The sequence below is a fragment of the Dendrobium catenatum genome, unplaced genomic scaffold (genome assembly GCF_001605985.2).
Source record: "Dendrobium catenatum unplaced genomic scaffold, ASM160598v2 fragScaff_scaffold_1656, whole genome shotgun sequence".
Lineage (NCBI taxonomy): Eukaryota > Viridiplantae > Streptophyta > Magnoliopsida > Asparagales > Orchidaceae > Dendrobium > Dendrobium catenatum.
The window spans coordinates 514,482-586,570 of NW_021320118.1; the positions used below are offsets into that span (position 1 = coordinate 514,482).

General features: G+C 32.5%; 2 protein-coding genes and 1 pseudogene across 2 annotated transcripts; all 3 read left to right on the forward strand.

Moving 5' to 3' along the window:
* The first annotated feature begins 12,839 nt into the window (after positions 1 to 12,839).
* Positions 12,840 to 40,060, forward strand: LOC110106788. Its single transcript, XM_020836803.2, has 4 exons — positions 12,840 to 13,018; positions 14,151 to 14,662; positions 38,617 to 38,657; positions 38,760 to 40,060. The coding sequence occupies exons 2-4, from the start codon at positions 14,347 to 14,349 to the stop codon at positions 39,681 to 39,683; spliced, it is 1,281 nt and encodes a 426-aa protein (XP_020692462.1). The 5' UTR covers positions 12,840 to 13,018; positions 14,151 to 14,346; the 3' UTR covers positions 39,684 to 40,060.
* Positions 40,061 to 49,926: 9,866 nt separating this feature from the next.
* LOC110106794 (expansin-A10-like) lies at positions 49,927 to 52,032 on the forward strand. The gene is made up of 4 exons (XM_020836809.2): positions 49,927 to 50,083; positions 50,160 to 50,290; positions 50,370 to 50,682; positions 51,336 to 52,032. The coding sequence occupies exons 1-4, from the start codon at positions 50,004 to 50,006 to the stop codon at positions 51,637 to 51,639; spliced, it is 828 nt and encodes a 275-aa protein (XP_020692468.1). The 5' UTR covers positions 49,927 to 50,003; the 3' UTR covers positions 51,640 to 52,032.
* A 15,031-nt stretch (positions 52,033 to 67,063) lies between these two features.
* LOC114581330 lies at positions 67,064 to 67,238 on the forward strand (annotated as a pseudogene).
* Positions 67,239 to 72,089: the final 4,851 nt, after the last annotated feature.

The window sequence follows — 72,089 nt, forward strand, 5'->3', positions numbered from 1 at the left end:
TAAAAGTAATGAAATTCTTTGATCGCATCAATTTCTCTCTGGTGAACAAATTTCACTCGTAGAACGTATCAGCACATCAAGATTCAATAAGCTCCAAGTTTTTCTTTTTATATCAGCAACCATCTATGCCAGGTACAATCAGTCCAATGGTCGATTGTTCCATTTTGAACCAGGACCTTTTTATGGCTCTCCATGCCTTGTCTTAATAGCTTTTCATCATCAATAACATCTTTGATGTTGATCCTTCAGACTTTACCAAAGGAGCAGAGAGTGGTAAAGTTTCAATATCTACAAAATCGTCAGAATCTCCTTCATACAAAGACAGGTCAGAAACATTAAAAACAGGTGAAGTGCCAACAGTATCTGGTAAATCTAGCAAATAGGCATTAGCACCTAATTTTTTAATCACACGAAAAGGGCCAAATTTCTTTCTACTTAACTTTTTAAAAGTGCCAACAGGAAACCTTTGGCGACAAAAGTAAGCCATCACTAAGTCACCTTCATTGAAATTTACTTCTTTTCGATGTTTATCAGCAGCAGACTTATACTTAGCAGTAACCTTCTTAAGTTTTTCAAAAACCTGTTGTTGGACAATTTTTATATGATCAAATGTTTCAAAAGCTTCAGCACTAGTTTTTTTAGGAAGAGAAAGAATTTCTATCCAAAATATGAGGAATAGGTTGCCCATAAATAATTTCAAATGGAGTTTTGCCAGTAGAACGATTAACAGAATTATTGTATGCAAACTCAGCCTGAGGCAACACTATATCCCATTGAGATGGTTTTTCTCCAGCAAGTCATTTTAACAAATTTCCCAATCTTCGATTTACTACTTCAGTTTTCCCATCGGTTTGAGGATGATATGCACTGCTAAATTGAAAAGTAGTTCCAAGTTTCGCCCATAGAGTTCTCCAAAATTGACTTAAAAATCTAATATCCCGATCAGAAGTAAATGTACGAGGGATACCGTGAAGACGAACAATCTCTTTAAAATAACAAACTTTCCAATGAGAGGTTTGAAAATATGATTCATAGTTCTCATAAAAGTACTCGGAGCATTTGAAAGACCAAAAGGCATCACTCAGCATATCAAGCATGTCATCCAGTCTAGGAATTGGAAATCGATATTTAATGGTGATTTTGTTTATTGCTCTACTATCCACACACATCCTCCATGTTCTATCTTTTTTTGGAGTTAGCAAAGCAGGCACAACACAGGGACTCAAACTTTCTTAAGTCAAACTCTTTTTTAACAATTTTGATACTTGTTTAAAAAGTTCAGCATGTTCAGTTGGACTCATCCTATAATGAGGAAGGTTAGGCAAAGAAGCTCCAGGAATCAAGTCAATATGATGTTGAATTTGTCGCATATGAGACAATCCAATTGGCAAATCATCAGAAGTTATATCAGAAAACTCATCCAATAAAGCTTGCATTTTTTTAGGAACAGTATCAGATTCTTTTCTCAAAACCAAATAAGCAACTTCAAAATGTTTCAAATCATTAGCATTTAAAAGCAGTTCAGGAGAAGTAACGGGTGAATCCGGCACATTTTTTTGTGGATGAAGAGTAAACTCTTTATTATTTTGCATCAAAGTATATGTGTTTTTCTCTCCATTGTGAACAGTTTTATTGTCGTACTGCCAAGGTCGTCCTAGCAAAACATGACAAACTTCAAGAGGCACAATATCACAAACAACTTGATCTTTAAATGATCCCCCAATTGATAAATTGACAGTACATTGTTTAGTGATTGGAACCTCACCCCTTTCTTTAAACCAAGAGATCTCATAGGATTTAGCAAGTGGTTTTGATTTGAGTTTAAGTTTGTCAACCAGTTTTTGAAAAACAAAATTTCCAGAACTTCCACTATCAATCATTAAAGTGCAAACTTTTCCTTCAACAGTACAGGTAGTTCTAAAGATGTTTCTCCTGAGTCATTTATCTTTCTTTTCAGTTTGAGCAGTTAAGACTTGCCGAATTACTAACAATGGTTCTCCTTCATCACCTTCTAAATCGAATTTTTCTAATTCAGCTTCATTTTCAGATTTAGTCTTATTTTCTTCCTCTTCTTCAATCTCATTTTCACCTTCTATGAAATTAGTTCGGGGAGGATTACAAGTAGCTGACAAGTGACCATATAACCCACATTTGTAATAAGGTCCAATTTGCTTAGATTGTTCAAACGATTTATTTCCTGCTACCCCTTTTCCTTTTTCTTGATTTTGACTTTCAATAGTTTTAACTTTTACATTCGAAGTTCCCGCAGAAGTCTGAGTTTTAGTTCCACTCGTTTGCCTTCGTTTATATGTTTCAGTGATTTTATTGGTTCCCCGCAAATGTTGCTTTTCAATTTTCAAAGACATTCGATAAGCTTCATCTAATTTAACGACATGATGTAAGTTGAGTTGATCTTGAATTATCCATTTTAATCCATTGAGATACCTCGTTACAGTTTTCTCTTCAGACTCATCCAAATCATTTCTGGCATGCAATTTGTAAAAAATTTCAGTGTATTCTTCTACAGTTTGATTACCTTGACGCAAATTGTTAAACTCCTGAAAAATAGTTCTTGAGTGATCAGAAGGTAAAAATTTTCCTTTCATCTTTTCCTTCATTCTATCCCAGGTTTGAATTTTTTCTTTGCCTCTTCTTAATCTGTTGTTTTGTAAGTTTTTCCACCAAGTTAATGCATGTCCCGTTAGTTTCAAACTTGCAAATTTAAATTTTCGATTATCCGGAATTTCTTTACATTCAAAAAACTGATCCATTTTTTCTATCCATTCTATGAATTGTTCATGTTGCAATTTTCCTTCAAAATTATGAACGTCGATTTTAATTCCGTGATCCCAATTTCTTTGTCGCCTATTTCGATTTCTAGGTTCTTCCTCCTCACTCCCAGAAGATATTATGCTAGGATTAACGTTAGCTTGATTGAAATTTAGATTAGCAATGGCCTCAGCTACCGTATTAATTTGATGTTGCAAATCATTTAATTGTTGTATCACTTGTTGTCAATCCCCGTGTTCATTAGCCTTTTTTTTATTTTTTGACGTAAAAGAGAAAGACTCTTATAAACCAAAAAAAAGACGAACTTGCTCTGATACCAAGTTTGATGTAGACACAAGAAGAAATTGTTGCAATGGATAGAACTTAAAACAAACTTTATTAAAATAAAAGCAGACAACTAAGACTTGACAAACACAACAAGAAATATTAGGAGAAATAAAGAAAAATAAAAAAATACTATCCTCAGACAACCGTCAGAGCGGGTTCCTCACATGCATCGAATTGTAGGTTAAATAAGAAAAGTGCATAAGACTAACAAACCGATGGTCCACCACTGCAAGATTGTCAAAATGCTCCCAAATCAACCAAAACACGACACCCTAAAGTTGCTTCACTGTTGAGAAGAAGGATACAGATGGAGTGGCACTTGCGGAGAGACGAAGAGGTTAGAAGCCCGAGAAGAAGCGTGGAAAGAGCCCGCAGGATTTTCGGAGGGGATGAGAAAGAAGGGTGGAAAGAGCCCGCAGTATTTTCAAACAAACCCGCAGGTTTAATAGCAGATATGCTCACAAATATCAACTGCCTTCATTCTCAACATCTTCTCTTATTTATAGGCATAGTAAAGGAATGTCAAAAGTAACCTTAGTTAATGTTCACAACATCACAAGCATCATTTTTCATAGGATTTCCAAATGTCACTTCGGAAAACAACCCAGCATAAATCCTGAAGGAACAATTACGGGAATCAAAGGTATTTCACGGAACCAAGGAGCCAACATCACGGTAAGCAAGCAGGCCGAGAAATCAAAACAACACAGCCACGGGAAAAACACCCCAGCACGGAAAAACAGAGGCCGGCTGGACTCCCAAGAGGTAAAGCACAAAAATCAGTAACTCCATCATAAATTCTAATGCATCGAATTCAGCCCCCATTAAATACAAGCCACGGTTTTCCAAGAGACAAGAAGAAGGGGGGAAGGGGAAGGGACAAGGCCACTCCAAAAGTAGTTCTTCTTAATGAGGTACCTTTTGAGAATAAAGAGCTACTAAACTCCAGCTTCAAGCAACTAAAAGAATAAGCTCAATACCATGTGCTCCAAAACAGCCAACCCGTGAACCATCAGCAGCCAAGGACCAATCATGCCAGCAAATCAAAGGTCTACCAAGTCCTATGCACAACCTACCATGATCATTAGATGCTTTCCCATCATTGGATAGCTAAAAAGAAAATAAAATAAAATAGAAAACAAAATATAATATTGTTCAAATAAAATAAAAAATACAGAAATTCTTGATAGCATCAATATATAGCCAAATTTTACTTTAATTTGATATTCAATTCAATTTATATTTTCATATTTCACATTTTTCGCATGCTTCCATAATAATTCATATCATCATCTATATACTATGAATATGCATATAATAAATAAAGAAAATGATCACTTTCCAAAAAAAATATCAATATGAAAAATATTTAAATGATCCTAATAAACCTTGATTTAAACTCACATAATTAATTTATGTAAGTGGTTAATCATACTTTAAAATTTGTAGGTATATTCATTTTCTAGGCATTTCACAAAAGGTTGATCAAACATATATAATATCGAATAATCTACTTTCGTAACTGCTTTTCCAAAGTGCCATTAAAATCATTGTACATGTTTAATGATAAAATATACTTCTTAAAAAAACACTTGCATTACTTACCTCCATGCCGAGGTGTCTCCTCAAATTCTCTACCTCGTACTATTTTATGATTGTAAGTCACCTCGAAACTTCTTTTCTGCATAAATTCACTTAATTCTTATATCCAAGGTAACAATTGATATAATTATTTCATAAGTCATTATTGTCTTTAAATAAATTCACCATTCAATTAGAAATATATCAAAAGTACTCACCTAACTTCTATGATGCACAGACACGGACACGGCAACACAGATACGACACGACACGGACACGGGACACATTAATTATTGAAAATATAGGACACGGGTTGGACACGATATTATTTTTATATTTAAAAAATAGTGTATAAAAATTAAATAAGTATAATTTTAAAAATAATTTTATAATAATAAGTCATTTAACTAGAATTTGTGCTTAAAATGATTAGTATTAGGATGTCGAGAGTCAGACGTCGATGTCATTAGCAGTCACCGAGAGAGGAGATGGAAATACCTTCACTGCCAAAAAGAAATAAAAATGAGAATATTCGATGATTGGGTATTAAATGCGGGCGTTGATTTGGTGTTATGGATAGGAAATAAGAAATTTAATTTAAATCCCGCCAATACAAGAAATTATATTTAAAAAAAAAATCATAAAATATTTAAGATACGCGTGTCAGACATACGTGTCCAATTTGTATTTAATATTTTTTAATCGGACACGTTTTTAGCATGTCCGTCACGTGTCAGTGGAGTGTCAGACGAGGGTCGTGTTGGATACGGTGTCGGACACTGCACGCCTCTTTGAGAAGAAGTGTCGATGCATCATAGCCTAACTTCCTTCTTATCCTTCCTTCGCTTCACTGATTCCTCAAATAGTTTTTACACTTACAATTCACACCATTTCACATTAAGCAAAACCAATATTTGTTACAGGTTTACCACATTCAAATAACTTCCTTTTTCACTTACCGTAATTGTTGTTTTCCTTTACTACAAAGCCACATGATGTCATGAACTCTTTTCTTCAGCACTAGGCCGATTAGATCTATGCACTGAGCCGAATGGATCTACAGCCCGCAAGTACTCATTTTGCTAAAAATCTCCTTTGCCGAATAATGTTATAGTGATGCATCCACTCTACCGAACTCCACATCCCCAATTCTCCCTGTGCCGCAACCTTCTTTAGGCCAAACAAGGCAGCAATTTAACTCTTCAGAAAATTCTGTACCAAGCCCTTCCTTACTCTTCCTTCACTGAAATCAACAACTTACAAACAGCAATTCACTCAAATCAGTAACTCTCTTACAACAAAATCCCATCCAAAAGTCTGTTTCTTTTTTTTTTTTAATCCAAAAGTCTGTTTCTTAGTTTCACACAAACAATAGAGTTTCACATTGCTGTTTCCTGGACTCATCCGTCTCCTAAGGAGCCGATCCAGAATAGTTGCTCTCAACGGAACCCAAGTTCCCACTCTTACAATAGATTCTTCCTTCATACAATTGAATTCCCACAGTGCCGCCTGTATGATACAGTAATTCCTGCGGCATTGTGCTGAACTTCTCTACAGTCCTACAAGCTTGCGTGAAAAACAACTGCTTGCGGTAAATCAAAACAGATAAAGACTAGGAGGCCCATGCATAACTGCTCTTCAGTCAATGGAAGCATCTGTTCAAAAATTAGGGATTTATTTAACAATAATCATTTTTTTTTCATAACCACCATTACTTGGATTTTGGATATTACACAGATTGAAGAACATTAGAGAATTCGTCAACAAGTGTATGGTGTGCTAAATTATAAATTTGAATGCTATAACCCAAGCGGATTTCATCATCTGCTGTTGCACTGACATTGAAGTGAGAATACATTGTCATGGATTTCATCCGTTGTTACCACTTGGACATGACATCTTGTGGGTTATAGTCAACTAACTCACTAATAATACTCATTTTCTACCAATCTGACAAGCTCAAACTATAGACCAACTTGCTCAACTATCAACATTATCTAGCTTCTTAGTGCACTAAACACAATCATCACAAATCAAGATGAAAGATTCACTTTGTAAGTGTGGAGACATCATATATTAACATTTATACAAAATATTTTTAAAGATCAAGTGTGTAAAACTACAAGATATATATAATCAAATTTCATTACACATTAATAGTATCAAACTTTTAGCTAGTAGTTTTATAATTATAAAAAAAATCCCTTGGAATTTCATTTGAGTATACAAGATATTTTGTTTTCATATGGAAACAATAAACCTTCATAATCCCTTAGATATTTATCTCACCCATTGATTAATAAAAATTTTCCTAGCACCAGCACACAATCTTCACCATCATGTAATTAGAAGAAATGATTTCAAAGTAAAGGACCATTAAATTTGCATATCTTTAAATCATCATGATCAACCATAAACCCCTTGCTTGGAAAATGATATTAAACTACCCTAACAAGTGGATGATAAAAGTTCGTCAAGAGTGTTAGAAGAAGCTAGGTGACCAAAATACCTTTGACTTCCAGGTCTTCAAACCTTGTTTGGAGCTGGATTTCATTATTACTTTGCAATGCCTCGACTGGAACAAGCTTGAAATCTTTAATATTTCCCCTGAATTTTCAGTATAAATCAATGGTTTTGATTACCACTTAGTGATCGTTTGATCAATGACATTTGAATGTCAATATTATATAAATCATAGAGAATACTCAAGCTAAGAACTCTTGAAATTGAAAAAAAATGATGAACTAACAAGATGCCATACGTCTTTCATGTTGGGGAGGATGAATTAAGGGGGAGGCGGAGGGGAAGGAATTACTTGATACAGCAATAGTCAACTAAGTTTTTAACCCAATTTGTCAATAGACGACTACTTAGTATTTTTATGTCAACAACTCAACATATTATTAACCATCCAATGTGGGACTAAACAACATTCTATTGAGTGTCTTAATAATCTCCTCCCACTTGAGAGCTTTCCATATCAATTATCACTCCACTCAAATGAAATATTTTCAATACCATTGAGTATCATGCACTAAGGGACCGCTTAACCAAATGGAGGTGTTGTAAAAGTCATAAGCTCTTGAACTATGACCCAACTATGATAGAAGACAACTAATAAGACCCATGGGAGCCACAAACTCAAACTATTCAATCTCGCAGAACCATTCATTTTGATACCAAGTGCCTTAATATTTCATTCTTATAGCCCATATGCCCTGATGGAAATTACCGAGCTTAAACCTTTTAACAGCTATAAGAGAATCATCCACCACTTCCCTTAATAATAGCACCACAAATCACTACTGGAATAAGCCAACTAGCACATTCACTACCACCGCAGAAATGATCTCAACCACACACCTACAACAGCAGAACATATTACAGCAAGTGAAGCAAAACAGACCTCTGACACTCAACTGTCTTACCAACTCTTTCTTAACCTTCCTACAATGTAAAAAATGGAAGGTTGTGTACTCATCTGGTTTCTTCATAAATATGTATTGTCTGAATGTATCTTCTGCCACTACTTTTAGGCTACTCATACTTGATATGCGTTTTATCAATGGAAGCTACTCTGTTCATCCAGTTTTTCATCCCCTGTGCCTTGATGGACTCATATGGAAAAAAATAAGAACTCAATCTAACTCAAATCGTGTATCAAAGTCATCAGAATCATTCACAAAAGAAATGCGAACCATTAGTTTTGATTGGAAGAACCAACAAGGCATAGCACTAACACCCTCACATTCTCAGAAAAAAATTATATCAAGACATTTTTATACAAATTATATCAAGATGAGTAAAAAAAATCATCTAATTTTCTTTGATATTAGAGTAATACAAATTCTTCATATATATATTTAATGCTAATCTCAAAATAAATTCAAGGATATTTAATTCATCCTTATAAAATATGTATCAGTATATTATGACACAGTTTCTTTCACATATGCTCAAAAGACTAGGCCTTGGGTGTAACAATCCAAATTCTTAACTATCGAGATATGATCCATTTTGGTATAAAAACCTCAAGATTTATTCCATTCTTATAACTTCACAAGAGGTTACTCATCCTACGACTGCCCTTATACAAACGCACTTAACTTTAAAGTTTCTAATAAAATTCCAACTATTATATCAAAAGACTCCTCAATTTTTAAGAGTTAAGCTTTATTTTCTTAAGAGCTTTCACAATCTCCACCACTTAGATAATTGATATCATCAATATCCTTAGCCCATAATCATCCACCAGGCATATATGATTTTAAATGAAAAGTTTCCATTTATAACATATCAAACTTTTAAATATTGATATATTGTCCGCTTTTACCTAGCAGTCTCACAATTGTCCCCTTGGTGTAACTTCATAGGAGATCATTCATCCTATGACCACTCTTGTACAAGCACTCTTAACTTTGGGATTTCTAATGAAATTTCAACCATTACACCAAAAGATACCTCAATTTAAAAATTTAGTTTTATTTTCACGGGGTATTTTACATTTGATTTGTTGCATGTGAAATACAGTGTAAGTAAAACAGCTTTATTTGATTGATTTAATGGGATTCAAATTTTTAATAAAAAATAGCAATACAAGCAATTGCTCTTGATCCAATCAAAAAGCCCCACATTCCGGTCTTCTTGAGAGCTAATGTTGGTTAAATAAGAACCCTAGAAGGCTGAAAGAAGACATGAACAGGATGTAAGATATACGCAGCAGCAAATTGCTTTGAAAGCAGAAAAGAAAAGGTAAGCATGCAAAAGAATACTTGTGATTTCCAAGTATTTTAGAAAAGCCGATGTTCCAAGTATTTTAGTAGAGGCGATGTGGATGCCATTACCGCTCCTCGTTCTCTTTAAAATAGAAATCGCGCCGGGGCTCCCGCCGAGGTTCAAGATGCAGGCTTGGGGCCGATGGGGTCCATCTAGGGTTTAGCTTTTTCGACAGATTTTTTACTGATTTTCAATTTTTTATATATAAATTTTATGAATTAATTTTTTTTTACAAAAAATATTTTTAAAAATAATAATAAATTATCTTAAATAAAATTTTAATTATTGTTAATTTAATTAATGACAATATTTTTGGGTATTTTATTCTATTATCTTCTTTCTTTAATTATTATTTAGATTTAACTAATAATAAATAACTAATATTTTTACTTAGATTTTAATTTTGGGTATTTTAGAATATTTTTACTACCAAAATAAATATTATATAGATAATACCCAATTTTATCCTTATTAAAATTATCTTAATTTTAACTTTTAATACTATTTAGATGGCTTAATGATATCAAAATTTGACGATCTTGGGCTCGTTGCATTCGTCTCATCGAGCCGCTCGATTCGATTATAAAAATGTTACATTTGGTAATCCAAATTATGGCTTGAACCTTCTAAATGTGCTCCGGGTCTTTTATGTGGACTCGTTTGGGCTCGGATTAAGTTGAATTTGGTATCGTTAGGTTCGTATTTTTGAGACGTCCAGCTCAACTATAAGTTTGTTGAAATCGGAGTTTAGTAGTCCCTCCTAACACTAAATAATTAGAGGTTAGCCCTTGTTATTTAACCTCTTATTCAAATAGAACCAGAATAATAAGAGATTCAATGTTTAATTACTCGACTTGATTTTAACCGAATGATATCATAAATATTAAAATTATTTAAATAAGATCTAAATAAAATAATAATGATATAATAATATAATTTTATGACTGAAAATAAGCATAATTCATACACAAAATATTCTATAATATTAAATTTAAATACCGTCTGCCTTTACATTTAATTTTTAATAAAAATTTAGTTTGCGTATGAGTATATAATTTAATTTAAATTATTACTAAATTATGTTATATACTTGGATATAATTTATACATATAAATTATATGACAAGTTCGCACTATAAAATAATACATATAAATCATTCATGTGTACGATTAGATATATAAAAATTATTTATTTATAGTGTATAATATATAAAATTTAATTACTATTAACAAAATAAATAAATATTATTCATATCATAAAAAAAAAATATATTTAAAATAAAAGAATCATCCCATCCTCACAAGCTAAAGAAGAGGGGATTATTTAAAAATAAATATCTATTTTTTTCTAAGGGGGATTGCAAAAATCAAGTGTTCATAGATAGTTAACACCAAACAATAGAGCTTGATTTTTCTTTATTGTTATTACAGAAGAATGGTGTTCACAAGCGAACAATTGATTGAAACCTAACAATATAGTTAAATATTGACAAAATTCTGAAGATGACAGTGATTACTAACATGATCGATGGTGACAACGACGATTGTTAGTGATAATAGTTGCTGGTGGTTGTTGATGATGATATATTAAAAATGTAAGATAACTCAATAGTTCTCTTTATTTTCTTCCTCCCCCTAATGTGAAGAATGAGACTTTATTTATAGACTTTTTAGAATGACATTTTGGTAATTTGAACCAGAATCCAAACATGTTTCCCTCGACCATGAAACATTTTTTCAACATTTAAGTGGCTTAAAGATGTCGGAATTGTGTGATCTTGGGCTTGTTGGATTTGTATTGTCGAATCATTTATTCGACTAAGATTTAAAGTTCAAGTGAACATTATTATAATCTTAAAAGCTTTTTAATTTAAAGATTACCTAAAGATTCAAATCTGATATGTTATAAAGCCATATGAATTTTTAAAGCATTAATATCCCCTTAGTGTATGCTTTTTGCTGATGATATTCTTCTTGTTGATAAGACTAGAAAGGGAGTTCAAGATAAACTTGAATTATGGAGATCAACCTTAGAGTCTAAAGGTTTTCACTTGAGTAGATCTAAAACTGAATATATGGAGTGTAATTTTAGTAGCAATAAACCTAGTGAGGGGATTGTGACTTTGGGCTATCAAGTCAATAATAAGAGTACACATTTTCGATATATTGGTTATATTGTTCAGAGTGATAGTGAAATAAATGGGGATATTATCAGCAGAATTCAAGTTGGATGGTTGAAGTGGAGGAATGCATCGGGCTTATTGTGCGATAGAAAAGTCCACCTCAAACATAAAAGAAAATTCTATAAGATGGTGATGAGACATGCAATGCTTTATGGTGTTGAATGTTGGCCATTAAAAGAGAAGCATAATACTAAGTTAAGTGTTGCAGAGATGAGGATGCTTAGGTGGATGAGTGGTTTGACCCTTAGAGATAGGATACAAAATGAGCATATACGTGAAAAGGTTGGAGTAGCTCCAGTGGAAGATAAGATTAGAGAGAGTCGCCTTAGATGGTTTGGTCACATTAAACGGAGGCCTTCCAATGACCCGGTTAGGAAGGTTGATGTATTATATTCGACTTATGTTAATAAAGGTAGAGATGGACCTAAAAAGACATGGTTAGAAAATATTAGAAATGATATTTTTTTATTAGATTTAAATGAGAATTTGACTTTTAATCGTAGACTATGACGAAAAAAAGAATTCATGTAGCCAACCCCCACATAGTGAGACAAAAGCTAAGATGATCCCGAGATCGTATTGGATGATATTTGGCGTCGGAATTGAGTTTTTAGGGTTTCTTGAAGCTCTCTTTTTAAGCATATCGTACGAAACGATCCTGCGATAGTCCTAGACAATATTTCGCATCGAAATAGAGTTTTTAGGATTTTCTGAAACGCTCATTTTAAGCACACGTACATGACGATCATGCGATATTATTGTTGTTGTTGTTGTTGTTATATTATTATTGATAAAAATCAACAATATGATAGGTTGTAAATTATTATTAACTATTTGCTAAATTTACACAAATATAAGAAAGATCATTTAAAAAAATATTTATTTGAATAAGATACACATATCATTTCACCCATACTTTTAATAAATTTAACTCCCAAAAAGATCTCATTACCTAATAATTATACCAACCGCACAGTAATGGAAGGTAAGGCCCAAGCTCGAAACAATCATTTGCATTAAGGAATCAAGAGATGCGGCGTGTGCATCGTGCCACGTGTGTACCCAAATCGACCGTCGGATTAAGATCAACCGGCAGCCAGCTCTCCGAATCGATATCACCGACTCGTGAGAGCGGCACGTGCCTCCTAATCCAAATTGGTCTTCGTCGAGCCATTTCTTTATTTATTTGTACAGTGTGCGAGAGAGTTGGGGAAGGCATCGGTGGTCGTCCCTTTCACCACCTCTGCCTACGATTATTATAGCATTTTCTTATTCTCAGGCTATTATCAATAAATCTAGGGCATTTCTCGTTCTTTCATGGATTTTCATTGACCTAGATGTCTCAAAAATTTCCCTTCGCAGGTAGTCAATCTTCTCTTCGTTTTATTCGGTGTTTAAGGTAAAGTCCGTGGGATCTTTGAGGATTCTGGCTCCCAATCCAGTCGCTTACGTTTTCTCCACCGTGAAAGATCAGTTTTTTTATTCTTGTTTCTTGCAATTGTTTTGACTCGGTGTATGTGTGGTGCATGCCTTGGCAAAAGATTCCTGGTTCAATATATTTGTTATGAAGTAGAACGTAGGCTGATTTAGTTTATTTTTTATATCTGGAATAGTGGTGTTTGCATCAATTTCTGCTGGGAAGTTTTCATGGGAGAGATTACCTGATAATTTGGGCGATCTTCCAGCACTTATTGTACTAAGGTGTTGCATATACATTTAAGAGCAGGGAATAATGATGTTTTTTTTTTTTCACGTTTGTGTTTTCCTATCATTTTTAAGTGATAGGGGAAAAAAAAAATCATGTTTTGCAGAATTTTGTGATTCTCTTTATGATACATGCTTATTGGCTGGCAGATTTCTTCTTTCTTTTGAGATTTCTAGCACCTTAATAAAGCTTTTTGTGATTGACATTTAATGACTCCGACCTTATATTGATATTTACATTCTTTAGTTATCATTCTTGCACAGTATATGCAATTAACACCCAGATTCATTGTGATCTAAGCACATATTTTGGTCTATAACTTAGTTTCTTATATGCTTCAGTAATTGCACAGCACTGTTGTTGTCCCAAAAATTTTCCCAGTTTTTAGATGCAATTTAAAACATATCATTGTAACAATAAAATCTGTTTTTGTTCTTACACATCGTATTTACCAATCAGTTAGTTATTATGACACTGTTCTTAAACTGTTATATATATAAAAAAAAACCTTTTGCTAAGTTTGGATGAAGGGAAAACATTGTAAAGGACGTGAATATTTTGTTTAAGAAATTTGCTTTTATCAGCTGTTATTTTTCCACTTCAATGGAAGTTAGTAGCCAGAAAAATTGTTGTTGTATGATGTTTATGAGCTGTCAACTTTCCATCCTTATAATAGATGGAATTAAAATTCTGCTGTGATTAATGGATATTTATTCATAATTGGTACTATTTCAACTGTGTATTTTGCTGGGTTACATTATCTTTTGGTGCTGATTGACATTTTTTCAGTTTGTTAGGTACTCCTGTTATTTGGGATTGTTGATGTGCATGTGATAGTTGGTTTCAAACAACCCCCAAGTTTTCTCTCAAAGGAATTTATCAGTTTTTATCTGAATTACGTAAAATAGCTAAGACGGGTGCTCTTTGTTGCGTGGCCGCTGGGCCACATGAGGCAAAATCTAACTCAGTTGGTAGGGAAATTTCTATGCATTCTAGTGAACCCCATTGGAGAGTTAACTCAAGCTTCTCACCTCCATTATCAAGGAGATGGGATTGCAGGGATCAGTCAGATGGATTATCACAGGAAATGCCTACTGCTCCTTTATATGGATCATCACTATCTTCTCATAGCAAAAGAAGTAGAAGTGTGATGAGCAGTGATCAATATGCTAATCATCATCATTCCGCATCTGATGGAGCACTTTCTTATTTTGAGAGCCCTTCCAACAATTTACAAGCATCTAGGTGGACGCCACCTGCGCAAAGATATGATCTTAGTGAATTCTCCACAGCTGCCGCAGGTATGATCCATTAATTTTTTTCTCCATTTTTTTTGCATTCAAAGTTAGTGTAGATTGTCTATAAAAAATATGACTATTTAACGTGGATAGATGTTTGTTATGTAGCCTCTTATTTGCGATAAGGTTGACTTTCTGGTAAGCCAAATTAGATAAACTTTTTAGCAATCAAATGCAATGAGAATTCAGATGGACAATTCTCAGAAACGACAATGCTATGGTTTGGTTTCATAGCTATTGTGTAAATAATATTTTACTGCTATTTTGCATTATCTATTTTAATCATTTATTGGCTTTTAGTTCCACATGCTCATATGTTATATATTAAGAAATGCTGACTATTGCTAGTTTTAGTCCACCAATAATGTCTCCGCTTTAGTGCTAAGTTTGTGATGACTTCACAAGCTTGAGAAGTTAGAGTTCTACTTTTCATCTTGTGCAGCGGGAAACTAATTTTTTGGTTATTTTATGGGCATTTGTAGGCCAATAAATAGGTTAAGATGGATCAAATATCCACCGGTGACAAGGAGGCCATAGTGCTGCTCCATTTGTTCTTTTATAATTTTGCATTTCATCTATTTGTTTGGTATGCTATGTCTCATGATTGGGGTTAATTCACCTTCGCCATGTCATTCTTTTGGAAAACTAATAGATAATAGAACATTTGATCAAATTAAATGGTGTTAATGACATATTTCTCCGCTTTCATGTTTATCTCCACATAATTTATCATTTGTTATTTGATTGTTGAGATGTATACTTTTGATAAAAGTGTAAAAAATATGAAGATGTAATTGGTAGTTAGCAAAGCTGGGCTATATCTTTTAATTGTTAAATGGTATCAATAAAAGCTGAACACATTATTTTACATTTTTATTTAATGAGGATTTTATCATAGGAAGATCTCGCATGGAGGCAATTTCTTGTTAAGGCAAGTCATAAAAAAGTTAAGAGTATCTAATGGACCTTGCACTACAGGAAACCCATCTATTTGTGGCGGCCAAATCCGGCACAAAATCCGAGAAATCCGTCGCAAATCTTGTTTTGTAGAACGGATACTGTTCCAATGCTAAAATGATTTTCACAAACATAGTTGCAACGGACAAAATCCATCGAAAAGTTTTTGCGGTGGATTTGTGACGGAATAAAACGACGACTTCGTTTTTGTGGTCAGCTACATATTCCGTCACAAATTGCGGCGAATTTGCGGATAATTCGATGCAATTTGTGATGGATAAGTCCACCACAAACTTCTATACCAGAACGTCGTATCAGCATTTGCGCTAGATTTTACATTGCAAATCCACCGCAACCTGTAGCATAACAAATAAAAAAGCTCTTACTATCATTATTTGGGCTTTCTAACAATCACAATCCAAGCATTTATAAAAAATAGTTATGCAAAGTAAATATAATCAAAGAGTACTATGCAAATTACGCAAATTAATGAACAAACAATAATAGTCAATAACATTATTACGATTTCAACATAACTTATACATCAAATGTATCAAAAGCCATCTCAAGCGATAATCTAATCGGAATCTGCATGCTCGCTGTCCAGCTCGGCCGATGGGGGCGCCGTTTGAGATCCGCTAATTCGCTTGCTCAATCTTCTAAGCTCCTCCAATATCTAAGTGTTCATGTCCACTTGAGTTTTTCAGACATTTTTTAACCTGCTTCTAAGTTAGCCACCTGCTGGCTAACTAAACTTCCTGGCTGCCTGCGGAGTGGCTGGTGGCAGAAGAGGACTGTCCCTCGTATACAAAGGCCTGCGAGCCTAATCCATAAATTCGCCCCTTCTGCATTTCGCCTACCGCCTATGCCCAAGTGTAGTTGTCAGAAACATCTGCAGAACATGTAGAGAATCCTTCTCTAGTTGCCGCCTGGCTCTCTTAAAGCCGTGTATACTTATCCTACGAACAAAATATAATATAAGATTAATCATTATATAATCGTTGCTTATAATATTTTTGTAAGTATAATATTCTTATACACTTACATATGCCCTCCTGGCTCGCTCATCTACCCGCTGGCCCTGCTGACGCTTATGAGTGTGACTGTGTAACTCAATCGCAGTGGATTCTCTACCAAGCATCTCTTTCTGCAATATACTTAGATTATAATGTATATACAAAGAAATTATTAAAATTTATAAAAGTTCTTACCAATCATCGTCTATGTTTAGTGTTTGGAACTGAGCCCCCAGTATGTAGAGAGCTTCCCAGGCCTCTGACGTTAGAAGCACTATCTGCTTGTTTTGCTCCATACTCGTTGTGTAGTCTGGGCTACACCAAGCACTTTTGAGCTCAACCTATACACACTCGCCAATCCAAAGCAGACGTTTGCTGTATAGTCTGGGCTACCCCAAGCAATCAACAAATTCTGATTTAGATATAATAAAGAAAAGTCATTTTTAATATTTTATAACCAAGCCTTTTTAGGTTTATCTCTACATTTCTTAACATAGGTCAAATATAATATATCTACTCTCCTAACCGGTTCATCGGAAGGCTGCCGTTTTATGTGACTAAATCATATAAGGTGACTCTCTCTAATCTTATCTTCCACTGGAGCTACTCCAACCTTTTCGCGTATATGTTCATTTCATATCCTGTCTCTAAGAGTAAAGCTACTCATCCACCTGAGCATCCTCATCTATGCAACACTTAACTTAATATTATGCTTCTTTTTTAATGACCAACATTCTGCGCCATAAAGTATTGCAAGTCTAACCACCATCTTATATAATTTTCCCTTAAGTTTGGGTGGTGCTTTTCTAACACACAACAAGCCCGATGCATTCCTCCACTTCAACCATCCAACTTGAATTTTACTAATAATATCCCCATCTATGTCATCATCACTCTGAACAATAGACCCAAGATATCTAAAATGTGTACTCTTATTAATGACTTGATCGCTCAAAGTCACAAACCCGCCACTAGATGTATCACTACTAAAATTACAATCTTTGTATTCGGTTTTAGATCTACTCAAACGAAAACCTTTAGTCTCTAAGGTTGACCTCCATAATTCAAGTTTACCTTCTAGTTTTATCAACAAGAAGAATATCGTCAGGAAAAAGCATACACCAGCGATCATCATTTTACAAATCTCTAGTAAGAACATCCATTACTAAAGCAAAAAGATAAGGGCTTAAGGCTGATGCTTGATGTAATCCAACATAAATTGGAAAATACTTAGGTCAAGTTACCTTCATAGTGAGCGAGCTCTGGTTGTTACTTCTGATCCACTGACAAAACCTTTGTTTCCCTCTTTTTGCACTAAACCCCATATTTAGTAAACCTTTAGTTCGACAGATTTAAGGGATTTGGCGGAAGAAGCTTGCGAAAGGGAGAAAGTTATTATCACAACAAGTGAGCTCCTGTTGTTGCTTCAAATCTCGATCCAATAGGAAGGACGTCGTAGAAGGAGTGAAGTCAAATAGCGAACGGTCACGTCGCTGAGGACTCGCGAGCAAGGAATGTCAGCAAGGGGCTAGTTGTTGCGAGCGCGGGGGCGGAAGAACAAACAAAGTTGAGAGCGAATGAAAGAAATGAGCTGGATATCGATTTAGATAAACTTATTTGTGGCGCAATTGCGGCGGAAAATCCGTCACAAATCCGCCGTAATTCCGTCACAAATTTTGTGATGCAAATTTTCGCTACAAATCTGCCGCAATTTTGTCGAAAAATTTTTTCTGTTTCAAAGCCCGCCGGAAATCACTGATTTTTCTTTAGCGTTTGTATGATTTTCATTGATCTTGATGCATATGATTAAGTATCACAAATTATTTTGGTATGTGTTTAGAAGAAAAATTGTTTTAAAGATATGTTGAGGTTGTTAGTATAGATATAAAAATTGTTTTAATTTTTTTTAATTTAGCGCTGATTAGTATTGAAAATAGTAGTAGAGCATTGTATAAGTAGTAATGGAGTGACCAAGTGCTTGCAATCTAAGCAAGATAAAATTTAGGATGAATTTTATTTTTATTTGTTTGTATTGGTTTTGTAGATTTTTTCTAAATATTTTTATTGTTATGTACCTTGACCTATATTATTTATAAATTACAAAGTGTTGTGATGTAGGACATCTTACTGGTAATTTAGAATAATGCCCGAGAAAATGAGTAGATATGTAGTTAAGTGGATGTGAAATTGATGATCAAGTGATAATTATGAGTGTGATATTTAAGTTTTTTTATTTTATTATACAAGCTAATAAAGGCATGAATGAGTGCATGAATTTTATAGAAAAAGTAGGTTATTTGAAATGAAAAAAAGGTTTTTAAAGAGTGTCATGTGCTAAGAGAATGCCATATTAATTTAAAGACGAATTTTGAAAATCACTTTTTAATTGATAATACCAGATGAATTTAAATGTTAAACAAAAAGTAGTTGATAGTGAAGTAGTGTTTTAAGGTGAGTTTGTGCTAAAGCTAAGAAGGATATTGTTAGGCATAATACTATTGAATAGATGGTGAGAATAATATCGATTGAATATAAGGTTATTTGAAAATAGAGTTGTGGAGTGGCCAAATAGTTTTTAGCCGCAATAAAGGTACATCAGTAATTGGCATTAAATATATATATATATATTTTCATTTGTTAAGCAAAGCTTAAGAATGATATTTAAAGGGAGATATAATCCATTATATATACCCCAATATAGTTCTAATATAACTACTCAATCAAATGAAAAATTAGGACTATAGAGGAATACTTCAAAAGATAAGCATCCGAAGATTAATAGATGAAAGATTGATAACATGATAGATAGTTTAATTGGCGTAAAACTAATAAGTATTAGTCAATAATAATTGAAGATTAAGTTATATCTGTGTGATTTCTTGGATCCTATTATTGAAAGAGCGGGAATATAAAGTAAGATTTAGCTTTTAGAATTACATTGGAGAAGTGTCTTAAATATTATAAAAAGTGATAATACCACTGAGACATTGATGCATTTTAATAAATTATAGTTTGATTAGTTATTCTATATAAATGTAAGTGTTTTAATAATTATTAAGTTTTTGACAATCAAGTTGAATGGTAAACACGAGAAGTTGAAGTTAATGCGTGGTAAACTTTAGAAATAATAGAATTGGAAATGATCATCTTAGATGGACTTTGAGAGTAATATAAATGGAGGAATAAGTTGTAGAAATTAGTTATGTTACATCCATTACCTATATGGTAATATTATGATGTATAAAATAAAATTATCATATTTTCACACAAAAATATTAATTAATCACACAGATAATATGCATGAGCTATATAATAAAAATCTAAGAATATTTCTAAAGGTTTAATAGGGGAAACAAAACCAAATGAAGACTTAGGTAGGTTGGGCAATGAATGGAGATTGGAGAGCAAAGATGCACTAATAAGTGAGTAATTGGAATTAGCAAGAAAGGATTACTAAGACAAATTTATTCCAAAAGTATCATACCTAAAATTATGCAAAGATTTGCGCATTAATGCCATGTCTTGTACTCAGCAAAAATGGATGGAGAGAATTCATAAAGCTAACCCAAGTAATTAGGATAATGCTAATGATGATAATGAGTTCTTTGTTGAAACTCTTGAAAATTTTAAATTTTGGTTATCATTTATGGATAGAAATTGGAACTTATTTTTGGAAATGAGTCTTCATTGCTAGATTTAGGATGATATAGATTTTAGGTTCTAGGGTTTTCAAATGCAACTATGTGATATGATGTACAAAATAATATATACAAAATCAAAATTTGTTGTTCTCAAACTATCTACGTAAAAAAATATTCCACTTTTGATGAAACAAGAATGAGCCACACAATTCAAGCAAATAATAATAATAATGATTTCTTAATGATTTGCTAATGTTATGTGGGAAAAAATGGCTAGTGATATTAAGAATATTGTAAAAGATGTGCTTTGAGTATCAAAGGTAAAAGCTCCTAATAGTAAAAATAGTTGGTGGTGGAATCCAAATGTGCAAGAAAAGATTAAGAATAAGAAAATTTGTTATAAAATTTGGTTTAATTTTAAAAATTTCGATAATTGGGAAAGATATAAAGAGGCTCGTAAGAAATCTAAAAAAGCAATATGCGATGTAAAGACCTTAGCATTTAGTGATTTATATAATAGATTAGATACTAAGGAGGGAGGAAGATATATGTATAAGTTAGCCAAGCAAAGAGATAGGAGTAGTAAGGATTTAGTTCAAGTGAAGTGTATTAAGGATGAAGATAAAAAAATACTTTTATTAGAAGATGATATTCAACAAAAGTGGATGAGATATTTTGCTAAACTTTTTAATGAAAATTGTGAAAATAAGATTGACTATAGTGACCTTAGCACTCTAAATGAAAATAAAGATTTTTGTTTTTATCGGCGTATTAGTAAAACCGAAGTTAGAGAGGCTTTAAAGAAAATGAAGGGTGGAAAAGCTGTTGGACCTGATGATATTCCAATAGAGGTGTGGAAATGCTTAGGAGACGAAGGAATTTCTTGGCTTACTAAACTTTTTAATACTATTTTGAAGACTAAAAAGATGTCAGATGAGTGGAGAATTGAGTGTGCTAATTCCTATTTTTAAGAATAAAGTGGTGATGCACAATATTGTGCGAATTATAGAGAAATTAAGTTATGTGTCATACTTTAAACTTTGGGAGCGAGTTATGGAGCATAGGTTGCGGCGTGATACTAATGTTTTTCAAATCAATTTGATTCATGCCGGGTAGGTCGACTTGAAGCCATACATTTATTAAGAGGTTTGATGGAGAAGTATAGACAAAATAAGGAGGATCTACATATGATATTTATTGATTTATAAAAAGCATATGATAAAGTTCCAAGAGAAGTGCTATGGAGAGTTTTGAAAAGAAAAATGAGTTATATAATGCTTATGTTCAAATCATTAAAGATATGTATGCAGGAGCTATTCTTGTGTTCAAACACAAGGTGGTTGACCAAGTATTTCCCTATTTCGGTTGGGTTACATCAAGGATCAGCCTTAAGTCCATATCTTTTTCTTAGTCATGGATGTTCTCACTAGACATTTGCAAGAGGATGTCTTGGTGTATGCTTTTTGCTGATGATATTCTTCTTGTTGATAAGACTAGAGAGGGAGTTGAAAGTGAACTTGAATTATGGAGGTCAACATTAGAGACTAAAGTTTTCGCTTGAGTAGATCTAAAACGGAATATATGAGTGTAATTTTAGTAATAATAGACCTATGAGGGATTTTGTTGACTTTGGGTGATCAAGTCATTAATAAGTGTACACGTTTTAGATATCTTGGATCAATTGTTCATGGTGATGGTGAAATAGATGGGGATATTATCAGTAGAATTCAAGTTGGATGGTTGAAGTGGAGGAATGCATCGAGCTTGTTAAGTATAAAAAAGTACCCCTCAAACTTAAGGGAAAATTCTATAAGATGGTAGTGAGGCCTGCAATGCTTTATGGTGCTGAATGTTGGCCATTAAAAGAGAAGCATAATACTAAGTTAAGTTTGGCAGAGATGAGGATGCTCAGGTGGATGAGTGGCTTTACCCTTAGAAATAGGATACAAAATGAGCATATACGTGAAAAGGTTGAAGTAGCTCCAGTAGAAGATATGATTAGAGAGAGTCGCCTTAGATGGTTTGGTCACATAAAACGGCGGCCTTACAATGACCCAGTTAGGACACAATGGAGAAAAAAGATTCATGTAACCGACCCCACGTAGTGGGATAAAGGGGATAAAGGCTTGATGTTGTTGTTGTCGGAATTCAAGATCAAGAAAAATTACACATCAATTGTAATATTGTAATATGAAAGTCTAAACTATATGAAATTTGATTAAATTCACTAGCACAGGTGGTCCAATCATTAAAAATATCAAAGAGAAAAGTTTAAGGAAAGCAATTATAAAAATATCGTTATAAGCCTCATGCTGATATAAAGAGATAACTTCCACTGGAAATTGATAATTACTACTGGCATTATGTTAGAAAGATTTGCATCCAATCAACACTCAAACACAATGAGGTAGCAAAATACTCTTATGGAAAAATTACATTGAAAATTGATCTTTATATGTCTAAGGTATACCATGTTTGTGATGGCGGAATCCTTATCAAATAACAAAAATATTTGAATAGACCGCAGTTCAGAAACCAAATTTTTTTTCTAAAATCTCTTTACCATTTCCTTTAGATAAGCAACTAGATAGTAGGCAGGTAGGCAAAATATCCGAATGGTTAACATGAGGAGCAAAGACTTTCCTGACCACAAATCAATCATCCAATATCCCATTTCAAGTTACAGACCAATAAAGACTTCTGGTGTAACACCCCATCGTACCCCTTAACAGTACAAATAATATTACTAACATAAACCTTTCATTATTTGATCATACGATACTTTTGAACATTTGATAATCTTTATAAAACATCCAACAATTCAGTTCTCATACATCTCATCAAACGGAAGCAATTAATAACTTTAAATTTCAATATAAGATACTTACAGAGTCACTATGGAAATTCAAAGTAATACATCACTGAGAAATTTGCATACCTCAATTTTAAACTTCAAACAAAGATAAATATTAATATAACATAACATATGAAATACTTTTCAATTTAATATGCTATGATATTCTCCTTTCTCTTTCCTATAACAACTAGTAAGAAAAATAATCATGAGCTATGAGGCTTAGTAAGTTATGCAAATTTAATAACAATTAAAATATAATAACATAATGAATGACAATATTGAGCTAATTATTGGATCAATTTATTATTAATTGTAAAATATCATAAAATCATATTGGACATCATCCTTTAGGCCATTTGAGATATATAGTTATATACTGAATATTTAGTCTTTCAAAAGATTAAAATATCTTTTCATAAACATATTTAAAGGAGCACAGGTAGACCTGTCATTATTGCCAATGAATTTCATAGATGTCTCTTTTGCCTCTTTAGGGGTCCCTTTTTGTCTCATCTGCTATACATATATCACTTTCCTTGGGATCCTTTTTGCCTCATCTATATTACATGTTTCATATTGGATCAATTTTGTCAACTTGATAATATAGATATCATAATATATAATAGTCAATATTTATTAAATAAATATTCAGGAACCCTAATATTCATAATTCATAACTGTCATTATTTATATAATCATACAAGCATTGCAAGAAAAACCATTACCAAAATAATGAAACTTCTTTCTTTAACATATGATCAAAAGATTGAAACACATACTTGATCACATATCAACTTCAATTTTTTCACATAACATATAATTGCTTATACATGATTATTTCAACGTATTCATATAATTGCTTATACATGATTATTTCAATGTATTCTTATGGATAATATACAATTATTCATAATGCATTGAATTTCTCAAACAATTTAAAATACATGATAAATATACCTGAATTCAATAAATTAACTTTACATAACTTACTTTCTTGATGAGTTGATTCTTCCAGTTCTTCACTTCTTATTCTTCTTCTATTATAAGTGACCTCAAAACTTTCTCTTTGCGCAAGACTAGATAAATCTATTACACCTTAAATTACAATTTATGTAAGAACTTTAATGAATTGAAATAGTATAAAATATAAGTGAGGATATTAGAATTCTTACCTTTTTTTTAAATCTTCTTTTCTTCTATTATTTCTCCACATCCTTCCAAAGTTTACTGTTCATTATTTTCAATTCAATTTATATACATATCAAACTATAATTTGCCATATAAATCTAAATCAAACATAGAAATATTTATTACATTCTTCAAATAACTTCCATTTTACATACCGTTATTATTGTTTCCTTTCCTTCTCTGCAACAAGAAAATTCCTTCAGCACTATGCCAAAATCTGCACTATTCCCTATGTGCTACAGTACATCGGTTACTATTGCGAACTTGCTACAGTAATTTATGCACTATGCCGCCTTCTACCTACAGGAATTTCTGCTGCACTGTCGAAATCTCCTAGGCATTTTTCTGAATCATGATATAGGATTTTTTTGAAAGTCTTTTCATAGAATTATAGTCGAAGAAATCCTTTTCTCTGGCTTACGTGCAAACTAAGTGGAAGAGGCCCATAAGAAATAATTGCTATTCAAGGCTGATACCAATCCCAACACTTCTTTTAAGTTTTTTAGTCTAATTGCTTGTGTGAATTTTACCCTGAAGAAAGAATACTAGAGGTCCCACTCTTATAACTACCACGTTAAGCTTTATATCCAAAGCAAGCATCTATTCAGAAATTAACAATTTACATAAGTTACTATAATATATTAATTATTACTAATAAAGAGATTTTCTTAACATGAATAAACTGCTTAGTAAATAATAATTTACTTAACATATTACTTTAAAAGTATTTTTTAAAACTATTTAAACTTTAAAAGAAAAATAGTTTATAAAAAATTTTCATTATACGAAAATTTGAATATTACAAATTATTACATTTTAATTGTTATTGAATTTGCATAGCTTATTGAGCTTCATAGCTCATCAGTATTTTTCTTATTGGTTGTTGTTACAGGAAAGGAAAAGAAGAAGATCATAGCAAATTAAATTGACAAATATTCCATATGTTATGTTATATTAGTATTTATCTTTTTTTGAAGTTTAAACTTGAGGTATGTAAACTTCCCAGTAATGTATTACTTTGGATTTTTGTAGTGGCTATATAAGTATCTTATGTTAAAATTTAAAGTTATTAGTTGCTTCTGATTGATGAGATGTATGAGAACTGAATTATTAGATTTTTTATAAAGATTATCAAATGTTCAAAAGTATCATATGATCAAATAATGAAAGTTCTATGTTAGTAATACTCATTGTACTGTTAAGGGGTACTATGAGGTGTTGCAAAAGTGGCATCAGAGCAAAAATTTAAGATTCTGAGGATTCAATTATGGAAGTATAAGTAAAGTGAATTGTCTAAGAGGATACAAATTGGATCTAATAGAATCTTTATAGAGCCTAGGAGAGTGTAGTAGTTCTAAGATAGTAATGAGTCTAATTTCAATTGATTTATACATGTTTAATTTCAATCTGGCTTGCATATAAGCATATGAAAATAATATCTAAATAGAAGTACATGATTATGTTCATACATAACTTTTGATGTAATGCATTACATATATAATGACTGAAAGAATAACTAAAAGAGATGAGGGTTAGCCATCTCAACTTATTAGGATATCTGAAGATCCTAAAATGAAATACCAATGGAACACAATGTAAGTAGAGTAAACAATGCACTAGTAGTGCTTGATTCTACCTATATGATGTCAGGGAATATGATGCAACTACAAATGATAAATATGATGATGCAGATGATGAAAAAGATGCAGTCTATGGTGGGATCTGCAACACCTGGTATTCCACCTGTGGTTACGCCTGTCACTCCTATCACTCCTGGTAGTTGTGTAAATGTTGAGGTAGGTGCTCTGGTGGGTGTTGAAGTGGATACATATCTAAAGTTTTTTCAGAGGTTTTTAAAACCTCTATTGTTTAAAGGAGGAGTTTATGCCAGAAGTGCTGAAGACTGAATCATCAGGATAGAGAAAATCTTAAAGGGAATGAGATGTCCTGAAAATCGATGGGTATCTCTGGCTATCTTTATGTTAGAAGGTGAAGTAGAAAGGTGGTGGAGGGGACAACATCTGGAAAAATTCAAAGGTAGAGTAGATAATCAAATTACTCAGGAGGAATTTGAGTAAATCTTCAAAGAGTGGTATGTTTCTCCATCAGCAAGGCAAGCAATGCATGAGAACTTTGTAAATATAAAGTAAGGAGCAAAAGTTGTTATTCAGTATGAAGTAGAATTTACATCTTTGTCAAGATATGCTCCCTAACGTATTAGTACTTCGGAGGAAAAGTGTTACATATTTTTAAAATGATTGAGGGATTCATTGAGACAACCATTAATTTCTCTTCGTATAAAAGATTTTGCTGAATTAGTGGAAAGTGACAGACTATTAGAGAATGATATAGAAGTGGTTAAACATAAATGGGAGACTTAAGGTATAAAGAAACAAAGTGATTACAGAGGTGGATCATCCAAAAAGCAATTTCATCAAAATTAATATCAGCAGTCTATGAGATTACTTGTAATACCAGTTTGTGCAAGTTGTGGAAAATCTCATCCAGGAAGATGTCTGATGAATTCAGGAAAGTATTATCTATGTGGAGAATTAGGTCATATCAAGAGAAACTGCCCTAAAAATATTCGAGCAGAGAATTTAGAGGCAGTCAGAGGACATGTCAGTTCAGAGGTGTTAGACCACATATGAATCAACCTTCTTTGAAGATAAAAGGAGAAACCTCAGGTAAAGCAGTCAGATCAGCACTAGCTCGAGTATTCGTCTTGACTTCTCAAGAGGTCAAGGGCTCTTCTGAGGTGGTTACATGTACTTTAATTATCTTAGATTTACCTGCTAGAATACTTTTTGATTTTGGTGCTTCACATTCTTTTGTATATGAGATATTTTGTCTGAATTTGTATGTGAAACCTATCAATTTTACTTGGGTTGAGTATTAGATTACCTACGGGTAACTATTTACATGCAAGTACAAAATGTTCAATAAATTTTGTGATAGCTCGTAGAAAGTTTCAAGTAGATTTGATAGTACTTCCATTGGTAGAGTTTGAAGTAATTTTGGGAATGGATTGGTTGTTCAAATATTTTGTCACTATAGAATGTTGGAAGAAAAATGTCAGATTTGATTTACCTGGGGAAGAGGTATTTTACTTTCAATGTGCAAGGGGAATAATTTCCTCATTGATTGTTTCTAGTCAAGTACATAAAAGTCTAAAGGTGAGTGAATTGATTTTCTTAGCAAAGTTAGAAGCAACCAAAGAGAAATGTAATGATATAAAATTTATTCCTGTAGTAAATGAATTGGTAGATGTATTCTCAGAGGAATGAAATGAATTACCTCCTGAGAGGTGAAATTTTCAATAAATCTTCAGTTGGAACAAATCCAATTGTGAAATCACCTTACAGAATGGAAACCAAGTAATTACAAGAGTTGAAAAGTCAGTTTACTGGACTAATTGAAAAAAGTTTTATCATACCCAATTCATCTCCTTGGAGTGTATCAGTGTTATTTGTTAAAAAGAATGATGGTTCTACGAGACTGTATAGATTATAAAAAATTAAATGAGGTGACAATAAAAAATAACTATCCTTTTCTAATAATTGATGATCTATTTGATCCGTTGGCAGATGCTTCTATATTTTCCAGGATTGACTTGAGATCAGGTTAGGGTGAAAGAATGCGATATTGAGAAGACTATTTTTGGCACTAGATATGAGCAGTACGAATTTTTGGCTATGCCATTTGGTTTAACCAATGCTCATGTAGTATTCATGAATATGATGAACATAATTTTCAGACCTTATTTGGATCAATTTATAATTGTGTTTGTTGATGACATTTTAATATATTCCAAGGATAGTAAGGATCATGCAAATCATTTGAAGATTGTGCTAGAACTATTGAGACAACATAAACTGTTTGTCAAATATTCCAAATGTGAGTTTTCGTTGAAGAAAATTTCATTTTTGAGACACATTTTCAGTGGAGAAGGAATATCAGTAGATCCAAAAAAGATAAAAACAATAGTTGATTAGCTAAGACCAATAAATGTAACCGAGATAAGAAGTTTCTTGGGATTTACATGTTACTACAGAGGTTTGTTAAATGTTTTTTCCAAATTGCTTGCCTTATCCAAATTGACTAGGAAGGACATTAAATTTGAATGAACTTATGATTGCGAGCAAAGTTTTAAAGAATTGAAACAATGTTTAACAACTGCACTAGTATTGACAATTCCTTCTGAAACTGAGGGATTTCAGCTGTTTAGTGATGCTTCCCTGAAAGGATTAGGTTGTGTGTTGATACAAAATAAACATGTGATTGCATATGCTTCTAGATAGCTTAAGCCTCATGAAAAGAATTATTCAACCTATGATCTAGAGTCGGCAACAGTTGTATTTGCATTGAAAATTTGGAAACATTACTTGTATGGGATAAAATGTGAGATCTTTACTGATCATAAGAGTTTAAAATATATTTTCACTCAAAAAGAATTAAACTCGAGGCAAAGAAGATGGCTAGAATTGATAAAAGATTATGATCTTGACATCCAGTACTGTCCGGATACAACTAATGTAGTTGTTGATGCATTAAGAAGAAAGACCCAAACACAATTGAATTATATATTAACTAGTGAAGAAAGATTGATTAGAAAAATGAAAAACTTACAATTGGAAGTTAGAGTTCAAGAAGATCAAGATTCACTTGGCCTTAATCAGATGACAGTTCATCCTTCGTTGGAGGAAAGAATCAAAGAAGCTCAGAAGAATTTTACTGAATATCAGAAGTTTATGGAGCAAGTACAATTAGGATCAAGAAAGGATCTCAGTGTTGATGAACAAGGCAGAATCAGGAGTAATATGCATTTGTGGATACCAAAGGAATTAGAATTGATTCCGAAAATTTTATATGAAGCACATAATTCAGGTTATTCAATTCACCCTGGAAGCACGAGATGTATAAGGATTTGAAGACCTTATTTTGGTGGTCAGGAATGAAAAGAGATGTAGCAGAATATGTGACTAAATGTGAAAAATGTCAAGTTGTTAAAGCTGAATATTAGAAACCCAATGACTTGTTGCATCTCTATCAATTCCAGAATGGAAGTGGGAGGAGATAACTATGGGCTTTGTTATAGGATTTCTCTGGTCAAGGTAAGGACATGATAGTATATGGGTTGTGATTGACAGACTAACAAAGTCAAATCATTTTCTACCTATCTGTCAAACTGATTCTGTTGAGAAATTGTCCAAGTTATTTTTGAAGGAAATTATCCGATTCCATGAAATTCTTAGAGCTATTGTATTAGATCGAGATGGACGTTTTACATCCAAGCTATGGAAAAATATTTATGAAATTTTGGGCACTAAATTGAAGTTCAATATTGTTTTTTATCCACAGACAGATGGTCAATCAGAAAGACTGATTCATGTAATGGAAGATTTGTTAAGATTGTGTATTTTGGATTTTGGATGTAGCTGAGAAGATCATATTCCCTTAATAGAATTCACTTACAATAATAGCTATCAATCTAGTATCAAGATGGCTCCATATAAAGCTTTATATGACAAAAAATGCATGACTATCTTGAGTTGGTGAAAGGCAATTAATGTGTCCACAGTTTGTAGACCAAGCTACGAAAAAGTTCCGTTTAATCAGAAACAGATTAAAAGCAGCTCAAGACCGCCAACAAAAATATTATGATCCCAAACATAAAATGATATAATTTGAAGTGGGAGATTTTGTATTTTTGAAAGTGTTACAAATGAAGATGTTTCTAGATTTGATCAAAGTGGAAAATCCAGTCTTAGATATATTGACCCATTTGATATCTTTGAAAGAGTAGAACAAGTGGCTTACAAATTAGCATTACCTGCATATATGTCTGATGTACACATTATTTTTCATATATCAATGCTTATAAAGTGGGTGACAGATGAAGGTCAAAGGGTTTCTCGAAATGACATTAAACTTCAGAAGGATTTGACTTATATTGAAGAACCTCAAAAGATCTTAGAAAAGGATGTTCGTAAATTAAGAAGCAGAATAATTCATGAAGTGAAAGTTCAGTGGAAGCACAAATCAGTGAAGGATGTTACATGAGAAAAAGAGGCCGACATGAGACAGAAGTTTTCTCACATATTTGATGATGTATGAAAAGTTGAATTTCGAGGGAAAATTTATAATATTCATTTTTTTGGGTAATGAAATTTGAGAGAAATGTAAGAATTCTAATATCCTCCCTTATATTTTATACTATTTTAATTCATTAAAGTTCTTACACAAATTGTAATTTAGGGTGTTATAGATTTATCTAGTCTTATACAAAGTGGAGGTTTTGAGGTGACTTATAATATAAGAAGAATAAAAAGTGATGGATTGGAAGAGTCAACTCATTAAGAAAGTAAGTTATGTAAAGTTAATTTATTGAATTCAAGTATATTTATCATGTATTTTAAATGATTTGAGAAATTTAATGCATTATGAATAATTGGATAGCAGTCATAAGAATACATTAAAATAATCATGTATAAGAAATTATATGTTATGTGGAAAAATTGAAGTTGAAGTTGTATGTTTTAATCTTTTGATCATATGTTAAAAAATAAGTTTCATTATTACGGTAATGCAGGTCAAGTTCTTATTGCAACATTTGTATGGTTATATGAATGATGACATCTATGAATTATAAATATGAGGGTTACTGAATATTTATTTTATAAAGATTTACTATTTTATGTTATGATATTTGCATTATCAGGTTGGTAAAAGGGACTCAATATGAAATCTAATGTAGATGGGGCAAAAAGTACCCCAAGTGATACCTACATAGCAGGTGGGGCAAAATGAACCTCTAAGGAGACAAAAAAGACCTCTATGAAATTCAATGACGATAATGACAGGTCTACCTGGACTCTATTGAATATGTTTATGAAAAGATAACATAATCTTTTAAAAAGCTAAATATTCATTTTCTACCTCAAATGATCTAAAGGATGATGTCCAGTATGATTTTATGATATTTTATAATTAATGATAAATTAATTCAATAATTTGCTCAATGTTGTTATTCATTATGTTTTTACATTTTAATTGTTATTGAATTTGTATAGCTTACTGAACCTCATAACTCATCAAAATTTTTCTTACTAGTTGTTGTTACATGAAAGAGAAAGGAGAAGATCATAGCAGATTAAATTGACAAGTATTTCATATGTTATTTTATGTTATGTTATGTTATTGTTTATCTTTGTTTGAAGTTTAAACTTGAGATATGTACACTTCACAGTGATGTATTACTTTGGATTTCTGTAGTGGCTCTGTAAGTATCTTATATTGAAATTTTAAGTTATTAGTTGCTTCCGTTTGATGAGATGTATGAGAACTGAACTGTTGAATGTTTTATAAAGATTATCAAATGTTCAAAAGTATCATATGATCAAATAATGAAAGGTCTATGTTAGTAATACTCCTTGTACCATTAAGGAGTATTATGGGGTGTTATATTTGGCTAAACAAAGCTTCTAGTTCAACATCAACAAACAAGCCATCCATACTGAGAACTTAGTCTTTCCAGTCGAACAATTATGCACCTAAGCAAGTCTCATTTCACAACGCAATTAAAAACCTAAACTAATAGAACAAAGGTTGAATCAATAGAGAATCACACTTGGGAAGAGAATCAAACCTTAGGGGAATAAGGTTGGAGCAACAAAGAATACAATTGTACCCATGGTTATTATCACAAGGTTGTTTAAAGTTACTAAAATTAACACTGAAAATTCTAAAAATCATAGAAACCATTAATATAGCATCAACTAAAGTAAATTAATGATATCATTTTGCTTCAAATCTATGCGGATTGAAAAAAAAAATAGCTATGATGGATTGAACATTTTGATATTTATTCAAGCAAATTGGGGCATAATTGTTACGCTTGTTGTAGAGTATACAAGTAATTCATGAATTATCATAAGCTGTTTTATCATTTTAATGCACTACTCCATTAATATCTGACATCAATTGGAGAGAATTAGAATGTTTCATTCCTACATCTGTGTAATATTTATTTAATCTTAGGAGAACTTCTAGTAAGAAAAATAGAAAATTAGGGAATAATAATTACAATCATTGACAGATTGATGAGTTGATAGAATAATAATTGAAGAAAAATTATATTAGTCCACATATTGATGGATAGGCAGTAGTTATCCCATGAATAAATGAGGTGACAAAGGAAGATGAAGTAAAGAGGGTAGAAGTCTTGGTGAGTGCGAGTCCCAACTAATAGAAATTAAGCAAGTGTTTCACACTCCTCGAGTGAATGAATGGATTAACTTTTTGAAAGCATACCTTGTGATGTAGGCAGGGGGGGGGGAGCTGTCAAAACAAGTTGGGTTTTAATTTTTGTAAGTTTCTACTTGAGTCAGCTCATTAATGAGCTTCTTCTAATGTTTTAGGGCTTTAATTAAGTTCATTCCCCCTCTATTTGCCCTTGGTTCTTCCCCCCTTGGCTACCTTTTCCTTCCCCCTTCCCTGTGCCCCTTCGGTTCCTCCCTTGGTGCTGTTTTCGTGGATGGTTCTTCTCCCTTTGCTGGCTGTTGATTTCGGTTCCCTTTCTGACTTTTTGGTTTGCTCCCTGGCTGCTTTCCCGTGGCTCCTCTACCTGGTTCATGTTCTGCCTTTTCGGTTTGCTCCCTGGCTGCTTTCCTGGTTGTTTTACCCGGTTCCTGTGCTGCCTTTTGGGTTGCTTCCCTGGCCGTTTTACCCCGTTCCTGTGCTGCCTTTTGGGCTGCTTTACCCGGTTCCTATGCTGTCTTTTTGGGTGCTGTTTTGAAATACATGTAAGGCTCTTTGGGTGCTGTTTTTTGGGGTTTTTATGTGGCTGTTTGGCTTCCCTCTTTGGTCCTATAAATATGTGATGTTTAGTGAATAAAGAGAGTTTTTTTTAGAGAGATGATATATGGCTGATTTTTGGACAGGTTTTTGGAAAAGATTAAGAGCTTGTTCCACTCCTTTTACTTCTTGGGAAGGCTTGCGAGCTTCTCCTATCTTTGTCTTGGACTTCTTACCTCTTTCTTATCTCCGCAAGTTCGACGTCACTTGTATCCTTCTTCTCGATGATTGGCAAGCAACTTTAGGTGTTGTTTATTTCATATGTTTGTAAGTGTCAAGAGTTGTAAGTGTCGTTTTATAATATTAAAGTTTGTTGTTTGTCGTATAAGTCGTATTTTGTCTAGTTTTGAGAACTTTATGTATTTTCTTATATTTTTATCCTAGGAAGTCTGTAATCTTTTTGCTTGCAAAAATTATGAGAAATTCCTAATTTTTGCTTGCATCAGATTGTTAATAAGTTGCCCACTTGTCATTACAAACGGAGTATAGATTAGTCCATTGTTGAGTTTCGATTTCAATATGCATTATACGATCATGGTGCTTGGGATTATATGCGATATTGATGTCTGACTTGGTATCACAGTAGAGTCTCATATGACTTTATCATTCAATATATAAGGTGTTTAGGATAATTTTTAGGCATAGGAATTTGTAGATTCTCACACCATATATTAAATTCAGCTTATGCATTAAATCTTGATATCATGCTTATTTTTTAAATCTCCAAGTCATGAGATTTTTTTTATAGAAATGTGATATCTTGAAATTGATCTCCAATTAATCATACAACCTATAGAATTTGTATCTGTTTATGCTTAGAGAGTCAAATCCTCTCCTTTTTTGAATAAAATTTCTATGCATGAGGTTACCTTCACATATTGTAGAATTCTATATGATTCCCTAATGTGTGATTCTTTACGATTATGTATGAATTGATTCATTACATTAATAATGTACGCAATGTCAGGTCTACTACATGATAAGTAGACAAGTCTTGACAATAAGAGTTTTTTTTCCTACTATTTTGTCTTTTGGACCATCACGAAATTTATTACTAAATTTCATGGGTCTCTTCACTTGTTTGGATCCTAACTTACCCTATTTCTTTCAACAAGTCTATTATTTATTTTTGTTTTAATATAAATATTTCATGTGGAGAGGTGCAACTTCAATGCCAAGTACTTTAACTCGCCTACTTTTGACTTTAAATTACTGGAGCAATCTTTTCTTCAAATTGTCTAAAGCTTCCAAGTACTATTTGTCATGATAATATTGTCAAAATAAGTTTGTAGTATGGAGACTCCCTATAAAGTTGTGTGTTTTACAAAGAATAAATATTCTTTTTAATTTTATTTGTATCTCATGTTGAGCATTGCCTTTGCTAACTTGGGCTACAAATGAGCAGAGCTAAGCGGCGTTGAGCCGAGCATGCACATGTTCTTGTTTGAGCTCGTTTATTATCAACTTGTTTGAGCTTGATTCAAGTTTTTTTATTTATTTTCAAACTTTATTTAAAATGGTTGATATTCATGTTTTATTTGTGTTCGGTTTATGTTTGGTTTGTATCGTGCTTAACTAGTTTTAAACGATTGGTTTGTCTAAAATAATATATGAGCTTTATTGAGCTATCAATGAGTTTTACATTCAAGATATTTGTTAGCTTAATAGATGAATCTTATTGAGTCTACTAACGAACAATTATATTGAGCCTTATCGAGTTTGTTAGCAAACATATCTATCGAGCTTTCTTGAGCTCTTAAACGAGTTAGCTTATCAAGCTTTCTTAAGCCCATAAACGAGTAGCTTTTCGACCTTAGAAAATGATACTTGTAATGAACAAGCTTCTTAACAAATACTCAGAACAAACAATCTATCAAACATGAACAAGTACTTCTTGATCACGAACAAATTCAATCTAATGATTAATGAAAGAATATAACATAACTAATGAATTTATGTTGTTTTATAAAATAAAAAACATTATTACAATAAATTGCAAATAACTAAAATACTAAGTTGATGTGAAGTACCAAAGATTCAAATAATTAAATAACTATTAAAATAATAAAAAAACAACCAATTAATTCAAAATGACAAACATAATAATTAATGCTATAATGTTTAGTAGATATTTATAATTTGTTCTAATTAATAGATGTTGTAATGTTTAATTAGTTTTAAAAAGTATCAATCAATGATTAATATGTTATTAAATTATAATAAAAATAAAACATTTATATTAGGTTCATCATTTTCATAACGAGACTTAATCGAGCTCCATATCAAATATTAATTGAATTTCTTAAAGTACTTGTTCATGAGCTCTGTGCCGAACAATAATTGAGCTTTTTAAGGAGCTTTATATCAAGCTAGTTCACGAGTTTTAAATGAGATTGTTCATGAACATAAGCAAATCAAATAAAAAGTTGTTTATTTAATCATCGAGTATTTTAAAAAAAAATTCTAGCTTGTTTGATTACTTAATCAAATGATTACGAATTAGCTATAATCTAGTTGAGCCATGAGTAGCTTGTCAAACCCTCAATTTGTTTGCAGCCCTATTGCTAAACTTCTGAATCACGTCATTGGAGATTCCTTCAACCTATATAATGCTTTTTTTAACTTGCATGCTTTTTGTTCTGTATTTAAGCAAAATTTTGATGGGGCCTCCAAATATTCTCTCTCCTCCATTTCACTATATAAGAAGTTATTTTCACATCAAATTGTTGCATCTTCTAGTCCTTGTTAGCTGCTAAATATAAAAGAATTCTAATAGTATTTATTTTAGCAATTGGACCAAATATTTTATGATAATCAATCCCATATATTTGAGTTTAGCCTTTGACCACTAGCTTGGCTGCATATCTTTCTAGTGAACAATCATATTTGTATTTTACAATAAAGGCCCATTTATATCCCACAAAAATTTTTTTTTTTCATTTTAATAATTTTCGTAATTCTCATGCTTTGTTTTTTTTTGAAGGGTTTCCATTCCTTCTCTTATAACATTATTCTAATTTATATTATGTAAAGTCTTTTAGACATTTTTTAAGGATATAAATAATATGCATGCTAGTAAGAAAGGATTGTTGGCTATAAGAAAGATTATTGTATGATAAAATTAAATGCAAGGGATATTTAATGAAAGTTTTTGTACTTTTATTTTTAGGCTTGATGGCTCCCTTAGCAGATTTAGTGATAGAGATTAATTCGATTGATTGGACTGACATAGATAGAAATGCCTTTCTTATTGAGTAAATCTATAATGGTTGAGTATGAAGTTATTTTGGTATAGGCTTATTTTGGGTAGGAGTGACTGGTTGTCTAATACAATTGTTTGCTAGGATGAGGGGCAAAGAAGGGCAATTTAGGAGAAAAAAATGATTATGATATTTCTTCCTCAGGGTAAGTAGTGACTTTTTTCGTTGAAAGTTTCATCAACAAACACATTCCTTTCTCGTTGGGGGATGGTAGCATTTTCACCTTTTTTGTGTGGAAAAATAAAATCGCATTTAATTGTTTAAGGATCAAGTTTTCTTTTGTTTGGGAAATGTGTATAGAAAAAGGCAATTCTTTTAATATTTTGACAACAGCATTGTTTGGTGTGTTGAAATGAGGATAAAATTTGTATAGTATTTGCATATGACTTTTGAACCTAATGACCTTTATAGTTAATCTGTTTATGATGTCGGTGGTTGTTAAAAGAGCTTCCCTCAATATTGTTTTGGGATATTTTTTGAAGAGTTTGGGCTATTGTGTAGCAAATAGGTGGTCATTCTTTGATTTAACCACTTTGTTTTGTTGGGGTGTTATTTTTTTCTTTGTATGGGGAGAGAACTGTTAAATTAGTGTTTAACATTGTTATATTTAACTCTTTTAATTTTAACACCAAATTGATTTTTGATCATGTTGAAGAAGGCATAAAAGATGGTATTTACATCACTTTTGGCTTTTAGTTAAATGATCCATGGCACACGGATGCAATCATCAATAAAATACATGAACTGCTGAGTCCTAGAGATGTTAAGTGTAGAGAATGATCTCTAAATGCCACTATGCATGAGAGAAAAAGGAATAAATTATTGTGTCAATCATTAAAAAATTGGCATGCAACTTTTTTTTTTTTTAAATTTCGTAAGCATCATAATGAAATTCTCTGCTATTTATTTATTTTTAATAATGGTGGAAATATGATTTTGAGAATAATTAATGCCAAGATTTAGGTGATATGGTACAAAATTTCTTTATTGGATATGAGGGTTTTTGAGAGAGGAGATAATATTGCAAGTTGTATGGAGTTTTCTTAATTAATAAATTCCTCAAGTTGGTTGAGACCATCCTTTTCTTTATCAAGCTAATTATTACATAAAGCACAATACTACACTTGGAATCTTCAGCTTGCTTTTGAATAAATTCCTGGTTGGCAACTAATTTTGGTACATGGATGATATTTTAGAGTGTGGGTGATTTGTTTATAAGAATATCTCCTTCATTGGTTATGCTGTTCAAGCATCCACTGGCCATGTTTATTTTTTTAGTTGCCAGAAAAATGTTCAAGCATCCAAAAAAGGAGGACAACAGGTATTTTTGTTTTAGATTGATGCTTATCCCGTGCGTTACATGCTAAGATGTTGGTGCCGTGTGGGTTCATCAGGCAAAATGTTCTCTTTCTTTCTACATTTTGATGATATAATGCGTTTCAAACAAATATTCCGTTCCCATTTGCGCTTGATCTTCTTTTGCTTCTTTGTGTTAATAAAGGTCATCCTTGGTCATCTTTTTTTTTATGGTTCCTTTCCTAGCTTTAGCACACCATGAAAAAGTCCCCAAGTAAGATGGTGGAGAATGAATGTTCTTAGTTCATATCTTGTACAGCTTGATTTGGAACACATTCAAAGTTTTGTTGGCTTATCTTTTTGAGAAAAATTTCCGTAAGATTCACTATGTTGACTTGACCATTAGGGGCCTCTTCAAATTGTTGAACTTTTTGCCATATGTTGCTTAGCTTGATCTAGGAGTGTGTTTTGAGGTTTTTTTTACTGCTTCTGTGCGGGAATCTCTTCTCAAGCTCATCATAAGGTTTGTGCGGGAATCTCTTCTCAAGCTCATCATTAGTAGTTATGATCTGAAACACCAATTCAGTGTTGTATTCATGGAGGCAATCTGGAATCTCATGAGTTTCCACGGCATAGTGTTTTTATAGCCTTTCTTCTTCATCAAAGTCGTGCTCCTATGGTGTATTTTTTCTTGTTTAACGAAGAAACTATTTCTTGTTAAACTGAAATAGTTCTATGCATGTTGTTTACATCTCTTGAAGATAGTATTTTGCCTCCAGCAAATAAGAATCGTTTGTAAAGAAGCATCTGAGTTTTGTGATGTTTCTAGAGTGTTTGACAGTTCAGATTAACCGTTCATCTTAATTAAGTCCCATCAAATTTTCAGGAGCAAGGATTGATTCTTCGGCGTCCCCTCAGAGCAGCGAAGTAATGGCTCCATTCTTCTGCATTAACATGGATTTAAATTACTATATTCTTGAAGTTTCATAGTTCGTCTTGGTACTTAAACATTTCTTTTCATGGTTGCAGCGGCAATTCACTGGTAGAGTTTCCTCTACCTCCCATAGTCTTTTCTCTCCATCTCCCTTTGCAGAATCCAGTAGATGGGCATCCTCAGGCAAACAGCCTGCCTTTCCTCCTCGAAATTTTCCAGGAAGGCGCTCGTTCATGTCGACACCTGTTTATCCTCTAGTCTTCCACAATCCTGTTTCGGATGGCGAATCGAGTGGGATTGCCGGCACAAGTTCAAGCCGCAGGATGATTCCTAGTGATCATTCCAGAAACTCTCCTCCATGGCCTGAGAGCACTTTTAACCCTGATCTCAAGTTTCATAAAACTCTGTCAGATTTCCAGAAGGTTGGAGTTTCTCCCGACACCGATACAAACTCAAGGAGGGAAGGAACTAGATGGAGTGATGGAAGTAGCTACGACATTGCTTTTGATGGGGATGCCATTGACATTGCTGAGAACATCAATATTGAGAACCCAAGATCTCCAAACACTTCTGTTAGGCACCAGAAGTGCGGGCTCTGCTACCGGTTTCTATGGCTAAAATCTCCATGGAGTTCACACCGAATCATTAAAAACAGTGACCTGCCAATCACTGGAGTTCTTCCCTGTGGTCATGTCTTCCATGCCGACTGCTTAGAGGAGACGACTCCAAAGACTCAGCTTCAAGAACCTCCGTGCCCACTATGTTTGAATTTGGTAAGCCATGAAGGGTCCTCTTCTTTATCCGAGCCTCTGCAGGTAGCTTTTAAAAATCCTCGCAGAATTATGCGATCCGGTACTGTTGGAAGCAGTAGCAACCGAAATGATATTGATCTGAGGCGAAACCTTTCTCAGCCATTGAGGGGAAGTTCTTCAATAAGAAGCCGTCTCAGGAAACGGTTATCATTCAAAGGTAAGTTTAACAGAGATCTTTTTGGAGCAAAAATATTCAGGAAGATCTGATCATCTTTATAACAATCAGAACCAAAGCGTCCGTTTGTAATTGCTGCAGTAACTTTCATTGTTTAGGGTTTCTGAGCAAACTTTTATCAGTTCTCTTTTACAGCTTATATTTTGGGGTTTGGCAGCCATGATAGGGTGCCCATGTACAGCATCAGATGTAGAACCGGGAAACCCTTTGGTGTAGGGCAGCAGATTGCTTAAGCTGAAAAGTGCTTAGATTTTCATTGTTAGGGGTCTATTATGCAGATTTGTTTGTATAATATGTTTTGTGTTACATTCCTTCCATTTTGTTTCAGAAACCTGATTAGTTTTCTGTTAGCTATTTTATGCTGTAGTAATGATGCTTTATAATAATTTTAAAAGAACTTTTTTGCTTATTGAAGCAGTAAGAAAAAAGTCGCAAATGAAACCTAAGTTGTATCCGGTGGGCCTTAGCAGATTTTCTGCAACTAGGAATGGAGGCAAGAGCTGTTGAAAGTGTTTTGGCCTGATGAGTATGGTGAGCTTAGTTGATATCTTTCATAGTCAATACAACGAGAAATTATTTTGTGCGGAGGACGGACACAGAACACTATTCGAAGATCAATTAGAATGTATCATATCAGCGATAGCGAGAAGAACCGAGTAGTACTGAGTTGCGGTACTGAGTGAAGGGGTGATGTGCATTCTAGTTGGCCTTCGAATTACGTTCGGCATCCGCACAGAATAATTAATACAAAATAACAGGCTTTTTACTCGAGAAGATAAAAGCCTTCATGAGATTGATTAATTGTGTTTATTTTATCTTGCTCTGTCAACTTTTTTCCTACTTTGAAATGCTTTCTTTTATCTAATAGTCTTCATATTACTCCTTTGTTGGTTCATTCTTTGTAAGTGCAGTATTACATATTTTCTTGATTTCTGGTCGTTTTTTTTTCTTTCTTTTAGAGCTTATTCAATCGCTTTTAAATGAAAAATGTGTTTTACAAATAACTATGTTATATTTTAGGATTTAGTTATATATATAACTTGCAGCCGATCAAAAGTTTAACAAATCAAGCGGATAAATGCACATTAATCTTTATAAACTATTAATAATTGCTCTTCCGTGCTCATCAATAAAGTCTAACAGGAACTTAGAAATAAAACAGATAGAATCATGATAAACAGTTAAATGTCTGCTTTGCTGGAACAATTATTACGTCCTACGACCGGACGTTGTTGGAGGCCAAATCACGCCAAAAAATGAGAAATATCGAGCAATACCAAACAATAACGAGGAATACCATCACGTGAAGACCCAATACCGAGCAATACCAAGTTATACAGAAGTTGTACCGAGTTTTTCCTAGAAAAAATTCGGTACAACTCGGCATTGCTCGGTATAACTCGGTATTTGTGTTCACAGAGCGGTATTTCTCGGTATTATCAAATAATACCTAGCAATATCGAGCAAATACTGAATTTTTTGGCTGGATTTTGCCTCCGACCGAACGTTCCTCTACGTCCTTACACCGGACCTAATAAAAGTTCGCTTTGCTGAGTCTAAACATGCTCTTTCTTCTCTGGATTAATTCAAGGAATGTGGATAAAAAGCCCTCTGGCAAAAATGCTATGTAATGATAAATAGTAAATAAAAAAAAAAGCCAGCCTTCGTACTGTTGGGGGTGTGTTTTAGGTTTCATTTGGAATGACTTTCTTACTATTCCTTAAAGTAGTTTTTTAGTATATAAATTTATAATTTTTATATTAAAATTTTGCTTTAAGACGCATTAAGAAATCTGTTCCGAATAAAATCAAGCGCAAATAAGTTTAAGCTCATAAATCAGATCAAACAACTCATTTCTGATACCTGTTAAGTTAAACAATTTGAAGTCTGTAACTCATCCGGGCATGAGGCTTAGGTTGATTAAAAGATAAATGAGTTGGATAATGAGCTTGACGGCAATAGTTAAATAAATTTAAATTAAAGTGAAATGGAAATTCATAGAATAACTTCAATCATAATTACTTTATAATCATACCTTAATTTTTTTAATTCCAAGTTTAATATAATTTTTCTTAGTTTTTCATGGCCTTAATTTTCAAAATGATTAAGCTTAATGTTTATTAAAACAAATTTAATCTTCATTGTGGAAGTAAGTTTAAGCCCAAAAAAAAAAAAAAAAAATTAAAAAAAAAAAAAAAAAAAAAATTCTCATAATGTAGCCTTATTTTTTCACTTATCAAACGATTTATTTCCACTAAAAAAAGTTCATTATCACCTGACTTATCTTATAATTATTTTAATGATTCCTTACAGAAAATATGAATCTTTATCCTTGCCACAAAACATATCAAATTTCTATAATAATTTAGTATAATAAGCTCATTCTAATTAACTATTTAGATAATATATTTCCTCCTCAGTTTTTGCCTTTTTTGCTTCCTTCCTAGAAGTTGCAAACCAGAAGATAAAAAAATAAAAATAAAAGAATGATATCAGATTTTTCAGCACTGTGACACAAAAAACCATTGGAAACAGAGATTTATACGTTATGGGATGAGAATCCAAGACAAGAAAATTTAAATTTTTAAAAAATATTATCATGTCGGAGTTGAACTGTTTGAGAGATCGTTATTGATATTTTAAAATTTTTGTAAAAAAATTAATCATTTTATTATTTATTAATACAAAAATCGTAAAGAATTTAGATAAAAAAATAAGCTGATCATCAACTTGTTATATCCTTCTTTAAGAAAAGGACAAACAAACTCTGCACTGATTCAATCATAGATCATTTGTAGAGATATTTGTGCTAAAAGTAAAGTATTCAGTTGAGCTTTTATATATACATATAAGTGGTTGTTTATATCATGATTGAATAAAATTGAAGATTGCGGGACAAGTTAAGTTGTGGGGTTTGATATTTTGCCCTGAAATAAATATGTTTCAAATGATGATAACATCGCGTAGATGTTAATTGGATGAACTTATCTCGTCTATTTCTCAATAATATAAGTTTTAAAAAGTTTCATATGATTAAAACTTCATTTGGAATGACTTTCTCATTGCTTTCTAAAGCAACATTTTAGTACAATTCTTTTTTTGAATTTAGAATTTTTGTGCTAAAAAGGAACTTTAAAAAAATAGTGAGAAAGCTATCCCAAACGAAGACTTCAGCTTCATTTGAAATAGCTTTTTGCCACTACTTTTTTGCTACTTTTTAAAGAAATTTTTATACTAAAAAATTACGTCAAAAACAACCATAGGCTTAATTTTGGGATGACTTTCTTATTGCTTCTTAAAGCAATTGAAAAACTACTTTAAGAAGCAGTAAGAAAGCTGCCGCAAACGAAACCCAAGTCATCATAATCATAGTGTTAATGTTTTTTTTATTTGAGATAAAATGAAGCATTATAATATTAGCAAAATTATTGAGATCCACATGAAAGAAAAGCAAAAAAGTTATCATAGCAAACTTTAATTAGGGGTTGAGTCCTATAATTAAATGTTTATTATTAAATTGTGCAAGTTGATTGTGACCATCCACTATAGCTCTTATTTATGAGTAGTGTAGTATGTTTTCTTATTATTATAAGAAATCCTTTCACCTTCATATATAGTTTGTGTTCTCTGTGTGTGCTAGTTATACGTACAACGCTAAGACGTAGAATCAAATCTCTATCGCAGCGTAATTTCTAGCCCGCAACAGAGATAAAATGAAGCATTATAATATTAGCAAAATTATTGAGATCCACATGAAAGAAAAGCAAAAAAGTTATCATAGCAAACTTTAATTAAGGGTTGAGTCCTATGATTAAATGTTTATTATTAAATTGTGCAAGTTGATTGTGACCATCCACTATAGCTCTTATTTATGAGTAGTGTAGTATGTTTTCTTATTATTATAAGAAATCCTTTCACGTTCATACATAGCTTTTGCAGTTTCTACTGAAAAATATTTCCATAACACCTAACATTTTTTATTAACAATATTAACCTTAAAATTAAAAAAAAACTGTTTATTACAAAATATTTACCTGCATAGACTGAATATGCATGAGATTTTAACATATATCCTTATTTCCATAAAACTCTTGTTTCTTGCTCCATTTGATTTTCATAAATATAAATATAAAATATAAAAAAAAACAATTTTCATTTATTTAGTGTCCAAAATTAAATTATTTATTAAAAGATTCGATAAAAAGTACAAAATAATCTACTTTTTTTTTCATAATTTCTAAATCAAAAGCAACACTGACAATTGCAACTTGCAAATTAGTTTATACACATTAATAAAAATAAAAAGAAATATCTTTTATAAATAACAATATAATAACATAATAACATTATCTATCATAATTAAAGTTATCAAAAATCTTTAAATAAAATTTATGCCAAAATAGGCTTTATTGCAAGATCAAATGGAAGCACATGGCACTCACTATCAAGCCTACAATTCAATGAAGCTACCCTCCTTATATAAATGAGCTCCTTCTTCACATATTCAATTAAGTAATTTCATTTTATTAAATAAAATTTTCATGCCATTTTCAAAATATAGAATAATTATTTTTCTTTTTTCATAAATAAATTGAAGAATTTAATTTGTTATAAAAAGAAAAGAAAAAAAAAACGAAATTACATTTCTACCAATGCTTGTTGGGTCTGTGTCATGAAAGGAGAAAGATTGGACACATTATTATCTGATTATGAAATATATAAAAATGTTTTGAGATAGAAAAATGGCAGAGAACATTAGCCATTGTTTTGTTGTATGTAGGAGAGCTCAGAGAGCAACTAAGCCCTATCTTCCTTACAAGTTGGCCATGTGAGACCATGTGAGCCTAAGCTTTTCTTTATTAAGACCTGATGGTCATTGACAGGCGCCAGCTTTCTTTTTATTTTTATTTTTATCTCGGCATATAAATATAAATATTATATATATATATGTATATTCTTTTAATATTATTGGCCTATGCTTCACGTACAATCCTCTCCAAAAAGACAAAATAAAAAAATAAAAAAATCAGATGTCCAAAATCAAATGGACAACAAATGTATAACAATTTTATTAGAATATAAAATTAGTCATGCAACATATAAGCATCTTCTTCGTTTATTTTAAGAGAAATTATTCTGTGGGGACATTGAATCGTCCAGAGACGAATCAGAGCGCGTCATATCATCATGTATATAACGGTACATAGCCGCCGTATATTACAGAGAGGTGATATGACGCGCTTTGATTCACTCCCGGGCGATATCCGATGTCAGCAGAGAATAATTTTTATTATTTTAGAGTTTCAGAAAAAAAGAATTCCTCTAATCATAATTAATAATATTTATATAATTTGATTTTGTTCTTCCATCCGTTATCTGCGGCTCAAAACATTTCGATTATTCTTTGAAAATAAAATATTTTTATGATATCTCATTTGAAAATTCGTATCAGTACGAAAGCATTTTATTTTATTTTTCTATTTAATTAAATACTTTGCGGTTGGTTGTTTCCGGCCAGTGAGTTAAGGACGGGTGGTTGGAGACCGAGCTGAGCTTCATTAAATTGTACTTCTTGGAATTTACAGAACGTAGAAAGGTGACAAGCTGTGGGGTATAAATATAAATATTTATTTACAGTCGCCTTGGGAAGGAAACAAGAGGTCATTCCGAGAAGATGGTCAAAGATTGGACAAATGGCATTGGGGGGTTAAGTGCTCGACATTGTGTTGTTAAAACTTTTTTTTTATTATTAAAAAAACAAATTTATACTTCTATCCCTCTGGATTTAAATAAATGCTATATAATTAAAAATTTAATATTTATATTTTAGAAATTTTAATTATGCCACTAGTGATATATGCAAATAAAATTTTTATGGGTATTTGTTAGTCCTTAATTATCTTTATGCTTGATGGGAAGATTGCTGTTTTCGACCAACATATTTATTGTTAGAAGATTTTCCCGTTAGAATGAATATTGAAATTATACTTTTTGATGTAAAATGTTTTAATATGATGTCATTAACATCTATTTTTTAACTTATAAAAGTTATCATTAATAGAGAGAATATATGGTGATTAAAATTATTAATTATGACACAACCAATAAAAATATTTTCTAAGATTAAATATTAATAAATCATAAAGGTAAAAATAAGCCATTTATTATGATGTAATGAAGGTCTTATAAAAAATTTAATCAATATAGAATAATAAATTAGATTTTGTTTGAGACAAATTTCTTACTACTTTCTAAAATAGTTTCAAAATTCAAAATTTCATGAGATAAAAGCTTCCAACAATATTGACTCGGACAATTTTGATCATCTCTTTTAATTTTCTACATAAATGGGCTAATAATCCACCTCCTAGTGAGCAATGTGAGAATAATCATATGTCCTTTAATATTGAAGCTACTAAAGATGTAGTTCGCATATGTAAGAATCTCGCATGAGGAAGCATCATATCAAAAATAACATGTATATATGAATATGTCAAATTAGTTCAATCTCAATTAGCTCTACGTATGAATTTCTACTGAATATCAACCTATGTCATCTCAGTCGTGACATGCATCATTATGCTTTGTTATTGGCCCAATTAATATGTTGATGAACTATTTGAATCATTTGGGTGATCATACCAGATCTCTCTCTTTCTCACTAACTTCTTAATAGTCAAAGTACACAAAGAATTGAAAATACTCATAGTAAAATACATGTGAAAATAACAAGTATAACAACTAAATCAATAAAAAAAGACAAATAAACATACAAAATGTGAAATTCCTTAAGTAAAAAGAAGTTAAACTCTTAAACATCAAGGTGCATTTAGTTTAACGGTTGAAATTTCATTAAGATATAATGCAATTAAGCGTGCTCATCTCTGAGAAATTCTGGGATAGGTGACCTCAATGAAAGTTAAACCAACGAAACAAAATTATGAAAAACTTAAGCCAAAGTAGATAATATCATGATAGTTAAGAATTTGAGTTGTTACAAATAGTATCAAAGTAATACATCAATAGGAAGATGTGAACTAAGTGTTATACAAGACATAGTGGTACGCCACGGGAGCCACATGTTGAACCCCGTATAGGATAAAATGTTACAAGGCGGGAGTAGTCACTTGTACTTGCAAGCAAGGTTGTGAAAATCAGACCGGACAATGAACCAGAAGAGGGAGAGGTTCACGGTTCGACCGGTTGAATGGGAGTCGAACTGGATGACATAATAAATAATAATATTATTTACTATGTTTAAAAACAAAATTATATTAGTGCAAATTTAAAAAACAAAATTGGTTAAGGAGATGAACCAATAATATGAATGTACAATTTACTATTAAGCATAATTGAATTAATCTACTCCACACAATGATCTTAGAAAATTTATAATTTTCACTGCATATGACAATCAAATTCAAGCAATTAAGTAAATGTTAAAGCAAATAAATCTGAGCTATAAAGAGAATTTTGTGATTAAGCACCAACTGACCCCCATCCTAACATATTTCACATAGGTCTGATCAGTAGGATTCCATAATCAGACTTACAACTGCAAATCTTTACACCGTATATATTATGTTTTCATGTTTTATTATACTGATAAAGGTAAATTGTCTTAATTATTAATGTGTCCAAAAGCATTTCTCATACTATAATATTACTATAATCCCCCCATTGTTTAAGTTTCTTCTCAAGCTATGAAACCAAATAATTATAATTATCAAACACAATTAAAATGATGAAGATTTTTCTAAATTCTAACGTAGGTTTCATTTGGGGTGACTTTCTTATTAATTCTTAAAGCATTTTTTTAGTACAAAAATTAAAGAAAATCTTTCCAAACGACATCGTAGTTTGTGATGGAGGTTGCTAAAGCTGTAAAGGCTTGAGACATTGAGGAATATTACAGATAAAACGATTTCCAATGAGAGAAGAAATCTCATTACTTCAATTTACAAGAGATGATATGCTTAAAAGATACTTCTAATTAAATCTCCCAACTTTTTAGAGAATAATATCATTCTCCCCTTCAGAGCTCTCCCACCAACTTCTGCATGGCTTCCCATAGCTCATATCGCCATGTGGTAAACAGTGGCATGCGGTGTATGAATGCATGGGTGGGATTAGGATGGCTTAATTTTTTAATTAATTATTTTTCACGTGTATGGCACTGAATGCGAGCCATTAACTAAATCCTTAAACGGAGGTTAAGAAGAATAGTTTATCGAACTCCTAAATAACAATTTTTAAATGGTTAGATGTCTCTGAAAGTCAAGACATCTGTTAACATAGGAGAAAAGCCAATTAAGTATTTAGTCTCCGCTTAAAGCCAAACCACACGCCTCAGCCCATGTGATTAGCAGCACTAAACACATATTAAACTAATCAAATCTGACTATTTAAAGGTTGCTTTTAGCAAAATGAGTACTTGTAAAGCTTTAGTTGAGTAATTAATTAGTTTAAGAGGTCCTGAGCTGAGATTCTCTTCATCAAAACAACTAAGCATTCGAAAGTTCTTAATTGTTTGCTTGCTGAAGCAAAAAAACAGTAGGAGATTTGTATATTTTTGTGATGTTAAACTTTATAATTAAGTGTAATAATTCATTTTATTTAATAAATTATGGAAATTATCTTAAATGTTGATGTATAGATTAGGATTTCTTAATATCCTTTTAAATATATTAGAGTTTCTAAAATTTTGTTAAGTATAATGTATGTATTATTGAAATTATGTTGAATTAAAATGTTTTTTAGTTTTATTATGAATATGATATCATCTTAGACATACTTCATACACTTGTCATTGTTGATGGTAGCTTAGCTAGCTGAGTTATTTTTTATGTTATATTGAGTGATACAGTATAAAGATCATTTTGATGTATTTTGGTTGAGAGTTTTGGATATAAAGCTCCCAACCAAGAAGTTTGAAGTTTGAAGCTTGCGTGTGCGATATGTGCATGTGTTTGTCCTAATTGACTCAAAAGTCTCAAAAAACTGCTATTGTAGGCTTCGTTGGGACAACTTTCTTACTGCTTCTTAAAACAACTTTAAGAAGCAATAAGAAATCCATCCCAAATGAAGGCGTAATGTAGACATGATTCATTTTTTGTTTCTTCACAACAAGAGCTCAAATGTGTAGTAGAACAACTTTAATTATGACTAAAAAATAGAAAAAAAAAATCATAATATCCTAATAAAAATTAGGTCAAGATAAAAAAAAAATATAAACTATAGTAATAAAGGTTTTCTTAGGGATAAACTATAAAGTTTTTGTTTATATGTCTAAAATCAATAAAAATATGTGACCATGTGCTCAAAGGTGCAATATAATTCCTCTTTTGACGTCATTATATTCAGCATCTCAGAAAGAACCGACCAAAACGACAAATCACTAACTGAGAAGTTTGCCTTCATGCAATTCTATCTTCTTTCATCTCCTCTGCTTTTCGCTTCCAAAAAAAGAGAGGTGCTCACCTTTTTACATCAGCTTGTTGTGATATTATCTAAGAGGATAAGATCTTTATTATATTTTAAATAATGTAAATGATTTTTTTATATCTCTAATTCCAAAGTAATTTTGCAAATAATTTTTTTTTATTTAAGTGATTTACTGATTCATAAGTCCTATATAACTTTGTAACTTGAATCCTTAATTGAAAGTCTCTACCTTCATTTGAGACGATTTTTTTATTGATTCTTAAAATAATTTTTTGATAATAAATTAAGTAATAAAGCTATTTTAGGCTTCATTTGGGACTACCTTCCTAAAATGAGTTTTTAGTGCAAAAATTTCAATTTAAAGAAATTTTTGTACTAGAAAGCAAGAATAAAATAATTTTTTATTATTTTTTTACTAAAATTCTGTTTTAAGAAAAAATAAAAAGTCATCGCAAACAAAAACTTAATTTCAATTATTCAGAAAGATTCAGAATAAGTTGGTTTTAGTTATAAAAAGAATAGGCTGGGCAGCATTCAATTTCCTTTAAAAAAAAAAAAAAAACTCATTCCTTTGTTTGTTTGGTTAGTACAGCATTATTCTTTCTACTGCTTGACATTCCAAATAAATCTTAGCTGGTGCAATTAAAGCTTGAAGCCGCATGTGATTTGCTTTCCCTCGACAGTTCCACTTTTGGTTTCTTCTCTGTTTAATTGCAGTTAACTGTTTAGAAGCTCTTCTTCTACTGGCCCAGTTGCTGAAAGAAAAAATTATTTACAGCCTATTTTATAAAAGAAATTTTTTTTCCTATAAAAATATAGCCTTTCTCGCACATTTATTAATTTGAGATATTATATTCCTTGCTTCTTCCCCCCCCCCATCACTTCCCTAGCTCCATTCACTTCTATAAATGCACCTCTCCTTCCACATGGTTTCCTCACTTTTCTCCTTTCAACCTTTCCTGGGCAGGCTTTCATTTGAAAAGCCTCTGTAAGTATAGAATCTCCTTCCTTTTAGACAAAGTCCTGAAGCCAGCCTTTAACATTCTCGCCTTGTTCTTTTGCAGGGAAATGGAGTCTCATACTTTCATTATCATCTCTGTTCTTTCAATCCTCAGAGCTGTTCATGGAGGAGGAGAAGGATGGATAAATGCTCATGCCACCTTCTATGGCGGTGGAGATGCCTCTGGAACTATGGGTAAGTAAGATCAGATAAGAACAGATATCTCACTGATATCAAAAATGGATTCTGAAATGAGAAATTGCTGTAATTGCAGGAGGAGCTTGTGGCTATGGAAATCTGTACAGTCAGGGTTATGGGACTAATACTGCAGCTCTTAGCACTGCCTTGTTTAATAATGGACTGAGCTGTGGATCTTGCTATGAAATTGTGTGCGCTAATGACGGACAATGGTGTCTTTCTGGTTCTATAATTGTTACTGCAACCAATTTATGCCCACCAAACTTTGCTCTTCCGAATAATAATGGTGGTTGGTGTAATCCTCCATTGGAGCATTTTGATCTCTCTCAGCCTGTTTTTCAGCGTATTGCTCATTATAAAGCTGGAATTGTTCCTGTTCAGTATAGAAGGTAAAGATAAAAAATCTAATTTGTTAAACGTTAATGATTCGGCTTTCCTTTGGACGAATTTTTAACTGTTTTTGAAAGCAGTTTTCTTATATAAAAATTGAAAATTTAAAATTAAAATAAATTGCTAAACAACAAAATAAAGATGAAAAAGAGGAAAAGTAGGAAGAGGATGATGAATAAAAAAATTTTTGGCCTTGGATTACATGCAGGATCATTATCAGTTTCTCTACGGATCCTAAATTAACAAGAGTCTTATTCAATTTGTCAGAAATTCAAGAAAATTTCCGCAACTCATTTGTAGGAATTTGAAGAAGAAAAATAAAAATTATATAATGAAAATGAAAATTACAAAGAAATATTTTTTCTTAATTTGTTGAAAAATTAAAATTTTATTTCTTCACATGAGTCATAATCCCTTTTTTATATTTTTAATTTAAGTTTGATAGAAAATTATCAATAAAAAATATATGTATTTGCTATTTTCATAATTCTTAAGTAAATACAAATAAATTGAAACTAAATATCTAAAATAAAATTATAAAGAAAATACATTTACCGTTATTCTCTCTTAGCTACTGAAAGTCTTTTTATTCTCTCTTAGCTACTGAAAGTCTTTTTATTCTAACCAAATGTTGGGTTTGCTTAAATCGCAGGGTCCCCTGTGTTAAGAAAGGAGGTATCCGGTTCACCATCAACGGTCACTCCTACTTCAACCTTGTTCTCATCACCAACGTCGCCGGCGCCGGTGATGTGGTGGCTGTGTCCATTAAAGGTTCGAACACCGGTTGGCAGTCAATGAGCAGAAACTGGGGTCAAAACTGGCAGAGCAACAGCTATCTTAACAGTCAATCTTTATCTTTCAAAGTCACGACAAGCGACGGCCGGTGTGTTACCTCCATGAACGTTGCTCCTTCCTCCTGGAGCTTCGGCCAGACTTTCTCAGGTGGCCAGTTCTGAGAAGCCAATATTCATTATTCTATCTTACTCTGTCTCTCTAACTCTACCATTACTAATAGTCTCAAGGATTTTTGTGTCATGATGAAATTGCCGCTTTGAAATGGCAATCGATCTATGACCTTTATCTTACTAAGTTAAGTCCTTCTTGTTCTCTCCATCTTGCCTTATATATAGTGGCAGAGGAGGGCGCCACATTATAGAGTGGTGAAAGAAGTCATTTTTATTAGGTTTTGATTTTAATGGCGTGGTGGTGAGGATTGGAATGGCTGAGGTGAACTGTTTGTCACCCGCCCATGACATCGATCTACTTCTGTTGTATGTACTGGTTATTTGTAATGTAATATGCGTTTTCTGGGATGATTAATATATTAAATTCTTAAGAGCTTCAAGATATTTGGTGGTTTTTTTTGTCATATTTAGCAGCAGAGGTCTTAATTAAAAAAAAAAAAAGAGGAGTTGTAGAGGTCTTTCCCTGCTCCTTCAAGACTTTGGGCAATCTGATGTGAAAAGACAAGCCACAAATAACCTGATGTGAAAAGATCTTGTTTTTTTTTTTTTTGGAAAATTAGAGTCAAAGCCCATTCATTAACCAAAGAATGAACAAGGAAAAAAATTACAGATAAGAGAAAGAAAGCAAAGGAGCAAATTAATGATGCTTAGAAAAAAATTGAGCAAAGGCTCAAAAGAAACACCCCAACGACTGTTTCACAAAATTACATCAAGAAATATGTGAGAAAATGGAGAAACAAAAGCAAAATAAAAAAGCCAGGACTTAGGTTCAAAGAGTGATCAACATCAGATAAAATTGACACCCTTGGTTGCTCGAAGACCGACTAAAGAGAGACCAGGATGGATAAACATCATCGTCCATAGCATCAAAAGACCTATCTATAAAGACGAAATTAAGACCGATATTAGCGAATCGAAGGCAACACAATCCATAGACAAAATCCCATTCAAAACATAAACTTGTAACCTCTGGGTAGTGAACCACACCAACAGCAGCAATAAGCAAACATGTCAATGGTAACCAAGCCCACCACCATAAAAACATCCAATAAACCAAATAGGCAGCAACAGAAAGTCAATAAACCATCCACTACTTGAAAGCAAACCGACAACACAACGGAGCAACTAGCAAACACACTAAGAGAGTAAGAGGAGCCATTAAGCATATCTTTAAATTTTCTCATTCTTCAAGCTAGCAATTTTAAGACTAATAGCCTTAATGATAAAAATATGAGCAGTGGCTTTTCTACTGAATTTGTTTCCAAATTTTTTTGCATTCCTCTCCCTCCATAAGTGATAGACATAACACCAAAGCATAAGCTGGTAGAAGGAAGACTTGTCCGACATTGAAATATTCACATCACCAAAAAAATTAGCTATATGATATAAATTTGGGTGCAAAAGAAATGATTTTAGGCAAGGGATAAGATCATTGATAATAGAGTAAGTGAAATCACATTAAAAAATAGGTGTGATGAATTTTCAAGTTTAGCATAACATAAGCAGCATATAGGGTCCATTGAAATGTTCCTCTTGATCAACACATTAGAAGTTTTGGGCCCACCAACCCAGCTCAGCAAACCATAAATAGAAAATCGAGTGGCTACATGCCTATGCTAAACAATTATGTGCTAAGAAACCTCTCTCTCATCGAATAGAAATCCTGCAAGAATTCACCAAAACAACCAATCCTCTTATTTTTTCATAACATACATGCAACATCAATATGAATGGGAACATAGAGAATAATGCTAAGGATGGGTTCTTGAACAATCACTAGAATCTTCCACCCATTAGAATCCAAAATAACAGAGAGGTGAGAATCAGAAGAGAAAGCATTAATGACAGAAGAGTTATGTGGGAGTTTAGATAAGCACACCCCATTACACCATTGATCCCACACAAGAGAGATAGGAGAATTATCATTCACATTAAAGACAAAACTCCCTTTCACATTGCTAGCAGTATCACATATACTTTTTCACATAGGTGAAGCCAAGGATTGAGCAGGTTTCTAAGGAGAGAAATACTTGTGGGAGAACTAGGTAAGAAGAGGGGAATGATAATTATACATCATAGAAATAATAGAACAATTAAAGGCAAATCAAATGGAATTAATAGAAGGTTGCCCCAACCCCCAGCCTTTTTTAGGTTTGCAAGAGTTTTTCCAAGACATGAGATATAATTTCCTTGACATAGTGTCTCTAGAATATAAAAACTTAGCAGCAAGTTCATCAATTTGCTTACAACAACTCTTAAGTATAATACTATAATTGCACCTTAAATCCAATAGGCTATGGTGTTCCATATAGTGTATCATGAAAATTGTAATATTCTTGTAAAAGAAGGTAATTTTGCTTTCTAGTCGGAAAGTTTGTTAGCAATAACATCCAAGAGAGGTGAGAAATTAGAAAGATAGGCTTTCTTGATAGATATATGAATCCCTAGATAAGTGATTTTGGTTTGGTTATAAGGGATGTCGAGAACAGAACATATATCATTGGAGCGAGAGACGTTAGGCTGAATGATAAGGGAGCTTTTCTCCATATTGACAACAAGGCTCGAAGAGTCAGCAAACTTGTTAAGCACATTTTTCAAGGCTTGCTATTCCGGATAGACACATTCCCGAAGACCAACACATCATCGTCATATAAGAGATGTGATAGTCTAAAGTCTTTAATATTGATTGGCTCAAAAACAACCCCATCCACATAAGAGTCAAGAAGGTTGAAGAAAGCATCCATAGCAAAAAAAGAATAGATAGGGACTCAAGGGGCAACCTTGTCTAAGGCTAGCAGAGGAGTGAAAGAAACCTTCCAAAAGTCCCATCCACACAAATGGAAAAGTAGACATTCATAATGCAAGACTTGACCCACCCAATAAACTAGGTGGAATCCCTTTTTGAGCCATTCTTCCAAGAATAAATTCCCTAGAAACATAATCAAAGGCTTTCTTGATGTCAAGCTTTGCACACATATAATTGGCTCGATTGCACTTTTTAAAAAGTCCCAAATTTTCAGTAGCAAGAATCACATTGTCCATTGATATCCTCTTGTTAATATAGCTAACTTGGGAGGGATTAATAATGATAGGCATAATGTGCCTAAGCCTAGTGGCTAAATTTTTTGCAATAATCTTATAAAGGGTGTTACATAAAAAGATCGGCCTCAAATCAAAGATAGATCCAGCATGACGACATTTAGGAATTAAAGCAATGACAATAAGCTTAACACTTCTAGTGATCTACCCTTTTTGAAAGAAAGATTGAATAGCTTTGCAAAAATGGGGCCCAATTATATGCCAACAAGACTTAAAGAAGTAAAATTTAACTCATCCGGCCATGGAGAGGAATTAGAAGAGCCAGAAAAAACAGCCATTTTAATTTCACCAGTAGTAATCGGGTCAAAGAGGATAGATAAGAGATGAGAAAGAACATTGGAGCCAAAGGCGAAGAAATTAAGATCCAAGGTTAAGATAGCATGAGGATTGTCGATGTTTTGGAAATGTTGAATTACATATCAGAATTTCTGCAAAAAGTTAATTAATATTTAGTTAACAAAGATCATAGATAAGATAAGACTCCAATATATGATTTCTGCCTTAAGAAATGAGAAGCGCATAATTTCATTCAGTGCTCATTAATTTGATAACAGAAAATTTGCAACAGATTACACCTTAATTCGGATGTTAAAACTTGAACTGATAGTTTCAACTTTGATGGCATAGATGCTTTTGCAGATGTGTTATAGCTTTGTCATAAACCTTTTGATCTAAGAGTTTCATCTGTTGTGAGAATTTGAAGGGAAATGAAAAATGTCTGTAAAAATTAGGGTGGATGCACCTTTTTAAGCGAGAGGAAGATGAATTTACATGCCTGGTGGAGGATTAATTATTCTGTGTCGACGCCGAACGCCGTCCAGAGACCAACCAGAATGCACCACATCATCACCCCTTCGCTCGATACGCTACGTGGCTGCACCTGATTGGTCTTCAGACATAGAGCCAGGAGAATAAGATCAGGAACTAAGAAAATTCAGGTAAATTCTTTGACAGTGTAGGGGAGACAATTAAGTGTCGTCTCCAGGATGCTTTTCACCAGTTAACTAAAATTCTTTTAGTGATTGATAATTACTGTACTGATAGCCTATTAAGACGAGAAAATATTAGGTGAGAGCATCATATTTGTGGAATTATTATAAATAACTTGAGCAACACTGAAATAATGACCACATTTCTATACAGAACTAGATCTAACATCTGTCTTTTAATATTCAGAACCATTGTGGTTTCCGTTGCCCCCTTGCCATATAAAATATAGAAGTTTTCACCTTCTCTTTGCATCTTTATCAACATGGGCTCCCATTTTTCATCACTTTTACTTAATTCCTTCACTGAATATCATGTAGATTTTCCCTTTTCAATTGATGTTTAATTATGAGTTAAATATGTATAAGTGAAGCTCAAGAATCGTTCTATTAGCTCTCATTTGTCGGCAGTTTTCTATTATTCTCTCAATCTTATGTAAGGTTTCAAATTTCTCTTGATTTGGTTTGTAAGTTCTGTGGGAGCTAATATGGCAAAATTGGTTTTGAAATATAGCTTTATACTGATAATACATTTAGCAGAATTCCTATACAGATAAATAGCTAGATATTGGATCTATGACTGATATGTGTAGATTTTTGTGAGTAATTTTTAAGATTGATGAAAGGTTTAGAAGAATTTGTAGATATGTATGTAGATTAATATATTTACAGTATTCTACAATCTTGATATAGGTTCTAGAATCATTTTCTTGTTTGCTATGTTCTTTAACTTTGGTCAATGACTTTAGTATTTTTTTTCTAATTCATTGCTATGGATCAATGGCTTGCATGTTCTTTCTATAATTCAAAAATGAGATATTTTTGATATTTAAATCAGTAAATTGACAACAAGTTGAAAAACTAACTTTGGAATATGAGGAGATTCTCACATGGTCGCTTTCATTGCCTCAGCACAATGTGTATTTTATTGCTTTATCAATGCTACAAACTCTACAATCAGATCTGCATCTGCTATGGAAGAAAGCAAGCTGTATAAAAGATCTAACAAACATATGAAATGAAAATGTAGTTTCCATACATAAATTGCATTGTCGTGTCTATAAAATTTTAAATTTTCATTTCTATGTGAGCCATAGTTTTATAAACAAATTAAGAAAATTATGTCATGAATAGTTAGAACTATGATATTAGGCTTGATATATAGAGGGCTGGATAAGTTTAAGGTTTCGTTTGGGACAGCTTTCTTATTGCTTCTTAAAACAGTAAGAAAGTCATCCCAAACGAAGCCTAAGATTCTAATTTTGTTATGTCGCATAGAAAATATTTGTTCAAGCCAAACAAAACATTGAACGAGAGGCAACATAGACATGTGATTGAGAATATAAAAGTATGATCTTCAAAAAGAACGAAGAAAATAATGATGCGGATGATGATATGTTGTATTCGAAGATTCATTACCTCTTTTTATTTATAATACAGAGTTTTTAAGAACAAATATATAAAGAGAATAAACATCAGACCATAGATTACTGATATAACTATGGTAGCTCAGTAAGGAGAAGAAAAATAAAGTAAATAAAATGTTTAAAGAAAAAAAACACTAGCGCCTTAGGGGAGTATGTAGGATGAAAAATTGCTTAAAGGAGATGATGAAGAAAGCATTCATCAAAATAGTATTAAAGAGATGTTTGAATCAAAGGTTCTAGCAATTGAGTATACATTAATAAAAAAGATTAAATGATTAAAATAGTCCTTAAATTTGTGTCCTTATTTTAATATCAAATTCTTTCAGATGTTCAATTTAGGTTCTCAACTAGATGTGGGCCAACTTGTTCATACCCAGGGGCAAACCAGACTTAATTTCCAAGGGGACAAATTTATAAATAATCGTTGGAGGTCTAAGGGGGCAGCACCCCTCTCGGGATTCGCCTTGCCCGGTTATGATGCGGGGTCAAGGGGCAGCTCCCCTGTGGGGGGTTTCAAGAATAAATTTTAGTTATAAGGATATTTTTTAAATTCAAATTAATAAATAAAGCGATGAATTCTCTTTACGATTTGTTGGAGCAATTGCTTAAAGATTATAGTATTTTAAAAGTTTTAGATGGGATAATTGTCTAAAAACTCTTACAAAAAAGACTAAATAATAGATAGAAGGGTATAAATAATGAAAAGAACTATATCATAAAGTTTTTTTTTTAATCCCCTCCAAGGGGTTCTGGCCCTAATCATACTCTTAAATTTGTGGTTTATTTAAATGAAAATTAGTGAAAAGAAGTTTTTGTGATGCTATTCCTGAGCTTATTAAGATTAATCTCAAGCTTATATTAAAGTGATTGACATGATCATAAAAAGTCCAAAATATCCCTATGAAAAATTTTACAATACTAATTTTCATTTAAAAACAAAACATCAAAGTTGATGATAAGATCAAATCAGTTCAAATTTGATCATTTAAGCTTCATTTTAGACGGTTTTTTACTACTTAAAATAGCTTTTTAATTAAAAAATTTATACTTAAAACTGCTTTAAGAAGCAGTAAAAAAGCTGTCCAATGAAACCTTACTCCAAGCTTCATTTAGGATGGTTTTTTTACTGCTTCTTAAAACAGTTTTCTCGTACAAAAGTTTAAATTTTTATGCTAAAAAATCGCTTTAAGTTTAAATTTTTATGCTAAAAAATCGCTTTAAGAAGCAGTAAGAAAACCATCCCAGACGAAGCCTTAATATAAACATGGAATTACATTGAAGTGTCGTATTGGGTGGATTGTTGGGTTTGAAGTAAAATATATTCTTAAAATTTAAAGCATGATAGTGATTTTTTTTTTAAAGATTCAGCACGTGAATTAGACCAAAACACAGTATTTTCTCTTCGTCTTCCTCTTTCTTCCAACAATAGAATCAAGTTATATCTTTTAGCTTTAAGCTATCATTTCATGATTCAGCATCTTCGTTGTATTTTTTGTCCATTTTTTCTGCTATTTTTTGTCCTCTTAGACAAAGAATAAAGAAACGATATCTTATTACATCGGTAAGTGCTAATGCTTTTAATAATTCAAAGTATTTATTTTTATTTATAGTCTTTCAAATTTCAATTGTTTTTATCAGTTCCTTCCATTTTTGACTGCTTATTTTTTGTCGGACGATTACAATTATTTGTCTCTTTGCATGCTTATGCTCTTTTTTGTCTTAGCAGTTAATACTATTTGATAAATTTTTATTTTTATTTTCTCTATTGATTGCTTTGCTATTTTATAATTTTCGCTGTTTTTAGCATTATCTGTAGTTAGATAATACTAAATTGTTACGGGTAGTGACTATTTCATGATTCCATCTACTTTTATTTTATATATTTTTTAATAAATTTGAAGGTTATTTGAAATTAGATTGGACTGATCTTATGCTAATGATATTTATGATAGAGTAAAAAATTTCTTCTAATTTTGAATATTGAGTGAGAAAATAATATATGGATTTATGATTTTTTCATATAATATGATTAAGGCAACATAAGGTTGGGATGGTTGCAATTTTGTGTAAAATGATTATAAAACTATGGGGGGATTTTTTTTTTTTTTAAAGCTCATGTAAAAAGTTATCATTGAGGTTTCATTTGGGATGATTTTTCTTACTGTTTTTTAGAGCAGCTTTTTATTACAAATATTTTTAAATAAAAAAATTTGTACTATAAAATTGCTTTAAAAAGCAGTAAGAAAGATGTCCCAAACGAAGCCAATTTTTTTTTCAAAGTAGAAAAAAAAATTTGTCAAATAAAAACTATTATTGCAGTCTGAATAACGAAATAGTAAGAAAGTTGTCCTAAATAGATCTTTAATTTCAATAGAAGTTATCTCCCTATCTATAAGACTATAATCACCTTTGATATATCAGTAAAAAATTATCTTGATCAGGCACGAATCTTGAAGCAAAATTGAGTTATAAGCTTCAACAATTAAATCAAAGATCATGGTTACTCGTCCTCGCGATTCTGGTTTCCTGTCCGGAAAGTCGGCTCCTATTTCTTTTAAGGATGCGGTTTCAGGTTTTTCTTCCTCTTCTTTTCCTGAACTGAGTTTTTCTTCTCATCGTGGCTTGCCGGCATTATTAATTTCTGAGGATGAGGTTAGGTCGCTCGCAAAGCCTTTTGAATTCTCTTTGGTGGGTCGTTTTCCGGGGCGGAGACCCTCCGTCGATGCCATTCGGAAATTTTGTTTTAGTCTAAAGTTGATTGGGAATTTTTCTGTTACTGTGCTAAATAATCGGAATGTTTTGATAAACTGGAGAATGATTCGATTATTGCAGAATCTTTTCTCATAGGTCCTTATTTTGTTCAAAAGTTGTTATAATGAAAGTGGTGAAGTGGACTCACCATTTGGACGTTGAGGTGGATTCTCCGATTGTACCGATTTGGGTCTGTTTCCCCCTTCTTAGGCCCCATTTTTTTTTTCTCCTAGGATCCTTTTTGGTTTAGGTTCCCTTTTCGGTCGCCCTCTCAAATCTGATTTGGCTACGACATCTGGTTCGCGGCCGTCGATGGCTCGTATTTTGGTAGAGCTGGATGTTACCAAGAAACATGCGGAGAAGGTTTGGGTTGGATCTGTGGAATCGGGATATGTTCCAGACTGTGATATTTGATGAAATTCCTAGTTTTTGTACACATTGTTTGTCTTTAGGTCATCTAAGGAAGCTTGTCCTATTTTACATCCTAAATCGGATTGTGTAAAAACTGGGATTTCTCAATGCGATTTGTCGGTGTTGATGGAGCAAGTGGCTGAAGGTGCTCCAAATGGAATTGTTTCGATTGAGTCGAATGAGAGGGAGACGGATGAGCCGGTTGTTGATACTGGTAGGATGCTGGATTTTAATCCTACGGCTGATGTTTTGTTGGATAACAATAGGGAGGATAATGTTTTGGGTGAAAAGGAGGTTTCGGTTGAGGCTGATGTTTCATTGTCTCCAAATGCTATGCCTTTTTTTCCTTCGTCTGTTGAAATAAATCAGTTGGCTGTGAATGAGGGTATTGAGATTAACAATCTGGTAACTGATTCCAATGAGGGATTGATTTCAAATGGTGTTATGCAAGAATCGGGTCCTACAGTGGGTGATGGGTCGGAACTGAGAGTCTCTCCAGATTCTCTCTAAACTTGGTTATGTGCATGTGAAATTTAGTGGAATCCAATATTGTTTTGGGTAGTAATTCTAAAATGGTTGTTGGGTCCCAATGTGACTGGTTAAATAATTCTTCTGAGGAGAATTCGGATTCTGATTCATTTTCAGATCCTGATTTTGAGTTTAGCATGGTTTCGGATAAACCTTTGAGGGTAGCTCAGCGTGAAAAATTTTGGAATCGAGGAGGTAAAAGAAGATGAGCTGTTTGATTTCTACTGGTTTTTGCGTTGGTTTCGATTTCTTGTTGCAGGGAAATGATGTGGCTGGGGCTCCCATCCTCGTCGTTTCCTTGTGGCAACCGTTGATGCTTCTTCTGGATGGTCCCTGCGAATACTCGAGGATGTTGGTAGTTCTGGCTTCCTACTGAACCCTTTTTTGGTTTTAGTTTTTCCAATTTTTGTTCTGGAAGTTATAAGCTCTTAAGTTTTATTTTAATTGTTGTTATTTTTAGAGAGCTTTTGTTTTGGGTTGATCTTGTATCCGTTCTTTTTTGCTATATTATATATATGGTCTGTTTGCGTTAAAAAAAAAAATTAAATCAAAGATCATATGATTTCCAATTTCAGTAAACTTATAGTCGAACTGAACGTCTCAAAAAGACGAGCCCAACGACACCAAATTTGACTCAATCCGAGTCAAATGAGTCCAAATCAAAGATCCAAAGCGCATTTTGAAAGTTCAAACCGCAATTTGGATTACCAAACGGCTTCCAAACATGGCATGCTTATAGACGAATCGAGCGGCTCGACGAGATGAATCCAACAAGCTCGAGATCATTTAATTCCGAGATCGTTAAGGCATCCAATTGACCAATAAACGCTCCATGATCAAAGGGATCGATATTAGCCGTCCATTCAAATCACTCCCATTTTGACCTTGATCCTCCATATATTTATAAGTCTTGCCACTCTAAAAAAATTATAAATAGTCCACACTCTTCTCATGAAGGAAGATGAAAAAGAGGAAGAAGATGAAGAAGAAGAAGGAAAGGAAGGGAGGAGTTTGAGAGCTCTCTTTCCATCGACCATCGACCATCGCCAGGACTCTGGAGTTCATGCCGACCACCGCTAGAGCTCTCTTGCTACCGACCACCAATAGGGGTTCCTGCCGACCACCGCCGGAGTTCCTGTCGACCATCGCCAGAGTTCCACCAGTTCGCCAACCGCCACCATATAACGACCCAAGATCCGTGTAGTGAAAGGATTCATCTGATCGATCATTCATTTTCTTTTTCTTTTCTTTTTCTCCATCCGTTATTCGTATCAATACACACATCGGACTTCCGCCAACCACAGCTGGACTTCCGCCAGTCCGCCTACCATCGCCAAACTTATGCTCATCCGCCAATCTGCTGAACACCGCAGAACTTCTACCAGTCCTCCAACTACAATCCTCCCAACCACTGTAATCCGACTACGGTCCTTCCAACCTCCGTCGTCTACCGACTAAGATCCTTCAGACCTCCATCAACTACCGACTACACTCCCCGCCGACTACGGTCCTTCGGACCTCCGTCACTTGTCGACTACACTCCCCGCTGACTATGGTCCTCCCTACCTTCGTCGCCCACCAACTCCGGTCCTTCTGACCTCCGTCGTCTGCCGTCAACGGTCCTACCGACTTTCATCACCCGCCAACTATGGTTCTTCCAACCTACATCGCTCGCCGACTATGATTCTGTCGCCCCAAACAAACATATCAACATTGATTCTTCCAACTCCCACCGTATAATATTAATATGTATGATGTATATTTGCAACATCGAGCCAAAAACTTCCTCTTAAGGAAGGGCCTCTTTTTGTAATGGACTGCAAACACTAATGGATTCATTTAGACTAAACCAGGCCCCGTGGTCTTTTCCCCTTTTCAGGGGATTCCACGTAAAAATTCTGGTGTCTCTTATGAACGTTACATCCTTTCCTTTTTCTGTTTGTGTTCTGGATCTTCGTACAAAGCTATGATCTTACATTTTATATTTCTCTACCACCGTGAATTTTCCAGGACGCAACAACCTTAGGTTTATATTTCTACTTTGATAATTCCTTAAATTAAATTTATTAAACATAACTTATTATTGTCTTTTGATATTATTTAAATTTAACACAATTAAAATTGATTTATGATCAACAAATTATAGTTAATCATATATTTTATTTGAAAAAATGAAATAACATATTTAACTTATTGATTTTTTTGAGTTATTTAATTATTATACTATCATTTGAATATTAATTCTCTTATTTAATATTTATATCAAAAACAGAAGTTGGGCCATCTTGTTTGAAGCTCTAATTGAGAAATAGATGAAACGTATATATAAACAAATGAATAAAATAATAAAAATAGAAAAGAAAATTAATATGTAAAAACACATAAAAAGTTTACAGTAGATTCTTTAAATTAATAGATATATTATATTGCTGTTATTGAATTTTTTTTAAAACCAAAATATATTACAACAAAAAAAGGGGGTTACAACATACTTAAAAAAGGGACGAGAAAAGAAAACTGCAGAGATACCAAAACAAGGGGGGTTTACAACCCAATAGGCTCAGTATTTGGCAAAGGCTTCTAACTGTTTCGAAGCCAGGCTTGGGCCATCTAATTTGGATTGAGAACAGAAACGCACCAAGGACCAAACAAGCAAGACACACACTACCAAAGGTTGCCACGAGCCATGGCATCAGATAAGTGAGCCATAGCCACATCATTGCCCATAAACCAACAATCGCATCCTTGAAATTTAAACCAAGCTCCAGCAAAACACCAACCACCACAATTAAAAAATAACTCATAACGGCTACCAAGTAAAGCAAGAGACCAATGAAAATCATCTCCGACCCCTACCATGTCTAACCCTCCCACGAGAGGAAACCGACATAACAAGTCCGTCAGGCTGCACAACAAATTCATCCACAGGTTTTTCATCTCCACTAGCCTCCGAACAGGAATCTGACGAACATTGAAGCCTGTCAATTTGCAATCTCACACTCTCCCCCGAATTGACACCCACTTGAGAAACCAATGCGTCCTATGAAATTAAATTAGCAGGAACATCAACAAAAAGGTCAGGCATAGGAACAGTAGGCGTCACAGGGTTAGAGACAGAGGGTGAGGAAAAATGTTCAACAGCCGGCAAAGTAGGAGGAACCGATGACCCAGAATGCACAAACACCACACTAGGTGAAGCAACGTCGGCCAAAATACATAGGGCATACACAATACCAACACGAGACAAAGGAATTGTGGAGTTAATACCACCACAAACTTCACTTGCACATTTATGGGATGCCAAGACAACTCGATCCAGAGTCCGACATAGGATACATAAATGCAGGAGAAACAACACCCACCACCTCACCAAAATGCACCAAATCCCCAGAACTAGCAGGGGATATAATAGGATTAGGATCACCCAGAACACCGACATTAGACATGGTGGAACAAACCAAACCAGCTTCCACATCGACCAAAATAGGGGATACCCCAACAGTATGCTCAAAAGACTGCCCCATAGGCTAGAAAAAAAACTAATTCATCCTAGATAAGCACAGACAGAACAGGAGCACAAATAGCATCGGCTAAACCAACATTATCATTAATCAAAATCGCAGGAGCCACAGGAGGCAAGGAAACAGGTAAATCACTAACCATACTAGCTGGAGCCACCTTAGCGACTGGAGAAATAACCACACGATTAGACGGGGGATGGAGAAGAGGGCATTCAAGCTTTGAGTGACCTAAAAATTTACAGTGAGCACAGTAGGATGGAAAAAGGGTCCATAACAACCGATTGTATATAGCCTAAGCCCTCAGAGCCAACCCAAATCTTATTAGGATACACCTTGGTTACGTCCAGTTCCACCAGCATGCGAGCAACCGACGGCCGCCTCCCAGAGAAAGTAGCCTGATCAATTTTAAGGGGTCTACCGAACATGGAACAAAGCCCCTATAGAATCCTCAGGGCAAAGAGGTGCAGTCTCAGATTAGGAAAATAAACCCAAATTTGGATAGAAGGAGATTCAATATCAACATCAAAGGTAGGGGACCATTTGAAAATTTTCATGAAACAGTTGTTCACAAAATAGGAGCGATGGGTAAAAACACGGCAGTAATCTATATCATTATCAAGCTTGATAAGAACATGCTTAAGGTTTAGAACAATGACCGAGAAGACACCATTGAGTTTGAGATTGAAAAGAAATTTGCGAATTGCTTCGAGCGAAGGTCTATGGGTTGGAAATTTACCAACTAGCGCAAACTCAAAGGGAGCTGCACTCATCCGAAATCTAAAGCGATGACAACCCCCGAAAAGACGAGATCTTAAGATCAGGGAAAGTAGAGTTCGAACAATGAGAGGAAACCACTAAAGCCTCACGAAAAGATCGAGAAGAGGGATTTCCCGTCAAAAATTCAAGATCCAGAAGTCGTTTACCCTCCATAAAAATAGAAAATCAACGGAAACTAAAAAAAAATAGGGCGGGAAACTTCCCTAAGAAGCCCAGAGAAGAACGCAGCGACGAAGGAGACGGCACGAACAAGAAACCCTAGAAGAGCTCATTTGCATTCAACTTTGAGGCTAACTATCTACCCCATATGAATTTCATAATTACAACATACATGAGAGACCATTTTGATTAATTTTTTTTTATAATCGAGGGACTAAGTTAGAGGAACATAAACTCCTAGGGATTATTTTGAGACTGTTATTGTAAATTTTATTATTGTTGATTAGGAAGAGAATTATAATTCTATTTTTAGAAAATACATAAAAAAATGCTCTCCTTTTTTTATAAGGAGAAAAATTGAGGATCCATGTTATAAGGTCAAAAGAATCAAAATTTACGGAGAAGTTGTTTTTAGACTTTATTTGAGATGTTTTTCTTACTTCTTCTTAAATTAGTTTTCAAATACAAAAACTTATATTTTTATATTAAAAAACTATTTTAAGAAGCATTAAGAAAGTCGTCCCAAACGAAACCTTAGTCTAACACCTTGCTTTCTCTGTGCTATATATGGGACAGCCAAATGCTAATTTCGATTATTTTGCTGGTTGCTTCCTTTCAATTTCAAGCGACAGCACCATTTTGCATTTTTGGGAAAAATATATGTGCACTACTTCTGCTAATGCACCTTTTTTTTTAATAATTCACCATTACACTTCAAGCCGTCCCAGACGAAACCTTAGTCTAACACCTTGCTTTCTTTGTGCTATATATGGGACAGCCAAATGCTAATTTCGATTATTTTGCTGGTTGCTTCCTTTCAATTTCAAGCGACAGCACCATTTTGCATTTTTGGGAAAAATATATGTGCACTACTTCTGCTAATGCACCTTTTTTTTTAATAATTCACCATTACACTTCTTTTTTAATAATGATTGATTAATTAGACTAAAAAAATGCTTTATTGGAACAAAAATGATCCGGGGATTAGCTATTTTGGGGGTGTCCATTTGAGCTTACAATTAGATTTTGTTGATTTGGAAATATTTTCAAATATAGATTAGCCTTAATTTGAAAAGTTTTGATGGCTCGTATTGTAATTGATTATAGAGTTGATTATTACTCTAAATAAGTAATTTGTTTGGAGATTAGATTAAGAAAACTTTTTTCTTATTTTGTTTGCCCCAAATCTATAAATAATGGAGTTTCAGAGCTGTTGTAAGCAAAAGAGAGAGCTAGAGATCTTATGTAATCCTATTTTCTCAAACATAGTGAAATCATCATATTCTCTCCGTGGATGTACGCATCTTCATCAAACCACATAAATCGTTGTGTTCTTTGTGTTGTTGGTTGTGTGATTTCTGATTTGATTTTTCGTTGTGTTTGCACACCATATTTGAATTTCATCCGAAAATGGCTCGACATAATATTTTAACATGAATCTATGCTATTTATTAAATGGGTTGAAAATCTCAGGTCAAATACATTTTATCAAATCCGAACATAGCCTGACATGATATGAAAAACACTCAAAAATTGTCAAATTAGTGTCAACACAGTTTGGCACGGACAAAATTACTCAATTTGAATACAATTATCTACTTTGGACACATCATCTAAAAATAATAAAATATTATAATTTAATAGTGGTTCTTATCAAAAAAAATATAAAAGAAGGATCAAATAGTTAAGTCATAACTTTTGAGTTAATCCAAAGCTTATAATGTATATATTTTTAATTTCTTATGTTGATCCAAATCTAACTCGAATCTTCTTTGAGTATAGTATATGTTCTTATAAGTTTAATATATGGTATGTGGGCCATCGGCCCACTATGATATTAAATTAATTTTTGTTAGAGAAGAGCCCATCTCAGTAGCTTGCTAATGGGGCTCTTAGGCGTCGCACTACTGCATGAGCCTGGCACACCCCTGCTTACTGATCCCTCTATCCCTTTATTTGCTCATTCATGAAGGATGCTCTTTGTTCTTGAACTTATCAATCATCACTTTTGCCATCATGTTTTCAAAATTTAGGCTTCGTTTGGAACAACTTTCTATCACAAAAATTTTATAAAATCAACAAAATAATAGTGACAAAAAATTATCCCAACGAATGAACATGAAAATAAGGCACTCACGTAAACAATTCAAAAATTAAAGCCAACTCAAACCACTTTATTGTCTTTTTACATATCTTATTTGATGTCTTTGTGTTCCTAAGACAAAAATGCTGAGAGGTACTTATTAAAACACATCAACTATATAATTGGATTGAATCAGTCTTAATTAGCAGCTCCAACGGGTTATGTGGTTTGTTAGCGCTAATGTTTCAATGATTCTCACGTAGTTTTCAATCGGTGTAATTCACAACATTTGGTTTAATTTCCACTGTTTTTTCCTTTTATTTTATTCTTAATGTTTGACTTCAAATTTTAATGAAATATATATTCTTAATCACTATATAAGCACCTTCTTATTTTGGCTAAACTCACAGACAAATGTAATCGCATCATTCTATGTCATTTTGTTGCCTAGCAAAGAATATTGCCGGGTAAACTTTTTTTTTGGTCAAACTCACAGAAGAGGCTGACACGTTGATAAAAAAAGAAGGTTACAAGTTCTTACAGAATCAATTGCCCTCTAAAATACAATAATTGAAATAAAATGTATAGACCGTTGATTCAAACTATACAAAACCAAGCAATTGAAAAGAAAAGCAAACTACGAAGAGTCTCTCCGGACGAAGTCAACGACCAATCCACCAGAAGCCAAGAGAGAGAAACTTTTAAAATTTAATTACTTATATGATAGGTTGGGTGGACATTATTGTAAAAATGAGATATAAAATGGCCGAGTCAAAAGAAAAAAAATGCTATTAGTTTAAGATTTTTTTAAATTAAATGACTTTAAAAAAAATAATAAAAGACAATATTAATAATATCTTATGGGAGAGGCAAAAATAAATTTAGTTAATTTGTGCATGTTTAACAAAGAGAAGAAAATGCATAAATAAAAAAGAGATTTAATGAAAAAGGATTAAAAAGTAAATAGTAAACATCAAATAATTTACAAAAATACAATATTATTAGTATATCTTATGTGGCATTTCTTAGTAAATTTTAATTAAAGAGGATTTATGAAGGTGATTAATTATTCTTATAAGTTTCATATAAGTTTATTTTACAAGTTTCAAAACAATAAAGAGATAAATAATAATATAAAGGTGATTAGTTATGCTTCTATTAAAAATAAATAATAATGATGATAATAATAATAATAATAATAACCCCCCTCTTGATGAAGTAGTATTGTTGAAAATATTAAATTAACTGATGATTTAGGTTTGTCATTAACAATTTTTTTAGTTAAACTTTCTTTGATTAGGCCAGTTTTAACTGAGGTGAATTCCCCTATTTTATTGTCAGATTAATTAATATTCTGAAGAAATGACGTTAAGTTTTTGTCTTCTTGGAATGTTGAGAACCTCAAGTTTGCATAAAAAATTAAAAATAATTATAATTATTGTTAAAGTTAAATCATAAATAAGATATATTTGGTGACTTAGCCTGATCCATTAGAAAACAAAGGTGTTACAACAGAGAGACTCTTATTGTAAAATAACAGGAGATCAAAAAACGAATCTGAGAGGATTTTGTCTTTTTGACTTTCTCTCTGATTGCATGAATTTTTTTTTTTGTGAAAATTAGAACTCTGCATTAATTATTTCTCAAAAAAGAATTCTATATTCTGATTGGTTTCAGTTGTGAAAGAAATATGTTGCTAATGTGTATACAATGAAATATGGGATGCCTAGGTATGATGGTTGTGAGTTTTGGCTATCAACTAAATTTTATTTGGAATTACTTTCTTACTGTTTCATAAAATAAATTTTTAGTACAAAAAATAAAATTTTTGTACTAAAAAGCTGTTTTAAGTAGCAGTAGAAAAGCCGTCCCAAACAAGGCCTAAGAGGTCTTGAATTTAAGTTTTGCGTATGTGATGTACGTGTGAATTTGTCTTAATTGGCCAAAATTATATATCTTCGCAAAAAAAAATGATAGGATCCTAAACATCTTAATCGATGTGATTAGTTTTAATCATTATTTCTAATGGTGATTAATTACATGATTTGGGTTGGTGTGACAAAGTGCCAATCTAGCTTGTGTAACAGGCCAAAATTTTAACTATCGAGATATTTTATGCTTTGGCTTAAGAGCCTCACGATTTTGTCTTGTTTGATATAACTTCCCAGTAGATCACCCATCCAAGAATTGCTCTCATACCCATCTCAGAATTGCTCTAGGATGAGCACGCTTAACTTTGGAGTTTTTTTACTGAAATTCATGCAATTACACCAAAAGGCTCCTCGATATTTAGAGTTTAACTTTCTTTTGCTTAAGGGGTTTCACAATCTCCCCCACATAAGAAATTGATGCCATTATCAACATATCTATCCCATAATCATCCACCAGGTAGATAGGACTTTAGAGGTGGCCCCTACAAGTTCAAGTGGTGGCTCACTTCATGTCGCACTTTATCTCATACAGGGTTAAAGAGGTGGCTCCCATGATATAACATATTGTCTTGCATGACATTTAGCTCCCATCTTCTGGCTGGTGTAATTCTCTGATACAATTTGTAACAGCCCAAATTCTTAACTATCAAGATATTAGCCGCTTTGGCTTAAGAGCCTCACGATTTTGTCCTGTTGGTGTAACTTCCTAAGGTCACTCATCCTAGAATTGCTCTGGGATGAGCATGCTTAACTGCAGAGTTTATTATGAAAATTCCAACCATTATACCAAAATACGCCTAAATGTTTAGTGTTTATAAGCTTTCTTTTACTTAAGGAGTTTCACAGCTTAACTTGTCCACGTACGGAGTACACGGCATTTGTATGAAAAAAGTAGGTCAAGGTATGCTAATGATTCAATTTTATTTATTTATATATACATATATTTTTAATTTTGAGTCAATTAAGCTAAATTTTAAACCAAATATGTCTTGATTATAGCTAAAGCTCCAACCAATTGACAAAGGTTAGTTGCATTAAATTTTAATTAGAATGTGCTCCATAAATATAAAACATGTAATTTGGGATATTTTGGGATATATATACATATATATATATATATATTAATATATCACGTTAATGTTAAATTATATCAAAATATATTTTTTATTTTAAATAAGTTAAAATTAATGATATTTTTAATATGATATATCAATTTAGGTTTTATTTTATTAAATAAAAAAAATAAGTGTTAGAGATATAAATAAATAAAAATTTTAGGCTATTTCTATAAATCTATCAATATATGTTTATGATTATGGGTATGAAAAGTTATATAATAACATTAGACATCTAAAAGAAATTTTTATTTTATAATATTTATTTTTCTATTATTTTAATTAAAAACTATCATTATGAATTTATATTTTATCGTAACATTTATCTTTCAATTCTATATTATCTATATATATATATATATTATTATATATATATATATATAAAGCTATCTTAATATTTATTATTTTATCACATATTTTAAGATGAAATATATTTATTATTATTATAATAATATAATCATAATATTTAAATAACAAAGGACCATAATTTTAAATTTAAAAAGCTATTCCTAAAGATTTAAGTCATATTCTAATATATTTCTTAAAAAACATTTAATTTAGAATATGCCGTATATAATTTTACTATTAAAATTAAATTTGTTTTAAGTCTTAACGTTATAATATAAATGTTTATATCAGCACTATTTTAAAAAATAAATTTAATATTCGAAAAACTTCACAATATAATTATATTATGTTATATCACATAATTTTTTCTTACATTTTTAATGCTTCTCCCATTTTATAGCTAAATCATTAATTATATATTTAAAAAAATCCTTAGAAGCCTAAATCCACACTACCCTTATCAAAAAACCACCTCATTTTTTTATTAATATATGATCAGCGTCGATCAATATTTTTTATATATACGACCCTTTTTTAGATTTTTTCATGCAGAAATGCTTCTTCGCTTTCTCTTTTTCTTGATAATGACAGTATACGCGTAGATTAATTAAAAATTAGCAATTTTTATTTAAATAACTTTTGAAAAATTTATATATATAAGACCTACATTTTAGGTTTCCGTTTGGCAACAACTTTTTTATTCTCTAATCGATTCTAGTACAAAATTTAACTGTTTATATAGAAAATCATCGTCAAATAAAGTTTCGTGTTTCATTTTGGTCGGGTATTTTTTATTGTTACTTGTTTCAAAGTAGATTTTTAAATCAAAAAATTTAAATTTTTTACTTAAAAATGTTTAAGAATATAGCCAAAAATCGGTTCCCGTAAGAAAAGCCAAGTTTTTCAAATGTTATTAAATTACTTAAAAAGGAAGAGCTTTCTTCGCATTCTTAATTAATGGGTGATATTTATCTAACCACGCATGATATTTTTTATAAATTATATCGTGCATTCTGTCTTATTTCATGAATAATCAAAAAAAAAAGGTCTTCACAAAAGCATATCAACGTAGCTTTGAAGTAAGATTGATGAGAGGATCTAATAGAAGCGTAACGCGCCAAACGGAGCGCATATTCAAACTGCTGGGGCTGATTAATGTTTATATAATGGATAATATTGTCTATATACCGGTAGGTATTCATCATTGTCTAGTAGATTTATTTATTTATATTATTTCTTAGTATGAAAATTTATGTATGCACCAACAATAGAAAATGGGCATTACGATGTTCATCTAAATCTTAT

Coding starts and splice junctions, on each gene's coding strand:
- LOC110106788 (XM_020836803.2), top strand. CDS start 14,347: ATGCATTCTAGTGAACCCCATTGGAGAGTTAACTCAAGCTTCTCACCT. Junction 14,663..38,616: donor ATTCTCCACAGCTGCCGCAG/GTATGATCCATT, acceptor TCAAATTTTCAG/GAGCAAGGATTGATTCTTCG. Junction 38,658..38,759: donor CGTCCCCTCAGAGCAGCGAA/GTAATGGCTCCA, acceptor TCATGGTTGCAG/CGGCAATTCACTGGTAGAGT.
- LOC110106794 (XM_020836809.2), top strand. CDS start 50,004: ATGCACCTCTCCTTCCACATGGTTTCCTCACTTTTCTCCTTTCAACCT. Junction 50,084..50,159: donor CTTTCATTTGAAAAGCCTCT/GTAAGTATAGAA, acceptor GTTCTTTTGCAG/GGAAATGGAGTCTCATACTT. Junction 50,291..50,369: donor AGATGCCTCTGGAACTATGG/GTAAGTAAGATC, acceptor CTGTAATTGCAG/GAGGAGCTTGTGGCTATGGA.